Below are 71,705 nucleotides of genomic sequence, written 5' to 3'. Positions count from 1 at the left end.
AATGGAGTATTAGAATAGGGTGCTTTGGAAACAGCTGTGTGTTTTGTGATGGAGAGGCAGAGCTGGCAGATCACCTTGAAGCAGATCTAATTTGATGCTGCTGGAGTATCAGAAATCATCCTAAATGGTCCTGTAGTCAATGGGGGCTTTTGCGTAATGTCACAGGTAGAATCAATAACAAACCTGGGGAACTAAATAGACAAAGCAATGTAAAATCTAAGCAGCCTCTGTCCCCCACTGCCACTGATTTCGAATGGGCATATGCAAAGCTGCTCTTGTGTGTTCTCCGTAAGCACTTTTTGTCTCGCCACAGCAGGTTCCAGGCCAGTGCTGCAGCCAGTCCCAGGGCAGAAGCTCTGCGGGAGGTGGGGATACCAGTGCTGGGATGGGTCCACTCCTCAGCATCCCTCAGCCCCTCCAGTGTCATTGCTTGCCTTTCCTTGCACAGTCCCTGTGCCCCTAGCTGGTTTCAGGGAAATGGGGACTGGAAGAGATCTGTTGCTCCAGAATAACATATAAATAGGAAGTGAAAGCTCAAAGCTTCCTACAGAGTAATCTTGCCCACAGCAGCAGAAAACGTAAGGCATGAAAGACTTGTGTGATGAAGCCACTGATCAGCTCCAGGTAGCGTGGCCATGGCCTTGGGCAACCTTCTGGTTTCTATTTCCTCTCCATTTTTTGCAAACTGACTTGTCAGACCTCGCTTACTGAGAAGACCCATATGCAATTTTAAAGATGCTGTTAGCTGTCCCCTATTCCTCCCCTGTCCTAATGCGAAATCTGTCATTGCACTCTATCAATGTGCCTTTCCGCCTGGATCATATATGAGCTCCAGATTGCTATTGATAGGCTGGATGGCCACGACAATCTTTAGGAAATTTGTGGTCTGGTCCTGGCATATTTGACAGATAACACTCGAAATACAAATGTCAAAATAAATTTAGTTTTTTCCCTTTTCTAACTCACCCTGAAGAAAATGCAAACACTTTTTGACAGAATCAGTTCAGGAGCCTCCTCTAAGCCAGGCCCTGAGTGTTAGGAGAATCTGCCTCTTAAAGCCATATAGATACATTGCTGTTGTATAATAAAATACTCTTTACCCTGCAGTAGAATTACTTAAGAAAATCCTGACGTGATTAGACACCACTGTCTTCTGAGAAAAAAGTAAGTATAATATTAAAGGATAACTGAGATGCTGCATAAAGTGACAGTATTTAAATGACTTGATATTGCAGTTCTGAAATGTCAGTTTGGCATGAGGGCATAAGGAAGGACTTGAATATTTTCTGGGTACCTCTGTTCAGCTATGCTATAGCCTGAATATGTTCTGCTGAAAGCATTTGCAGGTGCTGCAACTGCTCTTGACTTGCTGATGTGAGGTATATTTAGGCTCTGTGTTGGTAAAGTTCATAAACATAGGCTTGAACAACTGATAACACTTAATAAATAAATTGTTAACAATTTATGCATGTTCTTCAGTGTGCAAAGAATCCTTTAGCCTTAAATTGGTATAATGATGTTCGTTAAACTATTATCTTGCAGTGTCGAAGAGCCTGGCCCCACCATGTTTGAAGATGCACAAATTAAACACAAAGCTAGAGTCTGCCCGAAGCAGTGCAGAGGGTGAGCGTGAATGGGATAGGTTGCACACAATGTGTCTGCACTAGTCAGCAATAAATAACAATGCATATTTAATTTTATTAAGTCAATAGATTTAAGCGTAGCCTTAAACACTGAGCCCCGGCAGGGCCTTAATTAAGAGTGTTACTGAGTTGTAAGGCCTGCCAGCCACGGTCAGCTGAGAATTTTATACGTAAATATCATCAGGTTCAAATTTAAATCAGAATATTTTTGAAGTCAAGATACTGCATTAAATAATACTCCATGCATGTATGTAATTGTACATCAATAGTGCAGAACACTTCAGCCTTTAACCATACCAGGCAGACAGGCTAAGCTTATAGCAAGTGAATAACCACAGCCCTCGCTGGCTTGTGTAGGTTTTAGGGGGCAGTATGAGTATTTTGTATCAGATCAGATCTCAGATACAACCAGCTTTGAAAGCTCTTGGGAATATGTGTGATTAACCAGCCCAGCCACAATATGTCACCAGCACTCCATACAAGCAGCTCTGCTGCTGCTGGAGAACGGGTCTCTGTGACAGCGAAGAAGCAAAGCATCACATCCCACAGCTGGGAGAGGCAAAAAGAGGCTCAAAGAACAGGGAAAAGACTTAATGGGAAGATGATAAGTGAGGGAACAGAGATTCATGGAAAAATGATCATAAAGCAAGCAAGGTTAGAGGCAGATTAGGTGGGAGCTGCCCCGCAGCTGTGGAGCTGCATGGGCATGAGGAGAGGAGTCATCCTGGTCCCCAGCATGCCCTGGCACCCTAGCACCAAGCTTTGAAGGCTGAAACTGAGAAGCACTCGTTTCTTCATCTTTGCTTTCAATTTTAAAGGATTGTTTCTCTTCCTGATTGCTCATATTAAGTCTTGCCTGCTCAGAACTGAAACCACTCAGTACGCTGATGAATTCCCAGAGCTAGATCAAGCAAACAGTTCAAGCAGGCATCAGGGTGAGGGGAACATGCTGCCTATACTGGATGCTGTGTCTGAGAATGGGATGAGCTCCTGCAGGTCCTTTCCTCTGAGGTCCAGGAATCCCAAACATCTCTGGAAACCACCCAGTCAAGTGGCTGCACATGGATTTTGCTGACTCCCTCCTCTTCCCTCCCCTCCTCTGCCAGGGCTGCAGGGACGGTGGCTGAAAGCAGTGCTCAGCAGCAAGCAGTGGGTATTTACCAACAGCAATACTTTGTCAGAAAGAAAATGCATGGGAATAATGAAGCCTCTGCAGCTATGCGTAAGTGTAAGGAAAACAAGAAAACACATCCTATTGCGATTGAGCAGGGAGCCCTGACAGAGCATGACCTTTGTCAGGGGCTGGTAATCATTCCTGGCAGAGTTTGCCTGTGAAGATTAGGAAATGTGGGCAGCCCTCAAACCTGTGCTGTTTGGGATCTCCGTGGCTGAGCAACAAGAACGTGGAGCAGAGAAGCTGCCCTTACTGTTCTTGGCTACCTGTGCCAGCTCTCACAGCACTGATGGGGATCAGGGGATTTGCTCGAGTTCGTGGTGGATTTGGAGGGATGGGACACAACATAGCCCTTTCCAGCCCTGTAGTGCAGCTCTCTCCCTCCCACCGTGGTCCTGGCAGAGTCACCAGGTTATGTCACTACTTGACCAAGCAGCAGAAGAGTTGATCAGTCCTTCTGGAGCTCTGAGGAGCCCAACTCTGTGGAGTTGTATAGCCAAATTATGCATGCTGGTACCACTGGAAACACACCTGGAATGATTACCTGTCATCGTCTGGGATTTAAGCAAACGTATTGTATTGAGAAACAGAAAAAAGGATGCATCTGTTTGTGGATTTGACATCTTGATGCTATTGGGTTTGAGTTAGAAATGTTTAATCCTCATGTTACAGCATAATACACAGTTCACCTGTGGATGTGCGTCAGTGTGTTCAAAATATACCATTTTGTGCCTTTGTATGGGGAACAAAGCTGAAGGTGTGGAGGAAGAAGCCAATTCTGACAGACACTTAAAAACTTAAATTACCTTGCCTGACACTATAGGGATTTGAGGACACTGGTGAAATTGAGCATGATTTGGTAAGGAGTGTGATGTCAAAGTACAACACTCAGTGTGTGTGATGCCAAGGGGGTCCCACTGGGCCATGAGGACCCTGGCAGCCCACCCAGGAGGGGTGTAATTCCCCTGGGCAAACACCAGGGAGCCCAGCAGTGAAGCTGTGGCGGGGGGTTGGGTCTCTTTCTAGCTGGAAGCGAAGGCTTGGCCAGTCAAATTTATCACGAACATATAAAGAGGTTTTCACATTCTGTTTTTTTATAAAGCACATTTTCTCTAATGTGAGCTATTAAATAAAATTATTTGCTGAGCAACAAAGTGGTGGACACAGTAAATAAAAATATAAGGGCTATTCATATTGTCTGATTTCAAGCGCCTGACTTAAATGCTTGATTTCTGAGTCTTTTTATAGGTGATGGAGAGAGGTGTACCCCCAGACCACAGCAGTGACGTGAGTGCTCTGCATTATCCTCCTTCTCCCCCTGACTCTGCAGAGACACTGGTTGCATGTGATCCCTAGAAGGAAGAAAGTTGCTTTTTTGGTGTGCAGGTGGGTGCCCTGGTTTCACAGTTTCTGAACTATTGTTAGCTGTGTATACTCATCCTGCCTGTGTTGTGTCAGGCTTGGTTGGTGCAAGCATGCCGTGGTGTCTGACATGGGCTTGGGAGTCTCCACACTCGCAGCATAAGGCCATCAGCCTAGGAGCAACGCCAGCTTCTGGTTAACGCGGTCAGAGATGTAAACCCAGAGCTTTACGCAATGGTGTGTGCAGCACTCCTGGGCCAATTAACTTGGAAAAGGATTACTGGCCTGACACTATGATGCAGCTGTGACAAGTTCAGCCTCTGATGGCCACTGTGTAAGGTAGTGCTGATGCTAATAAGCAAAGCATCCCAAATTGTTGATGAGTTACTAAAACCTGGGGAGGAGCTCCATGCCAGCGATTAAAACTTTTAAGCCAGCATTGATTTAAGGTCATCTCTTATGGGAATTGGGAAGAAGGAGAGGAGGATTTGGGGCCAGGGTCCCTGCAGTGACCCTGTCACTGCTGCTGGGGACATGGGGTGGGAATGGCCATGGTGCAAGAGGCACGGCTCCCCAGGGAGGTGTCTAAGGAGATCCTGGAGGATATTGCTTGACAAAAGCAAAGTGTGAGCCGGATCGCACAGATGAAAAACAGGCAATGACAAATTTGAAGTGCTTTCTTTCTCTTTATATCTGTGTCGAGGATGGGTTGTGCAGCTCAGCTCCCACAGCAGAACTGTCGCTCAAAAGGAGACTCATGCGGTGCTGTGTATGGACTGAGTGATATGCAACCAGTGCTGCTGCCAGCTTTTGGACACGTCATGGTCTTTTGAGCAGCAATGGAGCAGTTTTGCCTCCTTAAAACAATGTTCAGGTCCAGAAGAAGTTCTCTAGTGCCCTCTCAGCAGCAAGATTTTGTCTTTCTGTGGCACCTTGTAACTACCGCTCGTGAATTGTGCTTACCTGTGCCCAGCTCCCTCCTGTCTGAAGCAATTTTTTTGCTTGCCCCTCAGTCTTAGTTGTGTGCCTTGCTGACAACTAATGTGCCAGGAGGCTGAAATACAGAGGTTTTGGAACACAAAACCCCTTTTTCTTTCCTCCTTAGGGTTGTTTGTTGGCTCTTTCTCCTGTATCTGCCTGGCTGTAGGGCTGAGAATGAGCTGGGACTCGGGTCACTGTAGCAGCATGTATTTAAAAATAAAAAAATTAGATTTCTTTTAAAAATTGTTTTATTTCAATCAAGATTTGTCAAGCACCCTGCCTGGAGAACTATAACTGAAGTTGGATCTTTGTTTGCCCTGAGAACAGGGGCAATTTCACCCATCACGCTTTCACCACCCCAAGCCCACAAGCAATACAAGTGGAAGAACTAACCAAGGAGGTTTTGTCCCTTCATGTCACAGTACCTATAAGCAAGCAGCCTCAGTGGGATCACAATGCGGCCTGGTAGTCAGGATGCCCACGGAGAGGGAGCTGAATAACCCAACAGCAGCAAATTGCATTGGGACACAAAGCAAAGTCTGGAGTTTGAAAGGAATCAAAGGCATCCGTTACACCCATCTGTGAGCAGCTGTTGGCAGCACGGTGATGTCCTGCACTTTGTTGTTCTTCTGGCAGTGCCAAATTGCTCCTCAGTTGTGTCCTCTGGCGTGATTACAGCTGCGGGTGCACACCCTGCTGCCTTGCTTATGTTTTGCGTTGATACTTATATTCCTTGAGAAACTCCATGCTGAGTCAGGCTTATTATTTTCGGGAGACGATACTGGCACTGGGAGAGATGGGACACATACCTTACCGTGGAGGCTGAAGCGGGCTAGATAATTCATGCAAATGTGAATATAACATTATGTATACAATATATATGAATATACAATAGGAACATGAAGAAAGGTCAGGGAATCAGGTCCTTGTGCTATAGAGCCTTTATCCAAACTGCTACCTGCCTGTCCCCTCACTGGAGTCACCAAGTGATGGGTTTTAGTGTTTGCAGGGTCATAGCCCCTACCTTAACTGGGGCAACCCCCATGTAAACCTTGGCTTTACATGTTCTGTGAAACACTGCTTAAGTCTAAAACTGTCTATAATGAATAACGAGGATGGTACTGGAGCCAGCCAAGAGGTCTCCCTGGACTCCATCGGAATTCCAGGAAATGAGCATGACATTGAATGAACCTGGGAGCAAAGCATCTGGGACAAGAAGGACTTGATGTGAGGATTGGATCCCACACCCTTGAACTTCATTTTTAGACCTTGTAATACCCCTCAGACTCATCAATGAAGAAAGCCCACTATATCCTTTCAGCAGCTTTTTTCTACATATTTTGCTGTTAATGGGGATGGGAATTGAGGTGGGATTTTGCAGTGGCTCTGTGGGGCTCAGTGATGGTGCTTCTGAAGCAATGAGCCCCCTCTGTCCCCATGTGGGGCTGTATCACCACATCAGCTGCGATGCACAGGCAATTAAAACTGCTCAGTGACACGGATGGATCACTTATTACATTTGCCACCCTCTTTCTTTCCATTTTTGTAACTGTTAAACAGACCAACACAGCTTTTACAGAAGTCCGGGCTGGGAGTTTGTGAAAACCGTCCTGCCCACCCATCTGTCTAAATGTGTTTGTAGTGAAATGCTGGCAGTGTTGGCAAACTCGGAGAATGGGAATCCTTCAGGCATCTCCCCTTAAATGGCACTTTCAAAGGCAGATCTGCATACACACCTCATCAGGTATTGTTTAGAGAGCACACATAAAATCCTGGTTAAAAGAATCACATTTACTAATATGTTCCCCCTATTTATTCTGGGTCAAAATGTGTTACAGAAGAGGAACAGATGACTGCGTTGCAGTTTGATGAGATAACAGCAAAGAGAAAAAAGATGAGTTCAGAGAGGCAGAAGACAGTAGATGCTGAGGCAGCTTTGTAGCACAAGGTAGGATTTACAGAGCATCACTCAAAAACATTGTGAAAAGGGTAACTGGAATGAGGGAAGCAGAACAAATCTGCAAATCCCCTTTTTTTGTGGCAAAACATTACTTTCAGCTAACATTGATTTGATTTGATTTGAAAGGGAATTTTGGCAGAGTGAAGAATAAATGAATTATGAACATTGTTTCAGATTTCTCTGTGATACAAAGTGATGTAAAAATTACTCCTTATCCTGTTGTAAGTAATACAGACTCTGAAATCTACAGTTAAGATTTCTAAGCATTTTTCTGGTTTTCATTTGATTGCTACTTTATGAGCTATTAGCTTTTTTCATTGAAGTTTTTCATCTTGTGCCCGGTACATACACATGGTCATATTATATTTGCTTGTATGTAGGAAAACAATTATTTTAGCTAACCGAATGCAGTTATTCTTGAGAATAAATTTGGAGAAAAGCAGGTGATTTATATGTATTAGAGAAATTGCTATGGATGTTTTGCCTAGGAGAAACTCCACACTTTGGAGTAGAAACTCCCAAGTTTGATGGCAGAGAGGCTCTCCAGGCTATATCAGCCCCATTTAAAAGCCCGAAGTGGGTGAAAGTATAAGCCCTGAATAGTCTCCGTTCATGCATGCACAGCAGAGAGACAAGGGGGCCCAGCAGCTCCTTTCCGTAGGGATTCTGCCAGCTCCCGGAACAGCCCCTGATTATAGTATGCACCACTCTGGAGGAGAAAAATACCTCATGGGGGGAGACCTTTAGTGACCAGGCTTTCCTGCTCCCTGTCCATCCTGCTAGGACGCTGGGATAGAGTGCTGGAGACTCTTTCCCAGTGCTCTCTGTGCTGCCAGAGTGGATGCAGGATGGATGGATCATGCCAGGATGGTGTGTGGAGTGAAGGGATGAAAGTGTTAAATGAGAGCTGAGCATTAAATTTGGTGTGAGGGACAGATCTCAGTGGATTTGGACACAGTGGGGAGAAGTGCAAAGCCTGAAGAGCTGTGATGGGGATTGCGGTATGAGAGAAGTGAGGTGGTGGTGGAGCAGAAGATAGAGAGGGGGAGGACAGGAGTGAGACACAGCTCAGGCAGGGAAAAGTGACACCAGATTGGAGGCAATGATGAAGAAAGCAGAAGTGGTGCTGGTGAAGGTGAAGGAGGTGGTCCAAAAGCCTGGTAGAGATGTTCCTCCAAAACCTGCAGCTGACCTTAATTTACCTCAGCTGCAGAGAGCAGGGAAACCTGCTGAGAAAGCCTGGGTCCACACCTCCCTCTAGGATCTGGTTCTCCAGCAGGATGCACTGCATTCTGCTCATCATCACCCAGTGTGATAAAATTTGGGCTCTGAGACCCAAATTCTCCCTCCCACCAGCTGCCCTCACCCTGCACTCTCCCCTGTCCCACCAGGCGAGGACAATTCCTCATCAAGGAGCTTTAAAAAGCCTTTGCTTTTCAAAAATTAGAGGAAAAGACACACTGTTTCACTTAAAAAAGATTTCCAGGTCTCCAAAGGCTCCCTGGCCACTGTCATTTGATTTTCTCCTGCTCTCACATTACGCGCTTCGGGGCTTCAGGGATGCTGACGTACAAGTTTCTTTTACAAGACGCCAGCCGCCTTCGGTGCTGTTTGCCTGGTTTTGGGATGTGGGCTGGAAAGCCAGAGGCCCGCTGTGTGACAATGACTTTGGGGAGAAGCTGGAGCAGATGAGCGGGGTGATGGTGTCAGAAGCCACCAGGGCAAGTTTTGCTGAAGCTCATTTATTGCCACCTCCAGCTAATAACCCCATGTGACCTCAGGAGGGGTATTGTACGGTTGCATTTGTTAATGTCTGCAAGAAACTAAGATGCCTGAGTGACACAGCTGTGGAAAAGCACAGGATGAAATTTGTGTTGGATTTAGATGCACTGAGTAGGATGTGTTGACTGATGAAGAACAGAAGCTTATTTTCCAATAGATTTGTGTGTTTTTTCTCTGTCCATCCTTCCTCTGTTCTACAAGCTCCACCCTGTCTGTGACACTTCTAGTGGCTGGCTGAAAATGTCCTGCCTGGTTAGCCAGTCCTGCCAGACATGGTGTAACCCTTGGAGAGACTCTGTCTGCTCCCACCAAAGCACTGATTTATGCCTCTCTGATTTTCATGACACTTGTAGGAACGTAATTGTTTTGAGGACATTCTTGCAGTTTGGTTGGAATTGCGAGTATAGAGTAAGCACTGATGGAGGGACAGCACAGTTAGTGAAGTGTCATCTTTTCTTTAGTAATCTGGCTGAAGTTCCTCCTCACCACTAAAGAGTAAGCACCATCCTGTCCTTAGGGACTCCAAGGAAACCCCTTTGTCTTCAGGGAGTGCTGCAACTTACTGCTTGCACACAGGCAGTGATGGAAGAGTGTTACTTTGATGTATATTTAATGTATGTGTACAACAAGGTTAAGCAGGATACAAAGCAATTTTTTTTTAACATTCTTTGTTACTGACATTTTTTCTTCTTGTTTTTTGCTTATAATTAGCATGATTTTCAGGTCAACTGATACCATTCAACAGAGTCATGTAGATGATTTTGGGCTGGACCCAATGACTTCGATTAATTTTGCTCTTAGTATAAACAAGAGCTGTGGAAGTCCATAAATAGCAACAGCTAGATTCTAATTAAATCTATAGTATTTTTTCTGGCATTCACCTCGCATAAATTGAGAGATTTCCATAAATAAAGAGAAAACCTAATAAGCCTCAGAAAAGTTAGACTGTTTCCACTGGATTTTATGTTTGTTACATAAATCCCCCCAAGTAATTTCATACTTTGTGCGGAGATAGTTTTTTTACAGTATGAATTCCACAACCACTCTCATGCCATATGTGCCATATATTAAAATGAGCAGCCTCCTGCACTCCCAGTAAATCACTGGCATCCATGCCTCCTTCCTGATTCAATCAGAATGAATCTGCTGGGCCAGCATAGTAGTGGGAGGTCCTGCATGGAGCCTCGGGGTTGAGTTCAGCTGCAAAACCAGCTTTCCTGGGCTTCATCACTGGCTGCAGTGCAGCTCTTCCATGAAAAAAAGATGACATATTTGCTGTGATTCCATGATGAAGATGCTGGACTCATCGCATTGGCTTTTCCTTAGCTCTTCTTCTCTCTTCTCTCTTCTCTCTTCTCTCTTCTCCTCTCTTCTCTCTTCACCTCTCTTCTCTCTTCTTCTCTCTTCTCTCTTCTCTCTCCTCTCTCCTCTCCTCTCTTCCCTCTTCTCTCTTCTTCTCTCTTCTCTCTCCTCTCTTCTCTCCTCTCTCCAGCTGGGTTTTGCCAGCTACTAAAGCAATGAGCTCCATCTTCAGGTAGGATGGGATCCCCTTCAGCAAAGTCTCCACTTCAACAAGCAGAGGGCCCTGAACAGCAGCCTTTAAAGGTGTGATTTAATAGAGCTGTGAGGCAGTTGAAGAGCAAGCTGCATTGTACAGGCACCTGATATACCAAGCCAGAACATCCCCACATTCCCTGCTGGCACCTCTGAGGCAGGCACTTCATCTCAGAAAGACACTGTGTGGGAGAAGGCAAGATGGATGGTTAAAATAAGTGTTTTCAATTTGGACTTTCTGGCACTCAGACCTCTAAACATCTAGAAGCTGGGCAAACGTGTCCTCAAGCAACAGATCGTGCCTGTCTACAGCAGGGAAATGTTTGCATGTCCAGCTATTTCTGTGTTACCAACGTCCTAGGTCATCTACGTTATTCCAAATGCCTCAGATATTCCCAACTCACGGAGTATTGTCTGTGGCAATGTTTGAAGTTTACACTAATAACCCAGCATAAAATGAATTGCTTGAGTTTCCGGATGTTCTGAATATCCTGAGAATTGATAAAAGAAATTTATCCTCTTTATCCTAATTAAAAGTAATTAAAAGTACACTTAAAAAGAGCACAAAACTGCAATTAATTCCAAATGCTTTGCACATATAAACAATGTTAGTTGTTACTAACTCTTTAGCAGAGCCCATGTTTTGATGTCACAGGTGCTCTGCCAAGTTAGAGACTGTCTGGAATACTTTAGCTTGATAATGGTCTTCCTTGTATCTGCAAAGATCAAAACTGCATAAAATAAGATTAGTTTCATTGCTCTCTACAACCAGTGCCCTGACATAGTACTTCTTAAAATTGGTTTACTTTGCACAGCAGGGGTAGTGCTAAATGCCACGTTTTCGGTTACTGTTCCTTGCAGCCTTGGAGTTGATGCCTTTTATTCATTCGCTTCACACAACTATATCCTTGCCATTTCTCCTTCCTTTGGACAGAGCTCTTGGCTTTCAGACAATTCCTGCAGACCCTGCAGCAGTTGTGTCACCATAAGATGTGTCACTCATACTGGAAGCAATCAGGTTTGAAAACTCAAGAACTGCCTGACTTGCATCCTAGGTGGAGCAGACAGTGAGTGAGCAGACAGTGAGGGGGATGCAGACTGATGATGTCTTTTAGCCTTAAGCAAGGTTTAATGCTGTTAAAATCAAGACTTGAATACGGCTCTTCACGATACCAGTAATAACTACTTGTCTAGGACTCCTTGGAAAGAAGTGGTCATCTTGTTTTGTGGTAAAACAGGTTTGCAGAATGAGTTTGCTCTTCCTTTCCTAGATTGGTTCAGTGTGAAGACTGATAAGGAAGGGGTTGACATTTTCTTTGAGGAAAAAATTAAGATTAATTAGAGTGTGAATTTCTTGGTACAGGATCTGTCTTCTGGTTCTGAGTTTGCACAGTATTTTGTACAAGAGGGTGCTGATGAAAGACAAGCTTCCCAGCAGCTACCAAAACATTCAATGATCACATAATAAAGGAATAAATAATAGCCAGCACACATTTTTTCTGGCAAGAATCGGTTGTGTCACGCCAATATAATTTCCTTTTTTGTGTGTGCAGCAAAGCAGTAGATAGTCTTTATCTTGACTTTTAAAAAGCTTTTAGAACTGTTACACATGATATTCTGGTGGATGAACTGGAGAAGGTTTTTCCTAACATTGTAGGAACATCCAGAATGCAGGATGTCTGCAAAACTGAGCTAGACAGAGACTCCGTCAGCCGGTCATCGCCAAAAGGGAAGATGGGTCTCTCTAGGGGTCTGGTACTATTTATATCACTAGTAAAGACAGTGATGATGGGGTAGAGAACACTTATTAAACTTACAAGCAGGTGATGACAGCTGCCAGGCTGAAGGAGAGGCTGAGAAGTCCAAGTAATAGTGGCATATCAAACATCGCATGGGAAGGAGACCAGAATGTCATTCAGCGGGGACAACTCAGAGGTGATGCATTCAGGGATGTACTGCTCTTTGGAGGATGTGGATGACAGGGATCCCAAGCTGGATATGAGTTCACAATCATGTGGTGTTGTGAAATAGATGAATAGAAAGGTTTGGCCAAAGACTCCCGTGCCCAGTCTTGGGCACTGCACATCAGAAAACATATGGATCATAGGAGAAAGTCCAGTGGAAGGAGAGGGAATGACCAAAGCTCTAGAAAAAACAGGTGATGAAGAAAGTTGGAACTGACTGAGCTTCTGAAGGACAGACTGACCAGGGGGGCAAGGTAGCAGTTGTCAAGTGTGAAAAGGCTACCACCAAGAGGGAGGGGTTAACCTGCCCTACCTGTCCGTGATGGATAAAACAAGGAATTAGAGGCTTAAACTGCAGCATAGAAATTAAGGTCAAATGCTAGAGAATGTTTTTTTGAACAATAGAGATTATGTAGCATTGGGACCGGTTTCCTGGGGAGGTTATGATGTTTTCATTCCTGCAGATATTTACATGTGTCAGACATGGATCATGCCCGAAGGCAGAGACAGCACTAGAGTACCCTCTTCGAGAAATGCCATTGACTATCTGCTACTGTGAATTACAAGAGTCTGACCTTGCAACTAAGGCAGTGGCAAAAAAAATTAGCTTCAGGTTTAGATCTCAGGTGTGGCAGATTTCTTTTGTGAACCTTCCCAGACAAGCAGCGGTGTCTCAGAAGCCATATGAGCCTCGGAGTCTGACTCTAAAGAGTCTTGTTTCTGTCTTCTAGAACTTCTTGGCTTTTCGAAGAAATAGTATGTGTTTTCACACCCACTGGCACATCGAGGACCCTTTCTCAGAACAGGATTTAGGGTGTCACTGGAAATCAGATCCATAAGAGTAAAATTTGTGTTGATGGAAACACGTGGCCAGACATCTGTGATGTTGCCTTTCCTGTCTAGGATGAACTAAACTAGATGGATTTAATATTTACTTAGTCTACAGCTTTGCCCATGGAGCATAGTTACAAGAGTCAGCAGCCTCAAACCTACCACATAGGGTGGACACTTCTGGCTTGCGGAAGTCCATTAACTCACACCAGGCTTTTCTTCCACAGAACGTAAGGCGTGGAGAATGACTTGCAGCCCTGCTGCCCTTGAAGGAAGGTGACCAGCCGTTCCTTCTGTCATTGCCTCTCCTTCTTCTGTGTCCCTGCGGTCCACAATTGGCCCTGATCGCTTAGCAAGACATGGCTGGAGGTGAGCACTTCAGGAGGGTTCTCCTCCTCCTTCCACCTGTTTTTCATTCCTTGACTCACTGGCTTTAAGCCGTAAGCAGTGACGTGACAGCTGAGTCATGGACGCACCACCTGGATACTGTCAGCATCAATCTCTCTTATAAGGATCATAGAAGAACAAAATAGAGAAGACTGTTAGGGCTTCTCATTCGTCTTCCTGCCAGCGGGGCACCGAGCCCTGCAGCGCGGTCTCTGGCTTTGCCCAACCTCGCTCTCATAATCCCAAGCAATGGGTTTCCACTGCTCTCCCCCAGGAACTGTTCTGCAATTTAATAAACATCAATTACCGTTATTCTATGACTATTATTTAGCCTAACTTTTACTTCTGTTGGCAAATAACTTCTTACTAATATTCACGTTATAGGGTTTTTTTTTCTTGTGAAGAAATTCAGTAAAGTTGAAATTTTGGAGATTAAATATTTTATTTCTGTTTTATTTAACAGTTTTAAGAGTCTCCCTGCTGCATGCATTGTTGTACAGAGCAGACAATAAAAAAAAAAAGAAAGAAATGCGGTCCTGTGCCCTGGAGAGCTTACACTTTTCATTTAAGCAAGATACAGTGACTGAGAATGACAAGTAACGAGAAGGCAGGACAAGAGTCATACGAGAAAGGTCAGAATACTTATAAATAAAGCCCATTGTCATGCTATTAATTTGAGTTTATATTGAAGAGTCATCATAGATGGCTACATATTTTGGGACAATTTCACCATGTTTTAATCAAACTTTTTTTTAACCTCACAAAGCCATCTCTCCTAGTTTGGTTTGCTGCTTTCATTTTTACAGCAATCTGTGCTTTTCTCTCATGGTTACTTTTTCTCTCAGCTTACCCAGGCTTTTTCAGAAACAATTGTCACAGTGAGTCTGGTTTTTGATTCCCTGAGTACCCCAGAGGTACATGACCTTGTCTGACTGATCCATGCCACTGCACTGGGGCTGATTCGCCCTGATCTTTGTTTCCGGCTCTCTGTCTCATCTCTAGCAACACCCCAAATTACCCTTACCCTTCCAGAAGCGGCAGTCAAACCTCTTCATCTGGGGCTATTTGTTTGAACGTAACAAAGCAACTCTTCTCTGCACAAACCTTACAGCTACCTCTGCTCAACAGAACAATTCCTCTCCACTGAGCACCAGTAAACCAGAGCAAAGTGTTATGGAGCTGGACCATCTGCCCCACCTCATCCATATGCCTTCCTCTAGCTTTCACACCCTGCTCGCTGTGTGTTTCCCACATCGGATGAAGGTGTAAAGCCAATCCCCGACATCCTTAGCTTTGGGTCTCCAGTCCTCACATCTTCCTCTTTGTGCTACAGGATTAACAGAGCAACACATTTAATTCTGGGGGACATAGGGTGAAAGTTTATCATGGTATTCAACGAATGTTATTCCAACAGATGTCCATTCAATGCCATCTGTCAGACCTGTGGGTCTGGCTATTATTTCTTACTAATTTTTTTTCTTGTCTTTGCCTTCTGGGAAAAAAGTCTCTGTGGTACCTGACTGTAGGTTTAGTAAACTCCCAGAAGGATGCTCAAATGCACTTCAAAAGCATTTTTAATGTCTGTCTTTCATCCTGGTGAAACCAGCTGCCCATGTACATCAATTCCTTGCAGCAGTTTTTCCCTTCACAGAATAGAAATAATCAGCCTCGTAGCTGGGTGTGGAAATGTTGCTAAATTAAGACAAGGGATCTGCATAAATGGACTGCATTTAGCACTCTGACCCTCCAGCCTTCCCCTTCCCTCTTCTGAAGTCATGAAAGCTTCAGAGTTGGCTCCTGCCAGGCATTTCAAAGGGTTTGGAAGGGAGATGGGTGACTTTCATCTGGAGAGCCTGCCAGGCTTTTATACACACAGACATTGCTAAGCAGCTTGGCCAAGCGCACGTGTAATATTCAGAAGACAAGGGGAGGATCTCTTTCTTCTACTAGACCTCCAAATCTAGGTTGCTCTTATGCTTACCATAAATGTGCTTAATTATTATTTCATTATTTGTATTTTGTACGGAAGGCCCCAGCTCAATTAAAAAAGCAGATGCTTGCCTGTATAGATAGTACAGAGTTATTCCAGTAGTCACGCTGGAGAAGCATTAGTTATCTAAGGAGACAAATTGAACAAGACAAATCTAGGGCCAACCTGTTTCTCCTCAAGCACTTTGTAAATACATACTGAGAAGCAGAGAATTGGGAAAGGAGAGTTGAATTTGCTCTCGCCGTGACCTAAATTTGAGCCTTCAGCTGGTTAGGGGCAAGCAAACTTGGCCTCTTGCTTCGTTTTAATTTACTGTTTTTAAGCCAGATGTCAAACCTGATAGTTTGATAGGAGATGTTGCTCAGATCCTGCCTTTTGTTAAGGACAGTTTTGTTTTTCTGTAAACCTACTTCAGCTCCAGCTGAAGACCTGCCCTGGGAACGAGGAGCTCCCGAACAACCTGGAGCTCCTGTAATATTTTCTCCTCACCCTGGCTGCTGGGGCCAGGTATCAGCTGCTACTCCTGTACAGTTCCTAACAGTTTCTTGGGGATATAAGCAGGCATGGACATCCGGACCAGGCATCTTCAGCACCAGCTTCAGCCACTGTCTGAGGTTTCTTTGTTCCCACAGTATTATCTAAGCTTCGGTGAATTAGCTTCAACGTGTGATCCTGCTCTGAGAGAAGGCAAGGGCAAAAGTCCCACCGGGTCAGAAGTGGGAAGCAAGGTTCAGTGGCACTGATTGCTCTTTTCCAGAAAATATAGGTTGAGTTGTCCCAAGTTTGGTGAACAGCACCTGTTCAGGGCATGTGATGGCATTGGGCTTTCACTGGTTCTCTCCGCAACTTTTGACATTTCTCCAAGCAGCGCCATGAAGGCAGATCTGGGGTTTGTGAACTGTTCTCTTGTAAAGATCTAAATATATTTGTCAAAAGACCCCCTTGCAAAGAGAGAGACAGCAGATTTTGTCTCCCTTGTACGGCAAGTAGATATGAGAACGAATAGCAGCAGTTCACAGTGATCAATGCATACAATAAATCCTATCCAACTGCAACATCTATTTGGGTTGTACGCAAACTTCTCCTTGTGCAGGAACTCTAATAGGTACTGTGTCAGTACAGGGGTCTGATTCTGGCTATATGGACTGAATTATACATATTGTTACAGCAGTACAAACTTCTGTGGGCTATTGCGACTGTCTTACAGACAATGAGACAAGATCGAGCTTCTGTCCTTGTGTTACATAATAAAAAGCTTTTCCTGCTGTGCAAGAGGACCCTATGAACCCTCTGGGTCCATCAAGTGAGGGGTAAATTCAGCATTGCGCTGTTGAAACAAATACTGTTGGAAATCCCAGCCTAGGTCAAAAAGAAGTGCACAGTCTTTGCGGGAATGATGGCAGTTAATACAACAAGCTTAACCATTTCTAAACTTTTCCCTCCACTATGCAAAAATAATCAGTATCATTATCTTTTATATTTTGTGAATGGAAATAATATTATACACGTTCTGAAAATTAAAAGATTTAAATTCACTTTCAGCAAGAAATGTGAACATTTTAGTGTAAGGACTATAATTCTTTACAATCTGTTGAATACATAGAGTTCCAGGCAGATAATTCTGGCAATGAGAAATATCTATGAATCTGGTGATAGGAGAAAGGCAATGAATGAAGCACTTTGGAGGATCAGAAGGCAATACTACCCATAACTTCCACCAATCATGACAAAAGACAGCAAAACAAAACTACTCACTGGGATGGGTGAAGGTACTAATCCAAGGTCTGTGCCTTTACTCAGAGCAGTCTTGATTTCGGCTTCTTAGAAGTATTTTGTTGTGGCTCAGGAAGTCCTTAAGCTATGGATTTTGGGAGGTTGAGAAAAAATATCAGAGAACTATCACTATAGACTTAATTTGATCTTGATATTTTTGCTAAGTTAGAGGTCTGAGCTGGTACAGCTCTTCTTACATTTTCTAGTTAAGGGCCAAATCAAAAAAGGAACCAAAAGAAGGGATTAAAGCAGAATTTAAACCCCTAAATTTGAAATAAAAATGTTCTTCACTCAGAGGGTGGTGGAGCACTGGAACAGGCTTCCCAGGGAAACAGTCGTGGTGGCAAGGCTGACAATATTCAAGAAGCATTTGGGCAGCACCCCCAGACATGTTGTGAATTTTTGGGGTTGTCCTATGCAGAGATAGGAGTTGGACTCCATGATCCTTGTGCATCTCTTCCAACTCAGGACATTCTATGATTCTATGACTCCTTCAGCTCCTGTTCAAGCCTAGAGGCACCTAAACTGGGGGAAAACCTACCATTAGTCTCCAAGAACCTCAAACATACAATGGTCAACTTGCACATGTGCCCAGAAGCCCTGTGACCTCAGGGGGCCTGAATCCTGCCAGGGGTTATGGATTTAGTCGGGAGATGGTCCAGCTCTTGCTGGCTCTGGAGAAAAGTACATGTTTCAATTCATGGTATGAGCTTGTGCTGAGGATGTGTAAAAGATGCAAAGCAAACCTTCTGAGAGAAAAGTGAGACCATGCAAAAGAGTTTAGCTCAGCAGCAGGATGGTGCTTCAGGAAAGAACTACTAGCATCCTGAGCTGGGTGGCTGTGCCTTAAAGCAGAAATTGAGGAGGTGAGATGGATGGAAATTCATGTGCCCCTGGAATTTTGGAGTTTCAATGTGAAGTGTCTGGGTTCTTGTCTGTCTAAAGTTGGGAATTCTGCTTGATCTGTCAAATGCTACCCTGAGCAGTCAGGTTCACGAGTCCTTATACCACATGTGAAAACAGTGGTTTCGAGTTAGATCCACACAAGCTTTTAGGTGCTTAACTCTGACTTTGACCAACAACAGTACTCACCAAGGCTCCTGCTGAGCCATCATCTAGCCAAGGTCCAGACACCTTTTGTGTTTCACCGAGGATATTTTCTGGATGCCTTTTTCTCTCTCTCTGGGCACACCCAGAAGCACTTGAGTCTTGCCAGCCCTGAGTAGCCTGCAATGGAAAACAAACCTGACCCAGAAAGCAGGCACCTAAGAACATAGTAGCAGCCTATATCAAAATTGTAAGCTGAGTGTGACCATGTCCTTTTTTGTGACTATATTCCTAAATACTGTCTAGTGTAGGATCAGTGGGTGGTACCAGCTGCCTCATCCATCACGATGCTACTTCTTGGGGCACAAGATGCATTACATCGGCCAGCCTACAACTGCCGGTGTCTGGAAATATAGATCCTACTGGAGTTATACATTAAAGTCACACTGCGTTTACCTTAAAGCAATCTGAGGGAGGGATTAACCAGGTGATCAGTCCATCTCACTGCATCACAGAGGGGTATTTAAATTATTCCCAAACAAAACTGCTAGAATTTGACACCTAACCCAACTGCTGATATCTCTGTAATCTTCTCTGCCTGCTTGTTCCTTATTATCCAACTGCCCTTATTAAGAACTGTGCCATTTTTATCCTGCTGAAAAGTTAGAATACATTTCTTCTTCATCTGTCCTTGTTGATCTGCAGGAATAACAGACCCCATCACATAAAATTATTCCGGTTTTGCAGAAGGTGCTGTTGAACCTCCATTTGGAACATGGTTCCCAGTACAGGACACCTCATTATAAAAGTGAGTTGATGCAAACAGGGAAGTTGCAACAGAGATGAAATGATACAGGAATGTAATTATTCAGAAAAGGGTTAGAAAAGCTGTAGTGTGGCTGCTGCCTTTGGAAAACAGGAGATTAAAAAGCCACGTTAGAGGGGTTTGCAGGGCTCTGAGGGAATAACAAGGATTCACATACACGGGGAGAGCTGAGCTAGTGACAAATACCAAAACAAAAGGGAAATTAACAGAAGCTTAAGTAGGGATGATCGGCAAAGCAGCGTAATTTATTTGTGAATTTATTTGTATTTAGCACAATTAATATATGGAAAACTATAAGAGGGCTGTAATAGAAACAACTATTAGAAATAAGGCTTTAGACAAGTGTGGGGGCTTATAATAGTACGGTAGGATGCAACTGTTAACTCAAAGGAGAGGAAAAGGACTTAAATCTTTGTCACAATCTCATCTCTTAAAACATTTAGCCGCATTGTGTTAAGTAGCATCCATGGTTACTGTAACGCCACTGTCTGCAATTGTCAGGAAAAGGTTTTCATTTACAAGATTAATTTTCCTTCCAGCTTCAAATACATAGATGTGGGGGGAAAAAAAAAAAAATCAAATCAGAGACACTTGGAGGGGCAGGGCTGGATCCTGATCTCAGCAGCAGCAGAGCAAAGCCCGAATAACCCCGGGAAAAAAAGCTGGAGGCGCAGGGATGCCCCCGAGGTGAGGTCTGGTGCTCAAGTGCGTGTGTTCCACAGCCTTGATGTCCTACCCTTATATCTCAAGCAAAGCTAACAAAAGAGACCCAAGTCCTTTCGGGGCATTTATGCCGTTCTTGGAAGCAGCCTGTACGTCCCAATTTGCATAGGATGCCTCCAGGCCATCGGTTTGAACAAGCGCTGGATCAGGCTGAGCTGCTCGCTCCCTTCGACCTACAGCTCGCTCTGTTCTAAGACCAAACAGGCTGCCTTCAAATCTGATGAACCCGCTGGAAATTCACCTTCTTTACCCGCCGAGGAAGCGAGAGGCACCCCGAAAGGTTGCCCTTAGGAAATCTGTCTAGTGACTGATCCGCTCTCCTCTTTCTTCCCAGGGCGGGTGCTTGACCCCCGCAGTGGGGTGCGTGGGTAGGACCCGGCGTGCAGGGGAGAGCCCCGCGGAGGGGTAACGAGGCGGGAGCTCCCGCTGCTCTGCAGCCGTTTACTCGGAAAATCAAAGGCAATTAATCACAATTTCTCGACTCGGGGAAAACCCACTTGATTTGGACCCATCAATACCCAGAGAAACACAGAAAAGACTGTGCTTTAACCCAACCCAACCTCTGCTAAAGGGATTGCTCCCCTTCCACTCGGCGAGCCCTGCCCGGCTTCGAGTGTAATGAGCTTTAATTACACGTGGATGCCTTGCGGAGAAAGATCCACCCGCGAAGCTTTCCCGCTCGGTTTTGGGCCGAGGAAGGCGAGGAGGACACGTCGGGGCGAGCTGTTGCCTGCGAGGGGCTTTCCCTGTCCTGCAGAAAGCAGTGCGGGAAGGCGGCGGCGGGAGCTCACCCCGGAGGGAGCAGGGAGGGATGCAGGGATACAGGGATGGTGAGATGGAGGGAGGGAGGGAGGGAGGGAGCAGGGGAGAGAAGGGAAGGAAGAAGGGAGGGATACAGAGATGGTGGAATGGAGGGATGGAGGGAGGGATGGAGGGAGGCATGAAGGGAGGGAAGGAAGAAGGGAGGGATAAGGGAGGAAGGGAGGGATAAGGGAGGGAGGGATACAGGGCTTGAGGGATGAGGGAGGGAGGGAGGAAGGGAGGGAGGGAGGAATGGAGGGATAGATGGAGGGATACAGAGGTAGTGAGATGGAGGGCTGGAAGGAGGGATGGAGGAAAGAGGGGAGGGAGGGATAGAGGGATGTATGGAGGGATGAATGGGGGATGAGGGAGGGAGAAATCAGTCTCGGATGGCAGGTGAGCAGGGCAACGCGGTGCGCCCCCGACAGTCGCAGTTTCAGCGGGGCGCGGCTTGGGCGGTACCGCCGGGTCCTCACCCCCAGCGGCGGCCGTCGGGGGGCCGGGGATCCCGGGGGGTGCGGGGGGCCCCCCGCCGCCCTCCCCTCCGTTGCGGTGGCTGCGGCGGCTCCGCCCCGGCCCCCGCGGGGTCCGCCCGCCCCGCGCCGCGCCCCCCCCGTCGGGGCAGAGCCGGGCGGCCGCTCGGAGCGGCGCCGCCCCCGCGCCGGCTCAGCCCCGGGACGGGGCGCCGCGTCCCCTCGGAGCGGGGCGATGGAGGGGCGGGCGGGCTGAAGCGGGGAAGCCGGGCGGGGAGGCGGCGGGGGGCTCATCGCCTTTTGTCGCCGTCGTTCCCCCCCCTTCCCCCGCAGGGAGCGGCCGGTCCCCCCGCGCCACCATCGCCTCGCACGGCAAGGAGGACCTGCTGGCCGCCGCCGCCCGGCTCTGGCAGCGCAGGAGGCGGCTGGTGGCCGCCGCCGGGCTCGCGCTGGCCATGGCCGTCGCCCTGCTGGTGGCCGTGCCGCTGCTGCTGCTGCAGGCGCCCGCCCCGAGCGGCGCCCACTACGAGATGATGGGCACCTGCCGCATGATCTGCGACCCCTACAGCGGCGGGCGCCCGCCCGGCCCCGGCAGCACCGCGGCCGTGGAGGCTCTGCAGGACCTGGGAGCCAACCCCGCGCCGCCCTTCGTCCAGGGACCCAAGGGGGAGCCGGGGCGGCCGGGCAAGCCGGGTCCCCGCGGTCCCCCCGGGGAGCCGGGGCCGCCGGGGCCGCGGGGTCCCCCGGGGGAGCGGGGCGAGGCGGGGAAGCCGGGGCTGCCCGGGCTGGCGCTGCCGGGCGGCGGCGGGAGCGGCGGCGGGGCGGGCGGCGAGGTGGCGGGCGGGCTGAGCGCCGCGCTGGGGGGGCCGCGCATCGCCTTCTACGTGGGGCTGAAGAGCCCCCACGAGGGCTACGAGGTCCTCAAGTTCGACGACGTGGTCACCAACCTGGGCAACCACTACGACCCGGCGAGCGGCAAGTTCACCTGCCAGGTGCGCGGCATCTACTTCTTCACCTACCACATCCTCATGCGCGGCGGGGACGGCACCAGCATGTGGGCAGACCTCTGCAAGAACGGGCAGGTGGGTCCCCGCGCTCTCCTCCCCGTCCCGGGGCTCCCGCGGGCGGCGGCGGCAGCCGGAGCTCCGTCCGCGCCGTCGGGGCGAGGGGGGGGGCGGCGGCCGAGAGAGAACTCCCTGCCGGGCTGAGGGGATGGAGAAGCGAGGAGGAGGAGGGAGGGAGGGCGCGGGGGTGGTAGAGGGGCTGAGGGGCTGATGGAGGGGCTGGAGGATAGAGGCTCCAGGTCTGATGGAGGGGCCAGGGAAGAGGGGCTGAGGGGGTTGATGGAGGGGCCAGGGAAGAGGGGCTGAGGGGGCTGATGCAGGAACCAGGGAGGCTGATGGACGGGCTGGAGAACAGGGACTTGGGGGCTGATGGAGGAACCAGGGAAGAGAGGCTTGAGGTCTGGTGGAGGGACCGGGGAGGCTGCTGGAGGGCTGGGGAAGAGGGGTTTGGGGCTGCTGGAGGAACCAGGGAGGCTGATGAAGATACCAGGGAAGAGAGGCTCAGGGGGCTGATGGAGGAACCTGTGAGGCTGGTGGAGGGGCTGGAGAACAGGGGCTCGAGGTCTGATGGAGGGACCAGGGAAGAGGGGCTCTGGGGTGGGGTGGAAGGACCTTGGAGGTTGATCAGGGATCAGGGAAGAGGAAGCTCAGTGTGCTGATGGAGGGGCTGGTGAGCTGGGGCTTAGGGGGCTGATGGAAGGACTGGGGAAGAGGAGCTTGGGGTCTGATGGAGGAACCGGGGAAGCTAACAGAGAGGCTGGTGAATTGGGGCTTAGCGGGCTTGTGGAGGGGCTGGTGAAGAGGGATGTGAGGCCTGATGGAGGACCGGGGAAGAGAGGGTCGAGGTCTGATGGAGGGACCAGAGAAGAGGGGCTCAGGAGGCTGAGGACCTGAGGAAGAGGGGCTCTGGGGGCTGGTGGAGGGCCTGGGGAAGAGGGGCTCTGGGGGCTGGTGGAGGAACGAGGGAGGCTGATGGAGGGCCTGGGGAAGAGGGGCTCAGAGGTCTGATGTGCCCCGTGGCTGTGTTGGCAGGTGCGGGCCAGTGCCATCGCCCAGGATGCGGACCAGAACTACGACTACGCCAGCAACAGCGTGGTGCTGCACTTGGACTCCGGCGACGAGGTGTATGTAAAGCTGGATGGAGGCAAAGCGCACGGAGGCAACAACAATAAGTACAGCACTTTCTCTGGCTTTCTTTTATACCCCGATTAACACACAACAAGCGACGCGACACAGCTGGCCCTGCCACCGTTGCGTGTGGGGCTGGTTGGCATTTCTGTACCCTGTCGTGCCGCTGTTCTTGGTGTCCTCTGTCTTGGCAGGTCACTTTAGCTTCGTTAACAGTTTGTATGGGTTTTTTTTTTCCACCCCTGTGAAAATGAAATAGAAGTGAAACAAAGCAGTCCCCTTCCTTACTCTCTCTGATTTGCTCTGAACCCCCCTCACCCTTTGTCAGCTTCGGTGTTTTGTGTGTCACACAAGGAACTCAGCAGCTTGAAACTCTCCAGTGGTTCCTGGAGGGGTGTAAGAGAGCCCTGAGTTCTGACTGTGCCATGCAGGGAATTTGAACCAGTCACATTTTTTTCTCAATGAATATTAATTATGATGATGAATTTTCAGATCAATTATTCTTGAATTGGGACTGGACCATACCTGTTTTTCCCTCTGCTTCTTTGTTTGTATGGGGTCAAGTGTAAACTTTTCTTTTCTGTGCAATGCAATGCTCGTGTGAATGATGGTGTCATTAACATCAAACCTGTTACTGTCTGCGAAAGAATTCAGTCGTTGACCACCATCACCAAAATATCACATTAAATTATGTTTTTAGACAATGCTTTCTTGCTGTCTGTCTCTTCCAGTGCTGCAAAGGAGTGCTGTAGTGGTGCCACGGGAGGGTGGGAGGTAAAGAGGAGTCACTTCAATCATTGAGGTTTGCAGCAACATTTAAAGTTAGGATGGGGCACCTAGTCTTGGTCTTGGTTATGGTTCAAGGGGGCTGGGAAGAAGCAAAGGGAGAGGAAAAAAAGCTTCACCCTTATGCAGTTTTGTAAAAAGGCAGCGCACAGTCATCAAGAGGTGAAGGTGAGGGCGTGAAGCAGATCTCCTGAACAGATTTACTGGATATAAGCCTGATCCAGAGGTTAGTGAAGTGCAAGAAAAGCGGTTTAATCAGCAATTATGGAAAGCTGTGTTTCTATGAGACACTTGACAAATGTAAGAAGGCAGCAGGGGAGAGAGTCTGTCTAAATCCCCACACTTGCGCTGTGTATTAGGGTCGGAAACCACACCTGACTGTAGGTGGGTCTGCACAGTCCTCAAGATGGGCTGGGAGAGAAAGCTCACTGAAGTCGCAGAGTTTCAGACCATTTGGAAAGTTTTTCTCCTACTGGTCCTTGGTAAATCCCAGCCACTTTGTGTCCTGTTATCAGTGCACAGGTGTGTAACTAGTACGAGGTTCTGAGGTTCTGAGCCTCTGGTGGAGGTGGTACTTATTTCATCATCACCCCAGTAGGTAACCACTCAGTTTGGGTAAACTGGGGTTGCTCTGCTGAAGCTAAAAGAGTTAAGTCAATTCACAGATGATCTGACTTTTATTTTATTGTCTTGTCATTTCATTTTTTCCCTCCTGAGCGTCTTGCCTCCCTATCAGCTTACTGCCCTTTGCAGTGTCAGTGCAGTTTCACAGGTAAAGACAAGACAGGAGCTGGACTGAAACTGCTCTGCCAAGGCTGGAGCTTTGCACTTGGACTTTGCAGAAGGAATCACAGCTGGGATGAAATTGTTCCAGCTGCACTTTGGCATAGCACAGTGATGATTGAGTTCTTGCAGTCTCTCGTGTCTCCTACCAAGTCCTTAGCGAGAATGTCTTCTCATTGACTGGAAGAGGAGGGTCAGAGAGAGAAAGCAGTTCCTCCCTTCATCCTGTCCTCAAACATCCCCCAGCTGAGGGAAGTAGAGTTCATAACCAGGTACACGTGTTAGACACTTATCAATCTCTAATGTCTTGTCGATTTGTACTATTTAGAATATGATTAAAACCAATGTCTGAGACCCAAATGAAGTATAATTGCTATGGATCTTCAATTCCCTCCGGATCCGTAATCCTTTTTGACTATTCCTCCCCTCCAACGAAATGGAGCTTAGGCACAAAGCCTTCAGTTTAAATTTCAAAAAATTAAAATTGACATGCAGCAGCATTAGCAGAAGCCAGGAGGAATTCTAAGGAGGTGCTTGGGCTCTGCTTTATCCTTTGCATTAAGAAGCAATTTGTACTTCTAACAAAGACCCAACTGTTCCCCCTTGGCAAAAGGGCAATGAAGATGCCTTGCAAGGGAATTGCTGTTCACAATACTTAAACAAATTTGAATCTTAGATTTTTAAATCTGTATTCCCTGGTGGAGCCTGCTCCTCGCAATTCAAATGCAGGGCTGATGGTGTGTGCCTGCCAAGGTGTCAGTAGCTAAGCGGATGATGGATTGATGAGGCAATGGGAAGACACAGGCTCACAGTGGCGGTTTGCCCCGACAGTGATCTATGTATCTGCACATTATCAATGTCATGAGGAGGCTTGAACCACCCTTGCTAGATGTCTCATTTTCCACTTATGTACTAATTATCAGGCTGGATTATTCCCTGGGAAAGAAACCAAAAAAAAAAAATGCTCGTTGCCACTCCACTGACAGTTTACACAATCGATAGAATGAACGTCTTCCTCAGCTGCTCGCAGGATTTTTTGTTTCCTCTTCTCATTGCAGGGAGAATGAGACTGCCTCTGTGGGGGTTTGATGACTCTCACCCCACGTCTGCGGCAGTGGTGCTCGGTCGGGCTCCTCCATCCCAGGCATTGTGGCAGTAGCTCAGTGTGTGGGTTGTTTTTTTTTCTTTTCCCTGAAGTGACACAGGGATAAGCAATTGGGAGATGAAAAACTTTGGTGCTTGGTGGTGCAGCTGTCCAGAAAAGCATTGTAGATGGGGGTGGCAGTCCCTGTGCTGTGCATGGCTGCGGGCGAGAGCAGAGTCATGCGCAGCCCAGCACACAGCCTGTGATGGGCTCCTGACCCTTTGGGCTTTGACTGAGTCCTCCTCCCCTTAAATGTAGTCCGTGGTTTCTCTATGTTTCATGGCAGAAAGAGAAGGGGCTCTTTGTAGCAGGGATACCCTGGTCCCCTGGTTTGCGTTGGAAGAGGAGAATTAATGTGTACTCAGAGGCTGGCTTTAGCTTTCTCTTGGACTAGCTTTCCCAAACAATACTGGCATCTCTAACAACTGTTAGCTAGTGTCAGCTCCGGAGGTCTGACTCCTCGGAGGTGTTATTTCACTTGATGAGTAAATCAAATGCTTTTAAAAATTATGAGGTGATTGGTTCTGACGCAAACGGGGAAACTGAGAGGAGTGGAAGGTTGGAGTTTTAGAGAAACAGTAGTTCTGTTTTGTGCCCAGCTGCATGCTGAAGTTAAAATAATAATAAAAATGTTAAGATAAAAAAAAAATAGGGCTTCATGCTCTCAAAGCAACTTGGATATGGCATGAACAAACCCCTGATCTTTGTGCTACTGATGTGAATCCTTGACCCTGGCCTGAGCTGCCTGTACTGTGCCTGGTCAGCACCGGCTATGGAAGGGATCCCTGGGAAAGAACAGAGCAGGGAAGACATGCAGATGCACAAGAGACTATGGAGGGGCAAATGGGGGTGCTGCTAAGAGCGCTGAAAGGGGTGCCAGCCACCTCTACTCTGCCGTTTCCTGGAGGAAGGCATTCAGGTTAATTTGCTTGCCTGCAAGCCAGTGCATTTATGGCTGGGCAGTTGGTTTCTTCTGTTTTCACTTTCCTTGGCTTGGGAAGCTCCTGAAAAGTCTCTAGGAAGATGGGTGAGGAAATCCTGCTTTGGCTTGACTGAAGCGGGTCAGCTGCTGGCGCTAAGTTTTTACCAGGCAGCGCACAGAAAGAATTTTCTGAAGATACCCGTGATAGAAGAGCAGCCGGGTGTCTGATGTCCCAAACAAAGTCTGATGCCTCTGTGTTTTCCACGATCTGAATTTGCAGATTTTCTCCTTGGTGCTTAATCCATTTGTGAAGTGACGTCCAGGTTGATGAGGCTACACTGAGCCGCAGTGGGGTAGGACAACCCCTTGTCTGGGTTCTCCTCTTTTCCTTTTGCTATTAGAAAAGCAAAGTGCTGCTTTTTGTGCTTCGTGGCTTTACACAGGTGCACTGAGCCATGTGTTGGTCTTGAGCTTACTGCTTTTGAAACTCACTCTGGGCATTTTTCTAGGTGATTTAATGCTTGCTTATCTCCTTGCTTGCCTCCTCCAGTGGCTTACACTGCCTGGATGGATTTGATCTGTGAACTCAAACTAGGGAGCTCGGGTTTGATGGATGCTCAAGTGATCTTTCTCTGTTCATGCCACCCACTAATTTTATTAAAGGAGTCCGTGGAAGACAGAGGCAAAATGGCATGTATGTCTATTTTAAATCTAGTATGTTTGTGTTAAATATCTTTTCTTGTAACGTGCCATTTTTATTTTCCTTATTGTGATTGGACTAAACCCTGGGAAAAAAATCCTGCTGAGACCCTGTGTCCTAGTATTGTCTCTGGGATAATGGAGACTGTCAGAATAAAATAAAGACTAACTGAATGTTCATTGACTTTGAGACTCCAAAGAGTTTGGTCCTTTCTACTGCGGATGTCTGCATTGTGCAGAGACTTGGAAGATTAATTACAGATGGGAGAAGTAAACCGTTACCCTGTGGATATCCTGGCACTTACAGGTGAGAGCCTGCTCTCATCTGGTTTCACATCTAATGGCAGGAAGAGGTTCAGCTTGATTATAAGCTGTGGCTGACGTGCAAATAGGGGCCCCTTTCTATAGACCAAGCCCATGCCTACTCAGCAGTTAATACCTGGGTCACATAGCAGGTGCCACAGCAGAAGTAGGGATGATGCTTAACTGTTTCTTGAGCTAAGAACTTAGAACTAAGTCTGTTGACTTGAGCCTACCGCTCGCCCTTGAGCAAGCTTCGTTTTTGAAGGCTGCGTGGGGGATTAGAGCAGAGGGCTGAGTTCCTTCTGATTTCTCTTGAGTTTGGAGCAGGTTGTTACTGGCCTTGACAATGAGTTAAAAGGCCAGTAGAGGGCAATGCTGGTTCCCTGGAAACAGCCTGGGGGACAGAGGCATTACCTCCTGGGGAGTCAAGAAGCTGAGGCATGATTTGATGTTCTGGGCTTGAACATACATCAGAATTCCCCTTCTTTCCTCCTGTGTTTCATGCTGAAGCCTCAGAACTGGTGGTTTCAGGTCACAGCCTGAAAGGTGCTGAGCCATGGCTGCGTCCTGCCCGCCACTGCAGAACACTGCGCGGGATCTTGCTCTGAAGGTTTTGCAGAGCCTAATTCCGAAGGAGGTGTGAGTTATGGCCCTGTTTCCTTGTAGATAAAGCCATAAATGCCCTTATTCTTTGGGTTCTTCCAGTTATCAAATAGCCCGAATTAACCATTGCTTTCTGTGGCATAGCTCTATAGTCTAATAAATGGGAGTAGATTTTCTTCACAGGGGGCTATTGCCATATCTCTGTTGCATTTGCTCCTATTTGGGATTTTTTTTTTGCACGAGCTAGGGTAGAAACTGAAAAGGCCTGTTTGATCCCTGTGATCTGCTGCCCTATTAATGCAGAATAATTTCCTCCAGTGTGCTGTGAGCACAGTGACATGGAGAGCATGGCTTGCCTGCAGCCTTTAGTCGCGCTCCTCCCAAACATGGGACATTCACATGATCCTGGTTCTTCTTTTTGCTTGCAGCAGCCAGATCATGTCTAGAAAAAACAAAATAAAAAAAAATCCAACCCCAGTCTTGAATACATCTGAAATGTTTTCTTAGTGCTATTTCTCATTGCCAACAAATTGCTTATTTCTTAAGTGTTATGATATGATCCTCAATCCCAAAGAGGAGAGAGAAATCGGCTGCTGAGCATGGCAGGGAAACATGCCCAGGAGAATAACTTGTTTGAAAATGTGAGTTATCCTCTGCACAGGCTTTATGAACGTTGATTCTTTGTCCGATCTTAGTTTTAAGATGCAATTTTGATGTATGATAATGCAGAAAATGTTTTGCCTCCTTGGGGAGGACGCTGCTTTTCAGGTAGTGCTTTGCTCTTCTCTCATTATTGTAATGCTGTCCCTGAAACTTCATGTCAGCTGTGCTGTGCTGCAGCATGTGAATGCGTGAGGTGATGGAGATCAAATCCAGGTGGGTTTCTCTCAGTTTTGTTTTGGTATACAGTTGAATTCTTGTCGTTTGCTTCTCCTTCTCCTGGCTCCTCATTTTCAGTGGAGCTCTCCTTCCTGGGAGCTAGGAGCCCAAGGGCCAAAGTCTGCTTCTAGGTACATGGATTCAGTTCTACTAAAACTTAGTTTTTCTCAGGGTCTGTGGAGTCAGAATCAATCCTTAAGAACATTATGTGTAGCTACCCTTAGATTGCCAGTGTGGCAACTGGTTCTTATTACATAGTGTTTGGAGACGTACTGTGGTGAATCTCAGTCTTTGTATGTTAGAGATGGAAATGGTTCAGCTCTGTTTTGTGTCCTGCCCAGTGCGTGTCACTATACAAATACCTTTCGGTGTAAACACCCTTAGCATCTGCAGACAGGGTGGAGCAGCTCCTTTTGAGTAGCATCTAGCTGCCTGCTTAGGAAAGAGAAGTGTCCAATATCTCTGAAGCTCAACTCCTCCAAGACCCTGCTGAGTGCATCACTGCAGCTGAGAGACCCTGGATCATAAACTTTAGCATTCCCCCTCAAGAGGAAAAACATCCATGAGGAGTAACACCGTGCTATTTATCAATTTGTGTGAGAATGAAGCTTGAATGTTATTAGAGCTGAAACGCTAATTAAGCCAATAAATTCCTTTGTCTTCTTGGGTGTGTTTGCAATTAATATGCAAAATCCCATTGATTCCAGCAACTCCACAATTCACAATGCATAGCGTTATTACATATTGATGGCATACACTGTGAAGTCTCCAAAAGACACTGCTGTGCATAGTAAGAATACTGTTGTGATCCCATTTAAACTATTACAGGCTGGGTGAGTCGTGTTGCTGCATCAGGTTCTACCAAAGCCTTGGCTGTCAGTACTGGGGGGGGGAGTAGGAAGACCACACAGAAATGTGTCTCTGTTGAGCATATAATGTCTCAATGACTATTTGCACTTTATATTGCTTTCAGAATTAGGGTGGAAAAGAGGAAAGTTGTTCCAGCTGATTCTAAACACCAGGATCCAACTGATGTGAAGAGAAACTGATTGTAAAGGAAATATGTACTGGAATCAAAGCAAGGCAGGTCTTTAAAGCAGGCTTTGCTTTAATTCACTTCTGCTTGGGCAATCTAAATAATCTTTCCTCAAACAAAGTTTGCTCAGAATTATAAAAAGAGAGATGGAACAGGGAGGCTGCTCAGAGACGTAACACTTTCTCTCTTCCAGGGGAACGTTGTTTTGACGACTTAAGACAGGACAAGAGTCTATGACTGCTGAACTCTGTGCTGACTCCCTGCCTAAAATCGCCTTTTGCAGCATCAAAACAAGTTCTGCTCAAATCTTTTCCAACAACTTTTCCTAAGGGAGCAAAATCAGGGGGCATTTTAAGGAATAATTTGCTCTTAGCCTCAAAATACTTAATTGAGAAGGTCACCTACATGAGATTTTGTTGCCTGTTTTCCCTTACCTTTCGTTATTTCCCAAGGTCTGTAACAGCTTTGCTGTCTAGGTGGAAGGGCTCAAGAAAAGGCATGTGGCTGATGGACTATACGTTCTCTGTGGAGTTGTTCCAGTCCCCATCAAAGCTGGTGGGTAGGTGCTCAGTGGCTTTAGTGGGGCAGGATCAAGGTTAGGTTTAATCTTTGGCTGGGATTTTGTGGTAGTGATCTTTTTTCTTACTGCTCTCCATTTTCATGAAGTTATTCGATTTGGTCTTGGCATAATCAATAAGCCTCTGTATTGATATGTGAAGTCTTTGAAGCCTGTGGAGCAGAGCATGGGGTGGATGTGCTTTTACTTCAGAACAGCACAAATCAAATACACAGCTGCTGATTTAATTTGTGGTTGGCATTTTTTGAGAACTGAAATTTCTCTTCCCCAAGATTTCCTCTTCCATTTCCCACTACTGTCTTTTCAAAGGAAAGAAAAAAGCTGAAGCTATTGTAGACGTAGTGTGATCCCCATGCGTACAGAGGCTGTATGATGGTGTTAGAGAGTGGAAGATGAACAACATACAAGATGCTATCTCTGATTTCAGAAATCTTTGATTTCAGGCACAACGACAAAGCAGAATTCTTGATAGTTTGTCCAGGCTAATTTTCTTTTGAGTTAGTGCACTAACCACCTACGTATAACTAACCACAAGCTGTCCTGTCACTTTTCTATTAGTGCACTAATAGGACTGCCAAGTTTCACTTTCTTAGATGGGTCTTAAAAGGGAAGCAGTTTGTTTCATGGAAGCAATATCTGAAGAATGAATTTACGCCAGCTTGTAGCCACTGGCAACCTCTGTATTCCAGCAGGCTTTAAATTGAAAAATGGAGCTTTACTTCTCATGCTAGATTTCTCAAAGTACTTTCTCCAAGCAATACAAAAGCAAACTTGTCGGGTAGGCAGAGATTCATTGCAGTAGCTAAATTTTGAGGTATCTGTAAGTGTTTATCACTTGATTTGCTCCTGGACATCGCAGAGTGAAATGCGAGAGCCTTGGGTTGCTTAAGAAGGTCAAACAAGGTGAATACAACAGGCCCCTCTGGCCTGAAAAATCCATGAACTATGCTGTATGGAAGCACGCTGGAAGTATGAACAATGGCAGAGTCGAGGTCTTAAAAATTTGTCTTAGTTGTTGCAGACTGGCGGTGGGAGGGACTGTAGTGAGAGGAATCAGTCACAGTTCACAGAGGGGTTTGGGGTAAGACAGTGATTGTCCATATCTGCAAACAGAGGTCAGTCGTTGCCTTCAGACATTTTAAATGCTCTGTATCTACAAAGCACAAACACAAGCCTTCCAGGGGCAGAGCGGCCTGATGATTTCCCATGTGTTTCCCCATGAGCTGGTCTATTGATGGCAATTCCTTGGGCCGGCATCAGAGTTGGCATCAGGTAATGCAGAGGAAATAGCGAGTTTAACAGATGTGAAGCTGTTTTCTTCCTTTCTCTCTTCTATTGCTGATAAATAAGAAAATGATTTGCAACTGCAGCGAATTACATTCAAAACAGCTGTGGGAATATTACACATATTGGTTATATGACTTAGATGAATCTTCTATACAGTGATTTCAAGGCCCATTGGATAGCGTACCATAAGACCAGGTACTGTTGATGCGTTGCTAAGAGAATCGGTGTTGTGTGAGATGGTGCCAGAGTGTGTCCAGTGCTCTGTGCTGTTCAGTGCCATGGTCAGTGCTGGGACTGATTAAATAGAAGACCTGTTTGTTAAATCTGCAGATGACGTGAAGGCAGAGAAGGGGATTAAGTTCAAAATCACCTCTAGAAAAGGAAAAGGTTGTAAAAAAACCAGAAGATAATTCAAGAGGTGTCAGTTTCCTCTCCCTGGAGGCAGTCCATGGCGTGGACATGGACCAGGAAGCCAGAGGAGCAGAAGGGATGGTTGGGAACTGTAGCCAGGGATCTGCTTTTTGGAGAGGATATGGAAAACCACTGACTAAACGTGACTGTATGCTGCGGAAAAGGCCAGTGTACATACTGAGACATACACATATTGAGATGTGAAAGCTGGAGCAGAGCCTCCAAGGGACATGAAGTAATCCCATTCTCCTGGGCTCTGGGAAGATCTTACCTGGAACAATCTCCACTTCTAGGTGCCTTGCAACCAGAAAGCTGTGAAATGGTAGGGGATGGTCCAGGAGGCGACTGTATTTCCAGCCTGTCAACCTGGAAAATGCAGCCAGAGAGGAAAGAGAGCTGCCCAGCCTGAAGAAGGGGATGTAGAGGGGGTCAAGGGGGTGGTCCTTAAGGGCGAGAATGGAAGGGAAATATGTTCTTTGTGCTCATTTTGGGGGAGAAAGAGCAAAGGCCTTGAGATGCAGTGGCAAGGTCAGACAGAAAGAGAAGCTCTTGGATGGTGAGGCGTGGGAGCAGGTTGGCTGGGAAGGCTGTGGGTGTCCAGCACAGAAGGTCTCTAAGAGTGCATTAGACATCCATCAGATCTGGCTGTATCATAGCTGTGTTGGGATGAGGAGCCAAGCCAGATGACTCCTCAAGATCGTATGCATTATTGATTTTCCTTCACCCTTTCTTCTGTGTATCTGCAGAGCTATACACATACCCATCTGCCTGCCTGCAGTACAGCCCTCTAAAAATGAAGCTTGGTGCATTTGTGTGTCTCAGGTGATGCTCTCACTGCTCACTGGAATAACTGTATCTCTGTTAGGTCCATTTTGGAAGGGCCAGGTATTCCTTTTAGGGTCTTCCCAGCTTGCCTATGCCTGTTCAGGGTGTTTTTGCGGGCAACGGGTTGGGGATGGGGCTGGCCTTAAAGGTTGCTCCCCAAGAGAGGGCGTGAGATGGCCAGGAATGGCAGGGCTGTGGGGCAAGGACAGAGCTGCGACCTGGGGTGGTGTTACCTGGTGATGAAGGGTGGAGGACAGGGAGCATCCCCCCCTGTGTTCTGCTCCACTGCCTACTTCAGTGTCATGGCAGTGAAGCCAGGTGGCAAGGAGCTTTCCTTATGGGCTCTGAGGTGCCGCAGTTTTGGGGTGAGGAGGAGACGGAGGTGCATGGGGTGTGTGCAGGATAGTGCTCTTGCCAGGAGTATTCCTCTGGATCTGTGCTCTGGATCATCCTTGTTTTCATAGGTCCATACTGTCACAGCTCATGCTACCCAGGATCCTTTCTGAGTGACTGCAAAGGTGTTATCACTGCACTGGATGCCCTTTTGGCATCACTTCTACAAATCTGTCTGAGCATGTTGGTTTTGCATCTGCGGTGAGATGGAAACCTGGACCCGCTGTTTAGGTTTCCAAAGGCATCTAGCACTCGATCCCTTTGAAGTTCATGGATGTGAGAAACTTGTGTACCTCTGAGCTCCAGGGTCCCTGCATGTACGTGCCTGGTGCCCCAAAACACTGACTGCGCTGTGGGGCTGAGCCCAAGGGGGGCTGAACACTCACTGCTTTCACAGTATCCCCCGAAGTGAGGATGCCTCAGAAGTTTTTACTGTATTTTTTATCTTTATAATTTACCGGTTATCTGTTAAAAAAGCAAACATCATAACCCCAGGCCTTTTCCTCAAATAATTAACCATTAGTGGATGAGTGTGAGTGAGGCAGTTTTTTTTCTTAAAGCTTGCATCCTTGTCACTTAATTTCCCTGTTACTATAACTGCTTTGCCACACACCTCTGAGTTTGGGGGACACATTCTGAGGTCTCCTCTTCCAGTCCTAGTGCTCTTCCAGGTGTGCCAATTCTATGCATGGAAAATTTAGTGTTCATCAAAAGAAAAACTTTGAAATATCAAAAGAAGCGGGAGAACTCGGCATAGTTTGGGTAACCTGCTTGTCGGCTTTTTTTGGTTTTCCCTCCTATCAGCTGACATCACAAAAGGGAAAAACATTAACTTTGTTCAACAGAAAAAAAACCCTCGCTGTAAAAATGTTCATGCTTTTCAAATGTCAGTTTGAATTTGCTTTTACTTCATTCACAACAGTCTGACTATAGAATCATAGAATCATAGAATAGTTTGGGTTGGAAGGGACCTTAAAGATCACCTAGTTCCAACCCTCTATCCCTGTTTCCATCCTGGGCCAGAGCTTCCATATTTAAGCCTCCACAGGACACAGTTTACAGTGGCGGTGCTGACTCACACTTCATTAAGAGTCACAAACAGTGACTCCTGCGATGCATCAGGCACCGCCAGGACCTGTGCTCTTTGCAGCCGAACGAGGCAGAGCCCAGTGCCTTGCGGGGCTGAGCCCGTCGCAGGAGGATGTAGCACTATCAGCCACTGCTGGGTTGACATTTGGCTGAGCCAGCGTCACTGGCTTTGCGCGATGGGGCGGCGATGGGATATACGACGGTGACTGAAATGAGATCATTGGGAAGTGAAATCAGATTCAATTGCATTAGGAATTCGTGTCAGATAAAGCTGGCAGAAGTACTGCGGAACTAGCAGACCGTTACTGGGCTCACTGTAGACCTGGTTAATATATTTATTACATATCTCTCCCAGATTGATTCTGGGCTTAAATAAATAATTAAAAAAAGAAGTTTCTTTTTCCTCTTCTTGGTTCCTCATCTGGTGATTTTGTAATATTTAGCTCTTCCCCGGGCGTCTGATTGGATTTGTGAACTTATTAGTTGCATCAGCAAAGTGATCAACATCAAGATGGAGTTAAGCTCTGCACAGGGAAACAGTGAATCAGATTTTCCTGCTTTTGTTGCACACTGCAAGTCTGCTGTCACTTGCAGTGACCAACAGCGGGCTGACCCGCTGGCAGCTATTTTGTGTGGCCTAATAGAGTAACGCTGATTAAAATTCAGCATTAGCTGTGTAGCTTGGATAATACTTCAAGGCTGATTGACTTGCAATATGCTAGTACAGTACCAGTGTAAAGGCAGTCTCCGGCAGTGCCTTCTTTCTCTGCCTCCCTGAAGGTTCCTAATCCAGCCTCCCATGGAAGCCTCTTGCTGGGGTCTTGCCTCTTGCCCTGCTCCTGGCTGTCAGGGACCACTTTTATTTCAGTGATAACAGCATGCTGTAGAGTTATTCATAACTCATGGAGCTATTTGGAATTTCTACCCCTGTAACTGAAATAAAAAGTGATCCATATGTGTCTCTAGAAAGAAAAATCACCCTTCCTTTGGCTAAGTCACTTATCTCATCTCACATTCTCCACCATATATTGTCTTTGTCCTCTGCTCACTGCTGTTCACGAAAATGTGACTGGAGTGGCATCACCTTGACCACAGCCTTTCTGCTGCATTCCTGTGCTTCTTGGTCTCTGTCTCCCTTCCTTGCTGTTTGTCCTTTGCTTCCACCTGGCAGCGATGATTATGTGTTTGTTGCCTGTGTGGTGTGTGATAGAGCCCTGGTCAAATGTTAACACACAGAAACCGTAGAAGTTACAGAGCTGGGTATAGTTGCCTCAGACAAGCAGAGTTTGGGTCTCTGACTCTCACAACAAAGTGCGTTATACCTTGGGAGCCTTGGAGAGTGAGCGTGCTTTTGGGATACCTTCCCAAACTTGCTTCCATCCTGCTGGGACCTGGCTCAGACTTTCTGATGCTGATGTGGTGATTTTGTATTGTTTCCTTCATGAGTGTATGCTTCCCAAACCACATGCAGTGTTGGTGTCCACATCATTGTCCTGCAGTGATGAGTTCTCTAGATTTAATACTGACTGTGCATAACAATTCCTCTTTCCTTCCATCTGAACTGCCACAACATCCCTTTGTTAGCTGCTCCACCCTTCTGTACGGTGGGACACGGTCGCCCACCTCTGTGCTTTCCCAGCTTTCTTATGCTTCTCCCCTTCAACATCCATAGAGAAAATGGTTTCTGTAAGCATGGACCTGGAGAGCAACACAAGTCACTTTGCTTTGTGTTCAGGGACCCCTCTGCTGCACCCGTGCTTTGGTGCAAGAAGCCAAGTCGTGCCTTTACAAGTACTACAGCACCTACAAAAAGAGTTTGTCTGGAATAGAGAAATGAAAGCAAATAACCACACTGCAAATTCACTTTATTTTTGGTGCAGTTTCAGCCATTTGGGAGTGGTCATCAGGGTGTGATCTCCATGGGATGGTTTTATTATAGCCTACGTGGGGAGTGGGAGTCCCTGTAGCCAGAGTGTGAGGAGGTGAGACTGTGCTTCAGAGAGGATGGACCCTGGCAGGACTCTTACCTGCTTCAAAAGGGGTCTGTATGGTCTGATGATTAAAATTATTTTAATTCCAAACAACATTGAATTGCTTCTCATTGCATGAAGCAGGCAGGGGGAGAAAAAACAAGGATTTGATGCTATCCTTGCCTTGTGATTTTCAGATTTCGGTGCAGGGTGGAGAAACATCTGCCAATAGCAATCCTCAGGATAAAGTTTTTTTAAAAACAATGTTCCAAATAGGTTTTTGGCCAACTAAACTAAACCAGGACCCCTCCACCCCATCGCTATATGCAGTATTTATAACTCATGGTGGCTATCTCTCAGGTGTAATTTCATCCTTGACCTCACCTCAAAATTAGAGGATAACAAACACTTCAAGATTGAGCAAACCAGCGTGATCTGGAGAGATTAGATCAGTGGGGTCTGTGACCTGCAAAAAATCAGAATCTAAAGCAAATAACGCTCTGTGTATAAGTACTGCTGAGGAACAGAGATGGGGGTAGTGAAGAAGAGTGCATCAAGCGTTACGTCCTAATGCAGACACCTGCCAGGCTTGTTCGCGTAGTAGTTTGTGCACGCTCCAACTTGGCTCACTAGTTTCACTCCCAGCTCCTGTTTCAGAGGAAATCTGCATGGTGCCTCTGCCGAAGCTTTGTGGACAAAAACTTGGGGAAGGATGATGCATGGCTGGCGTGAGGACAAATACTGTTATATTACATTCTACCTCCTGTACTACCTACAACTTAATGTTAATTTTTGCTTGCTCTTCAAGGGAGGCTGCTAAATGCAAATTACCTGTCCACCACCAGAGAAGATGGTAAAGTGGTGGTAAAAGATATACAGAATAAATGGTGCTAAGCAATGCATTTTGCTAAAGAGAGCTGGGACAGGTGGAGGGCACGGCAAATATCCTTTACATAAATCTCTATGTAATCCCAGTGGTGTAGAGCAGGAGAGGGCACGGAACCTTGGGGTTCACCCAGGCACTTATATAAAATAAGATGCAGCGACAGCGGCAGTGTGTGCTAGCGCAAAGCCGTAATTAAACACTTCCAGGTAGTTTAAATGATACCTGTGCATTTAGAAGGTAGTTTTTAGTGGTTCGTGTCATCATCTGACAAGCAAAGAAAACAAACAGATGTGGCACACACTAAGAAACAAACTATGAAGGAAGAATGAAATAGCTTCCCAAATTAATTCTTGATCCTGCTCTGGTGGGGAGGGGAGAGGGACTGCTAGTGTCTCCAGCACCCAGCAAAGCATTGGCAGGGGTGAATGGCTGTCCCTGGGTTTATTCATGGTTTAACACTGAGTTTCTTTCTAACACCTCCACTGTTCAGCACTGTCATTTACATGATGACCGTGGAGGGTGCATCTGCTCTGGGTCCAGGCGTGTGTTGGTTTCGTGCAAGGATGTCAGCATGTTTCAAGCTGATGCTTTCCACTCTCCTTCCCTGTCCTGGCAGATGTAACTCACCCCCTCGCTCTCCCTCCATCCGAGCAGGGTGGCAGAGGGCAGCTGAGGCTGTGGTCCTGAGTGCCTTCACCCATGAGCCATGTTTCTTCTCTGAGGAGAGTCAGTGCTTGGTGAAGAGCAGCCAGACAAAGCCTGAAACCTGAAGCTGCTGTTGCTGAGCCGTGGTGGCATGAGTGCTAGAGCTGATGGCTGAGGTCTAACTGCCTCATTGAGGTCAGAATCCTGGAATCCTAGAATCCTAGAATAGAATGTGGGTTGTAAGGGACCTTAAAGATCATCCAGTTCCAATCCCTGTGTGATGGGCAGAGACACCTCCCACTGGCTCAGGCTGCCCAAGGCCACATCCAACCTGGCCTTGAACACCTCAAGGGATGGGGCATCCATGACTGCCCTGGGCAACCTGTGCCAGTGCCTCACCACTCTCATGGTGAAGAAATTCTTCCTAATGTCCAGCCTAAATCTGCCCCTCTCCAGTTTATACCCATTGCCCCTGGTCCTATCACTATAAGCCTTTGTAAACAGTCCCTCCCCAGCTTTCTTGTAGCCCCTTTGGGTACTGGAAGCTGCTCTAAGGTCTCCTTGGAGCCTTCTCTTCTCCAGGCTGAACAACCCCAACTCCCTCAGCCTGTCCTTGTATGGGAGGTGCTCCAGCCTTGTGATTACAAGCGATCAAACCAGAGTGGTCTAGGAAGCAACTGCCCCTTCAGCTGGAAGGTCTCTCCTCATGGCTGGGGTTATTGAATTAAAAAGGTAAATATACCAGCTTGAACCTCCAGAAAAGTGGTTTCCTCGAGGCCTGAGACATTGAAGCCCACTGGAGCCAGACTGTTTGAATTTTTACAGCAACAACAGGATTTGCATGTGGTTTCCAGCCATCAGACGTGAAGAAGAAACTTCCAGCTGAAGGAGCAGCTTCCCTCGAGCTCAGCCTGGCAAGCTGTTAAATTGCTCCAGCTCAATCACGGGAAACTGCCTGAGCATTTCCAAGGAAAGTATATGGTGGTAGTGGGCACAAAGCTCTGCAATTCAATCTTAAGCCAAAACCAAGGAAAGAAATGTTCAACTACAGCACTGTAAAGTCTGGGTGATACTCAAAATGGCTAAATATCTTATGGAAGTGCTGGCAGCCTGCTTTGAACATCCCCATCAACTCCAGTGAGAAAAAGGAGATCAACTCTGCTGGTGACTATCCCCTGTGCACTACTGAGGTGCTGTGTTGGTGCTGACCTGCTGGGACCTCACCAAATCCAGTGCTTCATCACTATTTGGGACAATAGGCTTTGGCAGAATTATGCTTATAATTTTTAAATCCTTGAAGGAATGAACAGCTCCTTCATAGGATCAAGCATTTCCCCCCATTCCCATCAGGGGATGTTGCCTGGCCTCTTGTTTTCTGGGTTTCTACTGCAGGGGCTCTGCAGAAGATAAGATGAGGGAGAATACAGAGGATAAGATGAGGAAAAATATAAAGTCTGGCTTGGCAGTTGTTGCTTGATGTGGCAGCAGTATCCTTGGTGCTGGAGGAGCATCGTCCTTGCCCATGGAGACAGGAGGGAAAAAAGCTGCTGCTCCCCACGGCTGTGCTGGAGTTAGGACTGGTTTGACGGCTCCTGATGGTGGTGGGAAGGGAGCCTGGAGGCAATTTAAGGGTGCCTTTGGCATCGCTGTGGTGGTTTCTGTGTGTTCCCATTTGTACTGTGAATTAAGGGATGCTGTGTTAGGTTGCTGAGTGGGGTGACCTGGTGAGCCGGAGCTGACTGCATCCCAGCCATGTGACTGCAGGGGATGCGCTCAGCCTCCCTGCCTTGGAGCTTTGCTTCAATATTTACATAAACGTTGACACATGTTTAAAAAGCTTCAGCCTGAACAAGGGAGACCAAACACTGGGAATGTCACTGTCTCCTTTTTTTAGAGACAGCATGGGGGCTGTTGGGCACAGAGCTCTTTTAGGAGGACAGTGGTTTCAAGTGAAGCTGAGTCTGTAGCAATGGATGAGCTTTTACACAGGATGGAGGTGAGAGACAAAAGGAATGCTTGGATCTGTGGTACCAGCATGGAAAATGGAGCCAAGACCCAACTTGGCAAGCTGTGTTAGAGAGGTCCCGAGGAAATCAAAGACCAGTTTGGGGTGGAAACTGAACTGTCTTCAGGTCTACCAAGAAGCATTCAGAGATAACAACAGGACCCTCTGACTGAGAGCAGCCCTGTCCTGCCAAAGGGGATTATCCAAGGGGACCCTCAGAGGACATTGCATTGACTCCTAGGGCAAATACTTGGTCCTGGCATAAGAGTTGCCATGATTACTCTGCCCTGGGAAAGCTTGATTTTCCTAGGCACTACACAGACAGCTGAGTAAAGGGTGGTGTCAGCCAAATGCTTCCAAAACCCATTACCCATTTTAGTGATGCTGTCGTCTGGTTTTCTAGCTTTCTTTGAAAAATAGTTTGGGGTGCAGATACACTTGTTGAGCTTAGTGTCTCTTGAGAAAGGGAACGAGCTAGAGCATCACTCACTCTCATTTCCAAAGACAGGATGTACAAACAATATCAATATTTATTAAGCAGCTTTGTTTATCTCAGGATTGTAACAAAGTGACTTAGATTGTGGTGTCTGTCCTCTCTGCAGTGTCCTATTCCTCATTTGTAATTGTGGGTCTTTCTTAATGCATATTTTATTTCCCTCATCTGAAGAGAACTGTAACCAAAATAGCTTAAAAAAGGAAAGTGGCACTTAGTCCATGGCTGGCTCAGTGGTTATATAATTTCTGCTTTTATGAGCCCCGCTGTGTGATAAAGACAGCAGCACTCGCCACCCAGGCTTACAACAGCAACCTTCTTGCCAGATTTTGCCCTTCCACCCTTCCTTCCTTCCCCTCAACTGCTTTAAATAAATGGGGAAGTTTTGAGTTGTGACAAGACCAGTAAATTTACTAAATCTCCACCTATGAATGGCTTATTTTGTTTACTTCTGCTTAAATCTGATTTCAAGTGACATCAAGAAGAAGGAAAAAACCCGCAGATCCCCAAACCCCACTTATAGCATCATGAAAGTGCCCAGCCAGCAGTTCCTGCTGCAGCAGCTTTGCTGAAGTCTGTTTGCTATACCCCTCACTGACTGCCCACAGAGAAAGCAGAGGGGGATTTCTAGGCGCCTCCTGAATTTCAAGATGAGAATTTCGGTGTTTAGTCTTTATTAAAGATGCAAAAATTGAGTCCCACACACAAAGAGTCTCTGCCACTGCTTGTTGCCTCCTTACACGAGATGGAAATGAGATGGTAGAGCTCAGCGCTGCTGCCTCTTAAAGCACAGGACTGTTACCAGCTGCTTCCTTTAAATTAATTTCCCCAAAGCTGGTCACAACATGAGTGGAGTGGAGATCCTGGTGACACTTCCCGAACAATTAGCACCGGGAGCGAGCAGCACCAGAAGACTCGCACCATGTCCTATGCTGTGTGTCTCCAGTATAAATAGCCTGGCTGGAGGAGCTTTTGCCCAAAATGACAATGGGAGGGTGTTTTTATGTTAATGCAATGTGTCAGCTTTTCTGTGAGCTGTGTTTGGAACCAGGGACCCCAGAGCGCTCTGCTCTGCCTCAGTCAGGAGGGCTACGCTGATTAAACTGAACATCGGGTGACATGAGGGTTGTTTGCAGCTGGCTGGTGGGCATGAAGGCTCTTGGTATGGGCAATGTTGGACAGGTAAGTTCCTAGGTACTTCACAAACTGTTTGCCTTGTTGAGGGCCACTTACATAAGGAGAAGCCATGCTCTGCATGGTGTTGACACAGCTACGAGAAGGGCCCCTCCTTTGGCAGTGACTTTATGATGAGGTACCAAATGAGACCACAGAGATGCCCCATAAGGAAAGGTCCAGGGTGCCCTACCAGTAGGGGAGTTTGCAAGCGCTCAGCAACAGCCTGACTCTGGCTATAGCTGCTGACAAACACACCTCTTGACTGTGGTTTGCCAAGCTTGATCCCCCAGGTGATTTGCAGACCAGGCTGGCAGCGATCTGCTTCTTGTCCAAGAGGAGTTATTTCTGTGAGAGGACACTTGGCCAGCACAGGTGCCATGCCTGCACTGGCTTCCACAGGCCTAAGTCAGTGGAAGGGATATAAAGCCCTCTGGATGGATAATGCAACTTTACAGTGCCAGTAGTTCACAGGGTCCTTGGCAGAGGTACAGTCCTTGCTACTTAAACATTAGCAACCATATGAAATGACTAAGACTAAAAGTCTTTCAGAAAGTCTCTTAGTGGATAGTCTTCTTCTCCTTCCCCATCTGTGTATTGACCAGCTGTGGGCAAGTGGAAGGAGAGATGAGAAAGTGAGTGAACCCTGGGGGACACCACCATGCGCCAGGCAACGTTCTTACTAGTACTTCAAAAGGAGCATTGAGAAAAGTATGTGAAAAATCGCACTCCAGAAGACATGGGCAGAGACTCACAAGGATTTGTGTTAATTATCTAATGAGCAGCCTGTTAGGAGGAGACAGACTTACAGACCCCTCAGCCTTCACGGCATAGAAAGGCCAGTTGTAGTTTGAGCTCGTAAGTTGGGGTCTGCCTTGAGCTGTGGTAGCACGTGAAGTACTTGGGAAAAGATCCTGAGGATTGATAATGACTGAAAGCAAATGTTGGTGGAAAGGCAGCCCTTACCTGTCTGCAAGGCCCCAAGGGTTTTGCTTGAGTCATTCAGGTGAGGAGAGCGTGTATTGATGTTGAAATAAGCTGTGGCGTGTCAGAGCTCAACACTTCCCATCGACAGGGGCTGCTGGCTTGTGTTCTTCGGGCATCTGGTCCCTCCAGTGCATCTTTTCAACTTTAATAAGAGATGTGCATGTGCTTCCCCTTCCCCCCAATACGTTACATTTTCAGATCAATTTTAAAAGTAACCTCTTTAATATTGAATTATTCCTGATCTCTATTGTCACTTCTAGCTGATTAGTTTAAGGACTGTGCTTGGTTTGTTTAATAACCTCTCGACACTAAACAAACAATCTGGAAAAGGGAACAATTTGCAAAACAGAAGGAAAACAAATAATCTACAAGGGCATCCTCTTCAAAATAGAAAGACTGATTACATTAAAATGGCAAAATAATTCCAGACATTAAAAGAAAGTATATAGATATTGGCTTATCTGTATTCAAGGAAGATTTAAAAACACCGCAAAGTTAAAGTTTTCTTTAGCAATACAGTGATATCTCACAATTAGAATTCCTGGAGCATATTAAATGGTATTTAGTTTCTTACTCAATGCATCATTTTCTGTTAAATAATTGATCGTGGTGCAGAGATTGTGTTTGTGTAGTTTAAGAAAGCGATTAGACCAAAGAACATTCAGTAGGAATGTTGCATCAATAACTGCAGCACTGCTCCAGCGTGTTGTGGAGGTGCTCTGGCAGCAGGGCTCTCCACCAAGGTGGACAAGCACCAGGGCTGAACTGACCTGGGGCAGCGAGGACTGTCCCAGATAATAAGGAGCTCGTCTTGAATAAGGTGTGTGGAACCCACTGCCTTCAGAGACCCAAACTTGCCAGGAATGAGGTGCAGCTGGGAGGAGGGAGTGACCCTCACCCCAAATATCACACTGATTAAGTGAACATAGCAAAGGGGAAAAGACTGAAACTCAAGAGACGCTGAAGGAAGACTCAGTGAGAAGCACATAGAGTCCTGGCAAAGGCCATATGGGATAGGGTTAGCCTGGAGGGGGATGAAACCATCGAGGATTTCAATAGGCTCTTCCCTCTCTGTGACCGTTGCCTGAACGCCAGTGCTGTTCCTTCTTTGTGTGACATTAATTTATCCTCTACCCACCTGGTGCCTTCAGTTCAGGAGTACAGTGATGTTACATCTCTGTTACCACAGCGCAAAAGGCTCTATCTTCAGATGTATGTACTTAAATAGGATTTATAATGCTTATTGCAGCCTATCACTCAGTTGTGGTTGGACAGGGAAGGCTTTAGCCTTCCTTTGCGGCTCTGATATGGCTGGAGTGGTGCAATTGCGGCTGTGTGGAAGGAGCTGGTGGAATTCTCGCTCGTCTGAGGTTCAAGTCAAAGTTTCTTTTATGCTTTTTAAGTGGATGGGTCTCCTTGGAAACTTCAGTCTTAGGTGAGCAAAGCCACCTCTGGAATGCAGGAACACCACCCAGATCTTCAGGGCTTCACTACATTTTATGAGGCATTTAGGCTGATTGAATGGCACAACACAAAGCCCATAATGTTTAACCACCAAGGTGTTGGGTAGCACTTCTCTCCTCCCCCCTCAAGTTTTTAATTTTGATTTGCTTCTATTCTTTAATGAGATGCAATTACAGTTTCAATGTAATAGGTAGGAGGCTTTATATTTGTACTGCTTTGTAGTAAAGACATAATTACTGCGTTTATGAATCAAATCCCTTTATGTATCATAAATACTTATTAAAACAGCCACTGGCAATTTTACCTCAACATGTTTCTTCATGAAGTAGGATTTATTGCCTACATAAAAATGCCAGTCTTTTCTGGATCTCCCTCCCCTACAATTGCTTGGCTTGCAGAATCTCCGTGGCTGGTTTGGAGTGGTTCGGAAGGTGAGACATTTTATAAGACACTTAAATAGCTGTGTGCGTGCGTGTACAGCTCATGTGCCCTGAAGACACCTTCATGATTATTGTTTGTGCTCCAGTGATACCTCTAGTCTGCGTTTTGCTCAGTATGGTATGAGCAGACAGTAGAGTCGTCATCTGCAAGAGGTGTCTGCCCAGTGTATGCTGTGCACTGAGCAGGGACAGGTGGTTTGATGCACCAGTGGGAAAGTCTGCATAAGCCTTTTTAAACTCTCCAGTTTCTGCATGAAGATGGATTTCATGCAATTGCAGGAAGTTTCCTTTCAAATACTTTTTTTTTTTTTTGAAAGATAGGCATTATTTCCTTGTCTTTTCCTTTTATCCTCAGTCCGGTTGAGTGTTCTTGCCATCTTAGGGGGAGAACAAGGCTGGGGTGGGAAGTGGCACCGTGCAGGGTAGAGAACTGGGAAACATGGCAAGTTGTTTGACACTTCAGAGGCTGCTGCCAGAAGGAAGATTGGATCCACAGACTATTGAAACAGTAGGAAAGGCAGCTTTGATTTCCATAGACAAAGTCCCAAACAGTTTAAAAGGAAGGTTGGCAAGGCAAAATCCTGCAAGGTGTTGCCAGAAAGTTCATGCCAGATTAACCTGACTTCTCTGTCTCCTTGTCTAAGCTAACAAACACTCTCAACACAAGGCCAGTAAATCTCCTTCCTGGAAACATACTCTTCAGAAAGTACTTTACAAGAAGTCCTTGGTGAAACTAGAAATGTTGGTTCTCAAAGATGAACAGAACAGGTTGACAAGGAATTAATTTACAGGCAGACAAGAGCAAGGAAGGAGCTTAAAGACTTTTGTCAAAGCTAGGTCATGGGACAGATTTCTTTTAATGACATTTCCTTAATGGCCCCAAAAGCCAAAATTGTATTTACTGCATTAGCCACTGAGAGACATTCAAGGAGATTTGCTCACTTGGGAGCAGAGTCATACTATTTTTGTTCAAGAACCAGCAGAAATAGAGTGAAATGTTGTAAGAAGTACAAGGTCCAGCATTTGGGCACTTGAGACAGAGCTGAGAGCTTGTGGTACACAGTGGGGTCTGGACGCTAGTGAGGATAACCACTCTGTTTGCTCTAGGTATCAGTCAACTGTAACCTAAGGATGTGACGAACTTTCCCCAGATACGGGTAAGTGAGATATCACCAGCACACAAGGTCTGTACAAGTCCCTGCCCTGAATACTGCATATTTGGGTCACACATCTTCAAGAAAGATTAATTTGTCCTGGAATGGCTACAGAGAAAGACTGATAGAAACAGAGTGGAGGTGAGAGCTTATGCTACAGAGGAGGCTGGGAGTGCTTGGTGAGCGGGGACAGGTGTGCTTGGCTTTGAGTGCTCTCTCTGACAAAGACATGGAGAAGGAACTGCTTGAGTTAGAGGACAATGCTGGGTAAGACAAAAATAGATATAACTTCATGTGACTATAAACATGAAGAAGGGCAGGCGGTGGTGTCAAAATTTTCTACCTACCAGCAAAAGAACTTCTGGAATGGCTCCCGAGAAGGCAAGAGGAAGGACACAAAGCCCTCTTGACTTACCCATGGGGTGTGTAACTCAGACACATGTAATAGCAGGGGACAGTGGTCCTGGAAGTCCCTTTCTGTCATCAAGCTACTCTTAATGAGCCCTTTATGCTCAGTCCTTCACAAGACAACACATGCAATTTGGGAGCACCGTGATAGTCCTAACATGCCTGCCTTAATTTATCCGATGGCTGTTATTCCTTTACCATCAATAAGGAGTAATGACACAATGAGGCCCTGTACCTGGATCATTAATTAAGAGAGTTTTCACCTTTCAATTAAAAAAAACCACAACAAATGCCTCTTGGATCCTTTTGCTGCAGTCCCAGGGGAAAGGGGAGGTGATTGCCCAGTGCAGGTAGGGGAACTGGGGGTGAGGGCTGGGGTTTATTGAGCAATGCAAGGTGTCGTCTTCGGAGCTGATTGATTGACCCAGGAAGCTCATTTAACCCTCTATCATCTATCTTCAAGATTAATCAGGCACAATGAATGAAAAAGAGAGTCAAGCACGTTAGTAAGAGTAGGCTGGTGACTGATAAACAGATAATTACACAAAGCAAAGCCGTCACCACGATAAATGTGTATTAGCAAGAAGTGACCTCGCAGTGTGGGAAACACGGAAGAGTTTAAACCTCACCATCATCCAGAGGTGAGGGAGATGAAGGTGGCTTTTCCACATGGTAAATGGTGCTGGGATTTTTTCACAGGGGATGTGTAGGGGCTCAGGACAGTGCTTCAGCATGCTCAGATGCTGCTGGTAGCCGGTTGTTTCTCAGGCATTTGATCTGCAGTTTGTTTTTTTCAGATGTATCACGAATCCTGCAAATGTTTGGAGTCACTGGATGGACCTGTCCCAGGGCTGCCACTTCTCCCAGCCCTTCTTGCCCTGGGAAGCTGCTGGGACCCTGTGCTTCGCCCTGCACTCTTTCCCAGCTTTCTGGGGAACCTCAGGAACCTCGATAGGAATCCCTTTGACCACATCTCCTCCATCACACAATCTGAATCAGGGGATACAGAGGCTGACTGAGCTTGAGGGTGAGCCGTTTGCTGGACATGTTTTGATGGGAGCAGTTGGGTGCCTGGCTGTGCTCACCCACGGCACCAACAATGGGGGGAGAGACTTGCCATGCAGGACCCTGACCTTGCTGTGATGGAGGTCTGTGAACCTCCTCCATGGTGGCATTTGGGTGCAGCTTAGGGCTCCAGAAGTGGGGTGGCAGTGTCAGGTGGTGCCGAGAGCCTTCCTCAGCTGAACTCACTGCTCCCCTTCTCTCTCCACAGGGTGGCAATGCCTGCCTTCAGCTACAGCAGCTCAGTCCTGCGGCTGCCTAGCACATATCCTCTTGGGGAGCAGCCAAAGCCACCAAGTCAGGATATCCCTGGGCACCCAGCATTGTCAGGGGTGCAGGCACACCTTTCGGATGCAGCCTGTGGCAACAACGACATGGGATGCCCTGGGCAGGAGGTGCAACTGACCAGGGTTGGCACCTCCACCTTAGCACCTCTTCAATATCACGGGGCATTCCTGCTTATCACTACGCTTTGGGGTGGCTGCCAGTACCATCAGCAGCCATGGTGCCTTGTCTAAGCAGCCACTCCGCTACTGCTCGTGTCCCCAGGGTGCTGCCAGTGCCCCAATACCAATGCACATCTGCCAGGCTTGGTAGGAAATCTCCCCAACTCTGATGTCTCAGGGACGAGATGAGACCTGTGCAAACCCCTCCGTCATATGCTTGGCAGGCAGCAAGTTACTGGAAGGTGTTTGGTTGGGTCTTGTAAGTGCATGCATGGCTCTAATTTCAAGTCCTCACCTGCAGAAGCTGTAAAATGATGCATCTGCGGCCAGAGAAGCAGCTGCCCAAGAGCAGACATTAAATAGGCAAATGTTAAACTTGTAATGTAAGTGCAAGCATTGAAAAGGCAAGTGCAAAAGAGAGGAGCAGCTCTAGGGGGAAGAATGGAAATTAATTCCTCCGAAGCAGCTGGGATCACTTGTTTATTGAAAAAAAACATATCTACACATGCATGAGAGGGTGTTGTGGCCAAACACAAGATCACACCACTCCCACCGCTGAAGGTTGAGCTGCAAGACTGTCAGAAGCCCTTGTGAGCTGAGCAGCAGCACTCTCCCCTGCTGAACCAGCTGGAGCCCAAGTGGGTGGGAGAGGGGCTGGGACCCTGCAGCGCTCCCTCCTTCGAGACTTGAGGAGAGCTGCACCATGGGAAGGGGTCCCTCAGGGTGCCCCTTCTTATAACTGAATATTTGCAAGCCAGAGAGCAGAGGCAGGTGTTGCATTTTAAGGCATACAGGAGGCTGCGTAGGTTTTGTGTGTAATTGTTCTCAGGACTGAAGTCAAAATTTAACCCTGTATCCATCTCTGCCACAACAGAAGAGCCCAGACAAGTGTCCTCTAAAGATGTCATGTGTCAGAATTTCTTAATGACACTTTCCCCTCTGATTTCTGTTTAATTTGCCTCCTTTCCTTCTGAAGATGACTCCCTTTCTACATCCTTCCAAATAAAAAGCATTTAGTTAGCGGGGAAGAAAAAAATTGCCATTGAAGGACTAAGAAAAGCATTGGATTAATTCTCTGCCTGCAGCTAAACTGGGAGTTCATCTCCTAATAGGCCATTTCAAAGCAGTTAGATTTACTCTTTTAGACTAACCATACTGTCTGAACAATATTTTATGCTTGTGCTAAAATATAATAGGCTAGAGAGACAACTCAGATGTCAAGAGTAGATAGTGCTGTCAAAGTAATTTGTCTTGGGTAATAGATAGAGTGACATGACTTTGAAATATTCTGAGAAAGAAATCATTCCACATTTGAATGGTTTGTTTCTTTGTTTCTCTTCCTTTAAAACTCCAAGACTGTATTAAATCGTGTCTATCAAGAAGTCTTTATTTTCTGTGAAAATAACACTGGTATTGCCAGTGATGGGGACATGGTGCAATGGGACTTTGCAGTGTTTCAAAGGGGGATTAGGCGTCACCAGCACAGTGCTCCCAAGAGCATCCTTGGACCACCCATTGTAGCGTTTTGGTGCTAGTAGTACTCAGAGAAGTTTGGGAATGGATTAAAAAAGTTAAATCCAGTGCTCTGGGAAGCTGCAACACTGCAAAGAATTCAGGAGAGATGCTTTACAGCCAAGTTGTTTCGAAGTCCCCTAAGGAATGTGATGCTAGCAGTGCTGCTTCTCCAGCATTAATCGTCTAGATCAAAAATGCTACTAAATAGCTGAGGTAATTATTGAAAAAATGTAAGTAACCTTCTCAACACAATGCTTGTCTCATGCCTTCCCACAGCAGAAACATTATTGTTACTGGTTATAACTTTTTAAAGCTTTTATCAGCTTCCTCATAGATAGTCAGCAAATGCATATATACTTTAAGGGATACAGACGACCTGTTATCTGGTCTTGTCATTTGTCCAAATGTTCTGGAAGAAAGGCTTAACTTAGTTTTTTGTTAAGAAAGTATATATGAGGACTTAGAAAAAGTCAGAAAAGTCTTAAGAGAATTTGTTGTCTTGTGATAAAAAGATGAAAAGAAAGTTGGAAGGGTCTTACTTTGCAGAATACAGAGTAGGTAAGGTTTTTAGTGTTTACTTACTCCCTTCCCACCACTGTGCTGGGTAAAACAATGGTTGAGGAAGGAGCCAAGAACATTGATGTTCCCTTTATAGCCCATTTCCACTGCAAGTATGAACGGCACCAGCTAGCACAGCTAATAATCACCCTGCCTAGCATTTTCCCCAGTGCTTCACTGTGCTCTCCTCAGCTCATGCTGAGCTGTCTCGAGGTTAGGGGTTTGTGCTGGCACACGGGTAGGGCCAGGGTATCACCCATCCGTGGGGATGGAGATTAGTCCTGCCCCAGGCTCGGAGTGTGGGACCATCTCAGCCATGCCCATCATAGGGAACTTCTTTAGAGGCACAAGAAGTCCTAGGAGTCAAAACAAAATAAGCACACGGTGTGTATAAATACCTCCTTCACCGGAAAAAGGATAAACATTATAGAAATGCAAACTCAGTGTAGAAATGCTATTAGAAAAATGCTCATTGATTCCACTGCCTGATGGTAGCATGGTGTTTGGATGGGGACCAGCTTCCCAAGGCGTGTGGGGGGCCTCTGCAGGGCTGAGCCCCCGTGCCTGGGTGCCTAATCCTTGGTGAAGTGCCTCCAAAACTATCTAATATGAACACCACGTTTTATTCTCTGCCTCCTGTGCATGAGTACAAATGACCACCAACCCCACAGGGCTGCAGTAATAAATCGCCTCGTTTGGAGGTTTCCCAGGAACTTTCCAAGGGAATGCATATAACTATTGTCGACATCCCTGGTTTATAGGTGAGTATATTGAAGGATGGACAGAGACTCGCCCTGCTGGAGTCCGAAGCAGTGCTGGGAATAGGGTGTAGGTACCAGGCCAGGGAGTCTCATGTTTTAGTGACAGAATTGGCACTTGTGGTAAAATGTCCCTTTTCTATTGCTACTCTGCTGCCACTCTCAGCCATTTCTATTCAAGGCATGTTATTATCAAATCTTGCGAGGAGCCCCTTGAGATTTGCAGTTGATAACTAAAAGAAACTCCTTTATGTTCATAATGATAAAACAAAGCATTAAGCCATTTGAGCTGATTTTACCCAAGACATTTCCTGAGTTATTGCTCTCTCACAGCTGTCATGGGCTTGAAGCTTTCAAAAGCCTATTTTGTTTCTGCTCGTAGCTCTTTCATCGTAAAGAGTGGTGCTGTACCCCTGGGTTTGCCTGTGCAGCTCAAAGAGGAGAGAGCGACACAGCTCCTCAAAGTTAAACAAAAAATCCTCACGGTTAATGAACTTGTCTAATTTTATGCGGAAAATGCTGCCATCTTTTCTTTTAAAACTCACTCCAAATTCCAGGTTAATACCAATGGGGATGGTTTCAAAAGCACCTCAGACTTGGATGCAAATCCCTTTGACTTTCAGCCAGACCTATATGCTCCTATCTACTTTTGGGGAAGAGCTTTTCAGTTGTCAAAGCCTTTCAGGCAGCATCACAAACCCACCTGGCTTCTGTAAAGTGCTGTCACCAGCCGGCAAAAATCAATGCCTCTCTATTTAGCTGTGCAAATTCTTTTTTACTGTAATTAACCATGTAAGAAAACAATATGGCTCTACTTTAAGTATGGCCAAAGTTCCTTTGTGATGCTTTATGATCTTTCTGCAGTATTTTATGCCCATTGTATTTTTTTTCCCCCACATCTTGATCAGTGAATGTGAAAATAAAAAAAAACCCAAACAACCTATATACAAAAAAGAGAAACAATGTCCCTAAAATAATTAAATTTCTATGCAGGTGAGTGGATAGAAATGCTCTTGCCTACTCTGAAATTAAGTTGACCCAAATTATACAGTATAGATTATTGCATTTAGAATAATAATGGTGTGCTGCATATGGTGGAGTGATTTTAAACCAAGGACATACAGCCGTTGCTGTGATCCAGCTGGGTTTCTTAATCTGATTTATGATGCAAAATTTAGGTCAGGTGGATTGATTCCTAATAGAGATATAATGAATCAAAATTCCTAGAATGGCTTTATTTTGCACAGAGGTGTCAACAAGCTGTACTTCTCTATTTGTGCACCTGGCGTGTAATGATTCTCTTGCAAAAATCATAATCCATCAAGTCCCCCATTCAGGAATATCAATCAGTGCCAGGAACAAGAGTATTTTAGCCAGGAGTTCTCAGTCATTTTGTTTTCCTCTTCATGAACACGTAAGGCACTGTGACATTTAAATTGTGCTTTGACATGTAATCATTAAATGTTTGAAAACGTCTCATTCAGTTTTTTTTGCCTCATCCATTTGCTTACACCGGCTTCTTGTTTTGCCATTGTTTCTGGGGTTTTCATTATATGATACCTTTGCTGCTGCTTTTAATAGCTGGAGGCAAAATTATCTCCATTTCCTGACAAGAATCTTGGTTTTAGTGTTCGAAAACTAAAATTAAATCTAACAAGATGTCTGTTCCTGCCTTAATGGAAATTAAAACAAAAAAAACCCCAGACTTATCTTTAACATGCCTGTCTTTGACATAACAAGCCAAACTTTGAGATCATCTTGTGATATAGGCACGATCTATGAGAGCTTCTTGCTAAGATGTATGTCCTATATGTTTGCCCATTTTATGCATGATTTTTGGCCAGAGTGAAAGCAAAGTTATATGGTTCAGCTACTCTGTAATTCCCAGCTTTCTGACAATGTCGTCTGTTGGACAGCTTTCTGGCTATGTGTGAGGAACTGGTACAAGGGGTGGTGCTGGAAATGCAATGAATCCCTTATACTCAGTAGCAGTTTTGGGCAGGGCTGGGTGCAAGAGGATATAATTTTACTAAAGGGAGATGCACAGGCACAGCATCATTTATTATTGCTGGTATTAATTGTTATTGCTTTAGTAAACAATAACAGTGACTTCTCTATCTTCTTCCTGAATCAACAGGCAAGCGTCTAAGTCAAGACTACAACCTGGTGGTGTGAGATGCTGTGGAAATGCTCGTGGAGAATCTTCCCCAGAGAGCAGGACTAAGTGACCATATTGTTTTTTAATTTGATCAGTGAGTTATAAAAATCAATTTTAAGTAGATTTAAATTGGAGACCTCTACAGAGCATGCTGAACTAGTGCCTGGAAATGGCATTAACGCTCACTGTGCTCTTTACAGTGTGCTGTTGAAAAAGCCACTAATATTATGGTGAAGTTTGTTAAATTTGCTGGTTTCACGGAAAATTCAGCTCAGTGGTGTAATCATTAGTGTCCTACTTCAGCCCCAATGGCTACTGCCTTCTTCCCTGAAGCATCCTTTGGCATTAGACACATGGCTGGGAGCTAAGTGAGGGCTGGCAGTGATCTTCATGTCACTTTTCCCTGGGTTAGAAAATTGCTGCTTGCAGAACTCTTAGAGACCCTGGGCTACAGGAGAGCCCTCTCCCATTTCCCAGTGTGGAAGCATGCACACAGGTGCGGGTTTTCACTCCATACCTCTCTCCCATTACAACAGGTAGAAAACGAAGATGCTATTTGCCGTGCTGGGTGCAGGTAGCTATCAATGGCTTGTAAAATGGTTGTATATTTGTTGCCAGTCCCCACAACACACACAAATCCAACTGCCCAGCCTTGCAGACATGCTATCCCCCTCTGGCATGTAGTGAGCTGAGATGTTGCTTGCCCTTAGCCTTCTTGTAGATCATAGGGGGTTTTGCCTCTCTTGTAATTCTAGTGCGTAATGGGGGAAATTATGCCTTATTTTTTCCTTGGTGTAAATTGATGCAGCTGCCTTGGAGTCAGTGGGGCTGTGCCAGATTGTACCAGCCATGAGCCTGGCTGGGAGCCAGCGCTTGGCACAAACTTGCTGAAAACTGTGTACAAACAAGGCTTGTCACTATGTATGCTGTTGCCCTTTTGTTTAGGATATAAATATGTACCATACATGCTAGCAAGCCACTCGTTTGCTATTTCAATGGAGAATCCTGTAAAACAGCTGTCATGTTGTCTCCTGTCAAATCAGTTACAGACGCTCGTGTCCTTCCACATAATAAACAGGTATGAAATTGTCTTTATGCAATGTGCCAGTCCTTGTCACCAGGAACGCAAATATGAAAGCTTGGAAAAAGTATCACTCTGAAAGCTGGTGCTGTGATGGAGCACCGTGAAAGTTACTCGGATCTCTGTAGAGAAATACAAGCACAATATTTCAGGTCATGAAGCGATGAACTAATGGTTATGGGTGTAGAAAAGTGAGGTGAAATCCTAGCTTGTCCGTAAGGCTACCTTCCTACACTAGATGAAGGTGATTGGCAGCAAAGCAGCCTCTGTCCTAGCCAAGGCCAGAGCGAGGTGCCAGGAAACACCTTCCAGTAAGACGGGTACATGTTTGGAGGTGATGGCTTTAAGAATAACTGTCTTTGTAAGAAAGCGTAGAATGGGAGGAAAGGAGATGGGTAGGATTTCAGAAGTGTTATGCCTTTTCTGACTCCTGGATCCATTACATACCTCTTTATTGCCAAAGGCTGGCTGCTAATTTTGGCTGGGTTTTGTAACTGAGTGACTTTGGGTGAGAGCAGGCCACCAGACTCCTGCTCTGAGGGACCTCCTGGTGTGTACTTGTCCAAGGAACCCAAAATGTCTTGCAGCCTCTGGTGGAAAACTCTGCCCTACCCTGTGCTCACCGCAGGCTGGCATCAGCTTGGGAAGATCTGAACAAGCACGGGTCGTGTCTGAGTGCCCAGCTTTTCCCTCACCTGAGTTCGATAAAAACCTCCAACATGGTCCATACCAAAAACCACTCCAGCACAGACTTGCTCTTACACTAAGAGCTACCCAAGGGAGAGTAGGTCTTCAAGATGGGTGGGAATTTAAGCTTGATACTTTAATATTCCTGGGCTCTTTTGCCTCTACATTCAACTCCCACCGTGTACATCAAATGTTTTATGGCATACCTTCTGTTTTCAATGAAGGGCTTCTTTCCTGGTGGCTGACATTGTTCTGTTACATGAATTAAGTGTCAGATTGTGAAGATCTCTCTTGCACCAATGGACTTTAATAAGATGGATTTGCAGAGATGAGGATCTGGCCCATACATTTAATTCACTTTTTCTTAGTCCGTGGCTCTGAGGTGGATAATCATGAAGCTGACAGCATCAAATAAATTTCCTAATAGTTATTAGTATCATGTTTCATACAATAACAGTCAAATCTGCTTACATCTGACAGCAGTGAGTGGAGGATTGGGATGTTTTGAGGATCCATTAGGAACAACTTTTAGCAAAGACTCTGCAGTTCAACTACAAGTAGTTGGGATCACACACTGATAGTGGAGTGAGGAGCCTCTCAAGACAAGGCTTGAACGCTAATGCAGTTCTCCACACCAAGTTCGGAAAGAGCAATGTCTTATGGCTTGGAGACTTTGTGCAGCTGATGAATTGCCTGTCTCCTCCCCACTTCAGCAATGTGCTGTAAAACTCATAAAACTCTTTTGAAATTCTGTTTGCACCTGAGCCAACGATGTCGAAACGTATGTGGTGTACTACTAGGTCGGTGATGCAGCAATTAGTGAAGCGCTCCTGGCATGGCTCACCACACGCAAGACAAACCTCTGAGAGAGAATTTTAAACAGAAATGCTGAAAACAGAAGTCCAATGAGAAATGAGAGTAAGAAGACCCCTTCTGGAGAACATTTCTAAGAAGTGTTACAGGAAAATATAAGTTTAAAGAGGTTACATTCACATCATTCAGAACTGAACGGAAAGGACAAGAGATGTTTTGTATTGTAATCCAGTGAATGATGGTTTTAAGGAAGTTGTTACAAGCCTTTTCTTCTGTGTATGGTGCGTTAGGCATGAGGAACTGGCCTCACAAAATCAGTAGGTATTGATTTATTGATGTAGTTGACTGGAAGGGTGCTGGTTGATGAGAAGACCAGAAGACCAGTGGAACAGGGAGGAGAAACTACCGCCCACAGCTGCTCTCCTTCCTGTTTGTGGTTGGCGGAGATATCTCCTGCTTCAGCCACCGCAGCTCAGGTGATGGCATGCCCCTCCTCACCAGCCTCACTTTGGCTGAAGAGCCAAACTTTGCTGCTTGGGCACACTCTAGTTTTGCTGCCTGCTTTGGTAAAGGCACGTGGTTGTTGGTGATAATATCCTACACTGCTGCAGCTAGCTCTGCCTGCTTAATTGTACTCCTATGAGATCATTTTACCAATAGATCTTACAGCGAACCAAGGCACCATGCCCATCAAACTCACTTCTACTCGGCCGGCCAAACTCAATCTAGTAGTTGTGGGTTGAAGATGTTTGCATGATCTATTTTGACATGCCATGTTAATCCATGCAACTGCCGATGCAGGAGGTTGGGGAGAGAATTATCGAAACAACAGGGTTCTTCCTGAGGAAGGCGGCAAGCTCTGAAATCCCCAACTTATACCCAGGAAGTGGGCAGTAATACCTGCTGACATTTTGTACAACTGCAGACAAAAATAGCCGTCCAAGTAGAGGATGATGTGGAAGTTGGTAGGAACTTGCATCTGGAGGGAAAAGCCAGCAAAAATAAAAAGCCTTCGGAACAGGGAGCTGCCACCCTTATCTTGGATGCTTGGGATGTTGGTGGGGGAAGAAACAGGGTGTCTCAACATTTCTCCCCGTTGTTGTGTAAGAGCAGACATTCGTTAAGGACAACTGGTTGAAGAACCATGCCTCCCAATGCCAGGAAAACCTTGTATTACTGCACCTTCTACAAAGATGTAGTCTGGACAAGGGTTGCCTGGCAAGTCCACGCTGCATCTTCCCACCCCTTCTTGATCCTCCTCTCTTAGGGAATCACTGGCCTGCACACCCTGGCACAGTGATGTCCTGGCACCACTGCTGAGCAGAGCACCGTGCTGCTGGGGCACCACAGGCAAGGCCACAGCACTGGACAGTCTGCTGCTGGCAATAGTGAAACCAATCAAATCAAACTGATTGAATTGCAGCTCCAAGGGTATTGCTTGCTGCTTTGGTTTTGCCTGGAGGTTGCTGTGTGTCTGAGGGTTTTGGAGAGGGAACAGTTTGCTCTCACCTGACTCATGCCCGAGCTGATGTGTGGGCTGGTTGTCTTTTGGCAAGGAGTGTAGTGGAGCAAAGTCCCTGAGCACAGCAAAGGATGCAGAAATTTGGATTAAAATGATGCTCTGAGTATGTAAAATCCCAGGTGGTGGTAACATGTCCCTGTAGGGAACATGATTGCCCCAACTGTAATAGTGAGCTGAGCTTATTAGACTAACTCTATGATTTAATCTTCTGTAAGACTCAAGCTCAGAGTCTTTTTATGACTCCCCCTGAGGATCTTTCTCTTTCTTTGTAATATTGCAACAAGTAAGCTAAGGTCCAAGCAGGTCAACTGAGCTCTTCCAAGTCTTGTCAAGAGCTGAATGCCCAATATCCTTCCTGCCTCGGTCCCACTGGCAGGGCAGATCCACTGGCTCCTCCCAAGTCTTTGCTGTGGAAGGACACTTCTCCCTGAGGACCAGCAGTCAAAGGGTGTTGGCACACCAAGCCATGAGCATCACCTCTGGACCATCCTTCCCTTCTTTCCATTTTTATGTCAGAGCTCCACATCACTTTGTCCTTGGGCCCCTTCTCTTTTCCCTCTACTTAAGGTTTCTTCATCTGCAAGCTTCAGTTTAGCTGATGCTGGTGACTCACACACCAACGTCGCTCTCCCAAATGACAGTTCCACTTTGCCTTTTTGACATATCCTAGTGGATGTCTGGTCATCCACTTCAAGCCTGTTTTATCCAGGCTGTGCCTACACACTACGCACTATTTCTGTAAAGCAGCTCCAAGCTACCACTTATCCATAACCCTCCAGAGCTACTTCTTTACTCCATCCTTCCCACCTTTCCTCTTCACCTCACAAATGCAGCTTGATGGGCTTGTGGAAAGCCACCACAAAGGCTCCTCTTTGGCTTGTTGGTGCCTGTCTCTTCCTCTCAGTAAACCTACTTGTTGGAACTTAGTGCTTCAACAGTTCCTTCCTTCTTCAGATAGTCCCACCCCGAAATAATCACTTGTTGGTGCCGTGAGGTCCACGCAGTGGTTGCCGTGGTCATCTGTAGCTGCCTGTGGTCTTAAGATGAAAATACTTTTTTAGTCTGTGCTTTGTGTGACATGGGAGGGTCCTCATTAGTTAAAACTAATGCGTTAAACTACAGTTTTGGTCACAAACACAAAAATATCCTTCCTCTGCCTTAAAAGAGAAAGGTTTGTCTGCATGTTTCCCAAGAGGTGAAAAGGAGTAAAATAATCTCTATTTACTCTGGTGCAGTTCAGGGTGTGTAAACACAGAAGAGGAACCGCTGTGCACAAGCATCGCCCTCCCAATAGTCACCAGGTTGGCTCTGTGGCTTGGGGAGCTCCACCGTGGCAGGTCCATACCCATGTCTCACCCAACAACATGAACAGAGGGGATTTAATCCATCGCCAGCCAGACCGAGGAAATAAGAGAAATTCAGGGAAGGAATCACAGGGCAAAACAGCTTCCAAAATATGTTTTGGAAATCTGCATGGGTTCGACACTCATTTAAGATTGTTTTCATTTTGGGCAGACCGAAGAACTGCTAGAACAGGATAATTAGCTAATTAGCTAAACATGATGTCTAAGTATTTTTTTTCTTTTTTATACCAACTTTGTTTTTGAACTCCCTCCCCTCTAGCTGCAAATCCAGCTGTTTCTCAAAATCATATTGTGATTAATCTTGGTCCTCATTGTAATCAAGAACAAAAATCTCTTTCATTGCACTGTGACCAAGGTTTTTGCTAAGAGGATTTTGATAACAGTTTTGTCAAATCACGCATTTAAATAAACATGAGTTTTTACTTGAGAAAGCAATTTGGGCAAAAAGTAATCCTATTTAAAATATTATTTCTGTAGATGTACTGTTTATAAAAGCTTTTGTGGAAGGATGATTCTTGATTTTAAAAAAATCTTTCCTGATTTAAACAAAAACTCTGGAGAGAAAATGGAATTATATTGCAAATGTTTTGCATAAAAATAAAGACTTACCCTCACCAAATGCTTCCAAATTTAAACACAGCACACCTGAAATTCAGCACAAAAATAGGTTTTCTCTCCTGTTTGTTTTGACTTTCATTCTGGTTGATTTATTACCCTTGGCACCCTGCAGCGCTGTCTGAGAAGTCTTTCATTACTCTGCTCTTTTCTTTCGGACATGATGAAACTTTCTGGCTCCTCGCTGTCCTCCTGGCGGTGATGATCACAGAGCAGACACTCCGCTTTTCCCAGCCACTACCCCCGAGCTCTGCTGCCAACCGCCCACCTTCGATGCTGGTGTTCGCTCTCATCTGGCTTCTGCTGGCAATTTGGGTTGCACCAGTGCATGCCTGGGAGGATGGGAGATGGCCAGAGTGAAGAAAAAATTAAAAATAAAGGCAAGGAATTAAACAAAATAATAATTTAAAAGCCAAACCCACATCCGAAATTTTTCCTTCTGCTTACACATCAATTTTTTTTAAAAATTCGGGGACTTCTAGCTGCAGTGGCCACTGGAGCATGGGATGTGCCAGGGTAGCAGGGCAGGCAGGTGGGCAGGGTGAGCGCAGCCTGCTTGTGATCATGTATGTATTTTGTATACACCTCAGCTTGTGTTTTCCACCTTCATTTTGCACCTCTTGCCAAGGAACTGCAAACTCAGAGCAACGAGTCCAGGGGATTTACTAGTCCGCAATGTTGCTTTGAAACACCTAACCCAGTGTTTGTGGTTTTTTTCAGGCTAGATTCGTGATAGTTGCTTTGTCTCATCTTGTCCATTTGGAGCTGCTGGAGCTAGCACCGAGGTGATCTGCTGCAAGAGTAGAGGTGGGCTGATGCAGGCCATTATGTGCTTCCCAGGAAAGCATGGACCGAGTGAATCCTTGGTCATGAGCACTGGGTGGGGGATGGCTGGGAGTGGCATCGCCTTCTGTCAGTTATGACACCCGTGATGAAGTTGAAATGCACTTTCATGTGTATTTATATATGCGCACTGGAATATCTGGACTGGTTCTTTGTGAGACCTATCATTGATACTAAAGCCTGGCAGCCGTACAGGTCATGAAATCCATAGCCTTTCCCACTTTTTCCCTTGTGGCAGCCTAGTTTTGCCAGTGGCTCAGTACACTCAGTTCTCCTGTTAATGAGGCTATAATTAGGCAGAGCTAGTTGGGAAATGTTTTTCCCACTCCATCAGGGATATTGAGATGCTGATCATTGCCCCATTCGTAACAGGGGAGGTTACAAAATTGGTTTCATGTACATTTTTAGGGTGTACTTGAAAAAAACTTTTGGTGAAATTTCCACCTCAGGCAGCACAAAATGCTTATTGTCATGCTGTCCATCCATGCGTGCCGTGGGAGAGCCTGTGCAGGAGAGAGGTAGACACTGGGGAAGTGGCAGAAGGGAAGATGCTGCAGGAAAACCCTCGTTGTAGATTGAGTCACTGTGAGGTGCTGAGATGCTGGCAAAGAGAGCAGCTTATCTAAAAATCCTAGAAACGTGAGCTCAGCTCAGCGCACCTCACAGGTTCCAAAATCACAGATTAAAAAAATACAACCATTCTCTAAGGAAATTCCCCTTGTATGTGTTGTTTGGAGGCAGGATGGTGTCTAACATGACTTCTGAATGCTTTGTTTTGGCAATATGAGGTCCGATTTCTACCTGTCAGCAGGTGTATGCAGCCAATGCTTGAATATGTGAACAACAGGCTATAAATTAAGTGAGTCTTGTGAAGTTCAAAGGCATGTATTGGCTATTGCATCACCTAATACTAAGATCTTGCTACCTACCTAGTGACTGAGATAACCGAGTCCCAGCAAAAGCCATGCTTTTGTAGACTGTGCACCAGACATGGTGATCCAAACAATGTTTTTTCTTGTCCAGCCTGGTGCCATTGAAATGATGTGGGTGCGTGTAACCTTTGAAAAAATTAAAACCCTCACACCAAACCAACAAATTCTCAACCACAAGCTCAAATTCAAGCTTCTACTAAATCCAGTGAAGCCAACAGCATTATTCATCTATCAGGAGAGACACAGAGAAGGGTAAATTATGATCAAGGAAGTGGAAGAGTTTCCATATGCTGAACTCTAAACAGACTGGGACTTTTCCTGTTGGAAAAGAAATAAACTCTAGTGAAATGAGCTAGAAGCTGTGATATCTTGAAGGTGATGGAGTTACCAGAGGATTATTCACCATGCTCTTGAACACAAGTACAGAGGCCACCACTGAATATTTTGAGCAGTAGGTTCAAGGCAAACACAAGAAAATGATCCTTCATCTGACACCCAATTATGCTGAGTCTCCACCTGCCTCCATGGAAACTTTTGTGTCTCAAGAGGCCAGCCAAGTCCTTTCTTTGTTATTTTCAGAGTGAACAGAAAGAGTTGCTCCATCTAGAACTGGAAAGGTGGTTGGGTTGACAAGAACACATCACATAATGGATACTTTGAAATATTTCATCCATCAAAAACTTCATCTTCTCACTGTACTGCTGACTAATTTGTTAGCTCAAGAGGAAGGTAGGCAGCTCTAGCACACCAGAAAGCAGCAGCACCTGGTACCTTTCACCGCGTTACTTGCCAGTCTGGAGCAATCAGTCAACTGCTTAATAAGCAAAACACTTGAAACCTTTAGTGGTATTTTTCTTTGTTAATATGAAGAGGTGACACACATGTCTAAGCAGCACCGACTTGCATTGTGCTACTTTATATGAATGCACATAACCACCTGCGACCTGCCAGCCCCTCATTTGTCAATGGAGAGCAATCATTCAGCCACTTAACAATTGCCAGGAGAAATTCTCTGAAGCTTTCCAACTGGAAATTAAAGCGCAACACTTTGGTGAGTGATTGCAATTCCCTGACAAAGCATCCTGGAGTCTTAAAAATAGCCGTGCATTTTGTATGTATCTGTAAACAGTTGACAGTTGATTTCTTACTTCCATTTCTAAGCAGGCTGGGTAAATTCTGTAATTAATGGTCATTAGGGATTTAGAAGACAAATGAGTCATTTGTTAGCTTGGTGTCCAAACTAATGAGCAATAAATGCTTATGAAAGACATGATTTATTTAGTATTTCAAATCCATGCCATAATGCCATACTTGATGGAGATGCCACGAAACAAAGCTGACCCATGCCTTGGAGCCGTGAGGGACAGCCGCCTGCTCTATGCGAACACACAGGTGCCAAACCTGAGGGACTTCTGGGAAGTCAGCAGCCTTTCCATGACTAACAAGTGTTAGCTCAGCCAGCCGAGACCAAGATTTCTGCTAGTGTTAGGTGTTTTCATAGAGGCTGGGTCCAAGATGATCGTTCCTGGCTATTTCAGATCATCTGCCTGAGGACTTCTATACGCACACAGCACCACCATGGGCTGCACTTCTCTGTCTCAAAGCCATTTTTGCACTTTCCTTTGATATTGTCCAGATGAGCAGCCCAGCTCATCCGTCCAGATGAGCTGCAGAAGAGCCCAGCTATGCTGCTGCCCCTACTACCATTCAGTTTTGTCTGTGATCTTTTAAGAAGGCTTTCCAAACTTCTTTTTTCCTCACAGCTGAGAGTTGGAGATAGTCCAATAGTCCATAACAAAGCTAATATGCCAAAATTCCAGAAGTAATGAAAAAAGAAAATCACAGAAGGAGCATTATTTACAACTTTTCCTGAGAATAATTTAGTCTGTATCATGTTTAAGCAAGCCAGGCAAGACAAACTGGATGCCATTAGGACAGGGAGTTGTAATGCTAGGAGGCACTTGATGCAGGTGAAACTGGAATTGCAGATGTCTTATAAACCCTGCTGGTGCCAGGGGGAGGCTGGCTGTCTCCCCAGCAGAGGAGGATTTGGGGTCAGAGTGGAGGACATGCAATGAGCACTTATTTCAGAAGACAAACTCCTGCGCTACTTGGTGTGTGTCTGTGCTCACTAATGCAAGCTCGTGGAGTTGCTCTCTCCTGACTCAGGCTCTTCTGGCTCCATGAAGCCCCTCCAGTCCTAACACTCATTCACTTTTCTCCTCTCTGGTTTTGCCGCTGTTTATATTGGGCTATTGGAGGAAGAAGGTGTCCTTCAGGATAATTAGGATCAGCTACCTCAGGTGGTTCTTGCAAGCCATTGCTTTTGAAGAGCTGTGTGAGTGACTCATGACTTTCTGAAGGACAAATAGCTCCTCCAGAAACATGGTTTCCAGCAGAGCAGACAGCAGGTCCAGGTCCCTTCAGGGATTCCCGCTTGTGGCTCTGCTTATGGTAGGCTAGGGAAATGTTCCTGAGCAAGATCAGTGCTCACTCTGCTCAATTTTGAAACGCCATCGGGGAGGACAGGTTTGCACACCACAGTCAGTCATTTCTTTTCTTTCTTTGTATACGTGACAGTCAGTCTTCACGCAGAACTCCGATCCTGTCACCTGTGTGTTCATGGTATGTCATTCAATCCCTGATGCAAGTAGAAAGCAGGAAACATAGTAATGTTTTCCAGGCACAGAATTAGGATGGTTTTTAATCATTATGTATTTCATATGCACTATTTCTTCATTGGGCTAGAGCTACATTACTCAGTGTTTTAGATAGCAAGAATTAAAACAAATTGGTACAAGTAGACATTTTGAGGACTGGACAATTCAACTCTGTTCTTAAAAAGAAAAGATCATCAAACTTCCTGTTTTCTGGTGGTTTAAGAATCTTGTACATCTTCTCCGAGACACTTCCACTGATTTTCTATAAAGTTCTGAAAACCTGGCATTTAATTAAGACATTTTAAAAAGATAGCTGTCATTGAAATGTGCTGAAAGAGACAATTAAAAAATATGAAAATTAATTCCAAAGAAAAGGATGTCTTCAGATGTGTTATTTTTGGCACAAGGGTCCTCCAGGCCACAACTAATTACTGAGGAGACCAGAGGCAAGACCAAAGTGAGTTCATTTTGCTCCTAATTGAGCTCCACCACATCCCTGCCAAGAGCAGGGAGTCCACCGGCATGTGGTACACATCACCAGTATCGCCCAGGATTGGAGAAGACAGATGAGAAAGCGGGTCACATCAGTTTTGCACCACTCACATGCCTGAAAGAGGTTTAGAGCTGTTTCCAGAAGGAACAAGGTAGACGGCTGACATCCATACTATCTCCACAAGGCTGCTTGCAATCCCCAAGCAAGGTCTGGGAGAACTGGGGCTGGCAAGGAGATGCATCTTCCCACTCTGCCTTGCTTTGGTTGGGCACAGCAAGCACGTGCTGGCTTCTCCAAACCTTGGGAGTATCAAGGGGGATGCTTGAAGGAATCAAAGGTTCTTCTAGCTTGACCAGGTTGAAGGTCAACTTCCCAAGACTCAGATCATTAGGCTATAAATGGTAAAATAATGCATGTGTATGACAGAGTGACTTACCCCTGTGGATATGGTTTAATCAGCCAGATGAGCTGTGCTGGGCGCTCTGAGCTGGCCCTTCCCACTTCAAAGCTGTTAAGTTAATCTTGTCTGTCATGGCGAAGTGGGACGGATTTCATCCAAGAGCAAACAATATGATGCTTAAATAAGATGAGCAATTTGTAGCTTCATGAAACATCAGCACAGCTCAATTTACGCCATTTAAGAAAGGCATTTATTGTTTCCTTGCATAACCAGCAGCAGCAAAGGTAATGCGCTCTCCCTTGCAGTTTTTGAAGGAGGTTGTAACACTTTTTAATGTGTGACCTTCAAGCTCTACAGAAAACTTGCAAATGAAAAGCTTCTGTGAGTAATCCCATTTGTAGTCAATATGGTTGCGTTCTGCAGAGGTTCGGTACATCTCTCACCTCAGGACAGCAGGTGATAAACTAAGTGTAGGGGGTTTTATTTTTAATAAATGGATTATTTGGCATTCAAAAGTCCTCCCTTAAGACTCAGGCTTTGACTTAAACTACTGCAAGAAATGTTTTTAATTTAATTGAAGAGTGGTTCTTAAAGATCTGAAGTTCTGGCCATGGTGGATGCCTTTTGTCACAAAGCCAGTCCTTGGTGATGTTGCCTGCTTGTGGGGTTACGTGGGAGTGGGAAACCCAGTGTGCAGCCTCGTCTGGATTGACTGTGTCCTTTGCAAATGCTTCTCATTAATTTAGTGATGAATGAGAAAGTGGGGGGAAGAGGGAGTGTTTTTCTTGTCTTCCTGCTGTTTTAATATTCTCTGTGTAAGAAAATCTCTTTCTTGGCAGCTTGTAGAAGTTAACAAACAATAAGTGACAGAAAAGTAAGGGCTTTTTTGTCAGAGGCTGAAACTGCCTAGTCTTGGCAGGTGTCCTCCAAGGGCACCCTGGACAAGGGCTCCAGTGAGTGTTTGCCTCCCAACCCCAGGTGAGTTCTCAGACGAGATGAGGCTGCTGGGGGGTCAGCCTGGATAACTGAAGAGGTTTCCAGGTCTCCTGGTCATTAAAGAGGTGTTCTGTATTTGCCTTAGAGCATTGATTTCAAACTTCAGCCTCTCTCTGAACAGAAGGGTTAGCTGATCTCTTTGTTTTTATTTTTTCATAAGGGTAAGGGTGAGATAGCTGGGGGCAAACACGTGAGGGACTGTGAGCTGACCTGACCTGCACACTCTGCAATAGGAGAGTGCAAAAATTCTATTTTTTCCTGTAGCAAACAGTCATTACAAATTCGTTTTCAACATCTGCACAGACAAAGCAGCTGGGCGAAGGCAAATGAATCCTGGCAGAGAAATGGGTCTCATTGAGAAGTGTAGCCAGTTGTTCCCGTGAAAACTAGGACTGATTTGGCTAAGTTATGAGCCTTGGAGAGCTACAATTTATTAATGTGATGAGTATGACTGTACATCCATCTGGAGGAGAGGCCGGCTGCCCCATGCCCACGCTGGGGCTGAGGGAGGCTCCTACAGGGATGTGACTCATCATTCACAGAGTTTCCTAACTCTCTGTTTCAGTCAAGCAGTGGCTGCAGCCTGATGCACAGAACTGCTTGTAAAGGGATGCAGCAAATTCAGCCTTTTCTCCCTTTTGGGGAGACCAGGCTTCAATTGCAAAGAAATTACTCCTTCTCATTAAACCACAGACCTAAACAATTTTAATATCTCTCTTTCCCTGTATGTATTAAGGATACCCCTCATCTCTTATCTCAGCATTAGAAAACCAGCCCTCCCTGGTGCGTGGTCATAAATGTGAACAAATCCCACGCCCTTGACAGATAATAGGAAGGCTGGAACAGCTTGAGCTGTGAAACAGCTCCGAAATGCTTAGGCTGTCTCATTTGTGGTCAGCGTCTAAGGTTAAGCTGCAGAATACTTAGAGGAATGCTTTTGAAAAATGTTTTGTGATCACAGATCACAAAAACTATTTCTGCAAAGTGGCCCAGAGTAAGATCATGGAATCATAGAATAGTTTGGATTGGAAGGGACCTTTAAAGGGACCAACACCCCTGCTATGAGCAGAGGCATCTTCAACTAGACTCAGATCTCCATCCAACCCAACCTTGAATGTTTGCAGGAATGAGGCATCTACTACCTCTGTAGGCAGCTGGTGCCAGCGTTTTACCACCCTCATAATAAAAGTTTCTTCCTTAGGTCCTATCTGAAATCTCTCTGTGCTGCATATTTCTTGGGCCAGGGCTGATTTCAGATTCCTTGAATGCTTGATCTAGTTTAGTGGTTATGAGACAGGAGGATAAGGGCATAGGCTGAGACTACGTTGGGTCACTGTTCCCTAATGGGCAAGATGAGAGTGGCAAGCGCTGTTATTTTGATCTATTCTTGAAAAGCAACCCAACAACCCAATGAATCAAACATAAACAAACTCTAAAAATGGTGCCCATCAGCAGTGGCTAAGCCAGCAGGCTGTCAGGTGGGAATCAGGACACGCTGTAGTGATCTTTCACCAATATGTTCCTCTTGCATATTCCGTCCATAATGAGATTTGGGCAAACAGTTATTTTTTTCTGGTTCGTTGAGCAAGCCAATGGGACATTTGGCTTCAATAAAATTGAAATTGGCATTTTTTTCTTTTACAAAAGGAAAAAAAAAACTTATTTGAAGTATTTGAAATATTTTCAGAATGCTTGTTTTGATTAAAGTCACATTGCAGTTGGGATGGCTTCACCTGTCCTTTAAAAGTCAGGACAACTTTGAAATAAAAGGCACATCTCTGGAGAGCCAAGTCACCCCATTTTGAGACAGGAGGTGAGAAGAAAATGGAAAGGCTGATGCTTCAACACATTGAGATCTTTTCTTAGCTTAATCTTAAACAAACATATGCTTTAGTATTTCTACAGCTGAAGATATAGACTCCTACGTACAGTTGTTTGGAATTACCAGGGCAAAAATAAAAGCCCGTTACCCCAAAATTAATTTTTCCCGAAGCTGCTATTACTGTTAGCATTTTCCACCCTGCCAACAAACAAAAAAACATTCTGCCTTCTAGGCAAGGACAATAAGATGCCTCAAACATTTTTTATTAAAACTTTGATCAAAGTAGTTTTCAAAGTTGCAGAGGGTCTTTTATTTATGGGAAATTCAGTTCAAGAGAAAACACAGATTTTTGGAGGATGAGAAAAATTATGGCCATTTGGAAAGAGATCTTTTAAGTTTCAAAACCATCCACTTTTTAATAAACACCAGTCATAAAGCTATTGACCAAAAAAACAATCCAAGGAAAGGGCTGTGTTTCAAGGCCTGCCAAGGCAGATACAGCTTCAAGGCTTTGTCTTTGCTTCCTGAAGGCTTTTCCCACCTGCTCTGTTTTTTGCAGAAGTCGTTTCCACAGGCTTTGGCCAGCATGAAGGAAGCAATTTCTGGAGGAAGTTTCAGGCTTAGTTGCTAACACCGCCACCAGGGTGTCCGAATTGTCTCCCTGCTTGAAATGGGCTCTCCTGGGACATGGGAAGTCCCGGCTATGGGTGAGTTTCAAGCCTCATGCTACTTTTTTTTGTGGAAAGATTGTGAAAGCCAGTTTCCCAACTTGTGACATCTATTAACTGTGGGAAACCAGGCTTCCTCCTGTCCCAGATAAACGAATAACTGGCTTTAATTTTGCTTGTATCCACCAGCATTGACAAATAAAATGTGCTGCAGGTTGGCTAGAAGTGATAAAAGCAGCACTTTCAGAGGATGAGTCAAGACCATGTTCCTGTTCCACAAGAAGCACCTTGGCAACAGGGACATTTTCACCTGCGTCGCACACATCCAGGGACAGTAGAAAAGCATGAGGCAGGTCGTCACTATTATTTCGGATGAAACAGCCCAACCTGCAACTGTGGGATTGATGTGATGCTCAGGAGGCTGAGAGTGTGCGAACACTCTGTGTGGAAGCTGCAATGGCACCAGGAAGGTGCTACTGCTCAATAAATATGATGCTTTCAAAGAAACCAAGGATTTGGGTCTTTATGCTGGGTTTCTCTAACATGCCTGCAGTGAAATGAGGCACACGGCTCCCAAGGCAAGGAGAGCATGTCAGAAAGCCCCAGCCCTGCAGGCAGCAGGACTTGGCCACACGAGTTTGGATGCAGGCTCTTTGGAAGCAGTGACAAGGCTCATTAGTGTCAGTGATGCTGGATCAGCGTGTCCTGGGGCATCTTCCCACTGAGGGCAGGAGGACCTTGGAGCAGCAGTGCCTACAGTCCTCAGCAGAGATTCAGGTCTTTTCCATGTCAGACATCCAGACAAGAAGCAGGCTCAGGTTTGGCCAAAGTTTTATCAAAATTTAACAAAAAATAAACTTTGAGGAAAAATAAATTTTGAGCAAAATTTAACAAAAAATAAACTTAAAAATTGCGTTCTTATAATTTTGCAGTAGGTTAAAAAAAAATGGTCAATATTAATCAGTGGGAAGATGTTAATTAATGTCTTGTTTCTCAAGCCAAACACTACCAAGCTGGTAAACCACTTTTAACCTCACTTTCAGGTAAATTATGTTTAGTTGCCCTTTTATGCACTGCACTTTGTATACAAATCAGCAGCAGCTCCCAGTGGACTCCATCGAAAGGTTAGCAGCCGCACACAGCATCCGGGATGAACGTTCAAGATCTTCTCAATACAAACGAGTGTTGCAGCAAAGAACATTTGGATTTGATTAATTTGGACAAATTTTACTTTGATGGGGGCCCAGAAGGTACAGTGGCAAAAATGGTTGTTAATCATGGTGCCTACAGCTCTGTGTTGTGTACTCTGGCGTTGGAACTATTGTTATGACATCAAAATACGTCTCTGGGATGGATGATGCGTAATCTGTGTGGTGTTTAAAGATATGCAGGAGAAAGTGGGAGTGTAACAAGGGGCCAGACCCTCATTTACAATCTTTTCAGGCTGTGGATTGTCAAAATATCTCAGAAGGATTTTGGCAGCTTTGTCATTTCCCCTCCCCTGGTGCTCGGCTCTTATTTAATTATTAATGCCTGTGGCTCAGGGTTGTCTCGGCAAGTGGAAGAAAAGTCTCTGTTGAAAGTGATGGGAGTAGACTTGAAAAGCTCAGTCACATGGTCTTCATGTAGGGCCTTTTGGAGTAGTACCAGAGGATAAAATGTCTTGAAAAGCTGGATCCAAAGTCCGTTGAAGTCGGTGAAGTATTTCCATTAGTTCAGCTACCTTCAGGCTAATCCCCAGGAGACCTGATGAAAGGAGGACAGCAGAGGGGGTGGGAGAAATCGCAGATAGCCACTGCTTCTGTGGATCATGCTCCTTGCCTAACATTACCCTTCTAATTTCAGATTTGTCTGGTTATCAAAGCTCCGTGCTTTTCCGCCTGCTCTGGGAGATTCCCTGGTCGCTACGTCTGTCTCAGGAGTGACAGAGACCCCTTCCCGGGTGGCAGCCCCCAACCAAAGCCTACCCCACTCTAGAGACTTCTTCCACAGTTCTGCCTCTCAGACTGTGCTGCAATTTTTAATGACACCTTGACACTAGCAGGAGCAGCAATATATGGATTTACAGTGGCTGAAGAGCATGTCTTCCTTCAGTGAGGGAACAGGAAAGGCTTTTGCCAGCAGAGGGTACGTCTGCCTTCAAAAGTGCCAGCAAACTCTTATTAGTGCAGACAAGATCTGGGAGAGGTTCCCTCCCTGGATGACATTTTTGGCAGTTTTCTGAATATTTTCCCCCTTTGAGATGATCACGGCATTGGAGATATTTTGACCATCAACGTTTTAAACAGAAATCTCTCTCACTGGGATTAAGGCACTTTGAAAATGTTCTCATCTGTGAAACATTTTTCCCTTTAATTTGGGAAGCAAAATTACTGAAGTAATTAAGTTCCCCACTTAGCTTTTCTAAGAGGCTTCTGCATGCTTTCCTTTTTATCTTAGTCCCAGCAGAAATGATGCTGGATTCTAACAAATAACGCAGAATGAGCTCATTACATTTGTTTCTGAATTGGGCAATTGATTGTTAGAAAAAGCAGCTTATGCTTCCAAGGATAACAGAGATGCCTCTGTGGCATTTAGCAGCAGTGGATCCATGCATTTCACGCGCAGTAATGGTGGCAATTGAGCAGTAATGGTAGAGGAGCAGATCCCAGGGGAGATTCCCCAAAATGGTAGATTTATGCCCTATAATTAGTCTTCTTGCTTGCTAGCTTTGTTTTTTCCACTGGTGTGGCAATGGGAAAAAAAAAAACCCTCAGGAGAACACTGAGAAATTTCCTGCTCTTCTCATAATTTCAAAACAATATCCTCATTGTGTTTACGTCTGTCCTCGGTAAAATATGTTGCCAGCTTCCCAGTATTCTCTGCCAGTCTGTCACTAATCTCTCTTCTTGTGTTTTCCCAATGACAGATGGTTGTCATCGGCAAAGTTTCTAGAAAGTAGCTGGTATGCTCGGAAATCTTTGCTGGTAGCATGGGTACAGGGATACTAAGATTAAATCAGTGTTAATGCAGCACGAACACGAAGCTGAATGTGCTGAACTCCTCTTTTTGGCCATTTTTCTTTGGGTACATCTGCTGCTTTCTTTGCTGTCAGGGCCGTGTCTAAACTGCTGTGGATTGACTTAAATTATATGTAAACTTGGTGAAATCTTTCACACTCACTTTCCCTAAAAACTCATATATTTTTGCTTTTAGTTTTGGCAGGAAAACAGCGACACTTGTGGTTTTGCTCAATCTCAAGGGTTTTTTTCGCTTGCCATAGAACAAAAAGAGCCTCTTACTGCTCCAGTGCCAAGACCTGCAGTGCCAGGACTTTTTAGACATGGTGGGAGCTTTCTTTTTTTTTTTCCCCCCTCAAATTTGACTCAATTGTGGTATGATTACTTCTGAAACCCAGAGTCTAATTTCTGACCCCAGACACCCTGAAAATGTCCCTTTGGTTTCATATAATGGACATTTTTAGTGGTCTGTTGGAGGTTCTCAATAT

The 71,705-nt window shown here is 45.8% G+C and overlaps 1 protein-coding gene across 1 annotated transcript; it reads left to right on the top strand.

Annotated features, from left to right (window-relative positions):
- The first annotated feature begins 20,717 nt into the window (after positions 1–20,717).
- On the top strand, positions 20,718–28,313 carry C1QL2 (complement C1q like 2). Its single transcript, XM_054070739.1, has 3 exons — positions 20,718–20,827; positions 21,605–22,353; positions 23,368–28,313. Exons 1-3 carry the CDS (start codon positions 20,809–20,811, stop codon positions 23,545–23,547), a joined length of 948 nt encoding a protein of 315 aa, XP_053926714.1. The 5' UTR covers positions 20,718–20,808; the 3' UTR covers positions 23,548–28,313.
- Positions 28,314–71,705: the final 43,392 nt, after the last annotated feature.

Source organism: Cuculus canorus, chromosome 6 (assembly GCF_017976375.1).
Source record: "Cuculus canorus isolate bCucCan1 chromosome 6, bCucCan1.pri, whole genome shotgun sequence".
In the NCBI taxonomy this organism is placed as follows: domain Eukaryota; kingdom Metazoa; phylum Chordata; class Aves; order Cuculiformes; family Cuculidae; genus Cuculus; species Cuculus canorus.
Note: the sequence above shows the minus strand (reverse complement) of the source record. Positions and strands in the feature narration are given on the sequence as shown.

What these genes read in the sequence shown, in the direction of transcription:
- C1QL2 (XM_054070739.1), top strand. An exon ending in ACCTCTGCAAGAACGGGCAG is followed by an intron (nt 22,354 to 23,367) that starts GTGGGTCCCCGC and finishes CTGTGTTGGCAG; the next exon opens with GTGCGGGCCAGTGCCATCGC.